The sequence below is a fragment of the Triticum aestivum genome, chromosome 2D (genome assembly GCF_018294505.1).
Source record: "Triticum aestivum cultivar Chinese Spring chromosome 2D, IWGSC CS RefSeq v2.1, whole genome shotgun sequence".
NCBI lineage: Eukaryota > Viridiplantae > Streptophyta > Magnoliopsida > Poales > Poaceae > Triticum > Triticum aestivum.
Genome location: NC_057799.1, coordinates 434058629 through 434130717, shown reverse-complemented (window position 1 = coordinate 434130717; position 72089 = coordinate 434058629). Strand labels below are relative to the sequence as shown.

Here is a 72089-nt window from a genome sequence, read left to right as displayed (position 1 = left end):
GGGAACGCGTAGAAGTCGCGGTCGGAGCGCGGGTCCAGCTTCGCGCGGCCCTCGGGCTGGAGCACCTGCCGCCGGATGTTCCCGGCCGAGGACGGCGACGGCTGTGCGCTGCCGGAGCATCGGGGCGGGGGCAAGAGCGGCCGCGACGGACGCAGCGTTTGCGGCGGAGCGCAGAGCATGTTTGCTCCTTCTCTGTTTCCGTGGAGACTGGACACTCACTCGTTAATTTGTTCACGTGGCGTTATTATACCATGTTGAGGTTTTTTTACAGCATCTCTACCAGATCCCATCCTATCCCATCCTTTTAAGAGATCTCTAGCGGATCCGTAAAACGCCCAACGGCCCCGGCCCGGAAAATAACCGCCGTCTTTACAGTTCCAGGCTGAAAAAACATCCCGGGCATGTTCTGCGAAAACTCTTAACCTGATTTTTTCGGTAATGATAACTTCCGAACGTTCGGGAGTTAAGCATGGCAACCCGAACGGGTTTAGATGGCAAGTTTAGTTTACGTGAGATTAGGACATGGCAATTTTCTGACAAAAAACGAAAAAGACAAAGTTGCCATCCCCTATCAACTAAAGTTGCCATGCAAAAACGTTCGGGACGAAATGCTCAAAATCCGAACGTTCGGGAGTTATTGGATTTCGATTTTTTTCCTGGAGAGCTGTATATTCGACCCCTTACGCTGTATATGTGCAGTTTCCCCTATCGGCAGAAAATTTTGACGAGGCGGAAGTTTCAGCTCGTGCGCTCTATTCCGCTGCCGCATCTCATTGGTTCTTACTGCCCGGCCCACCCCGTGCCGTCGAGTAGTTCCTCTGCCCTCTGCCGCATCTTTTCCACCGGTTTGGGACCTCGTGGGTGGCCATTCCATCCCGTGGACGCGTGATCGACGTCTCCATGGATTCATCGCGGAGCTTCACTCGGGGCCTCGTTGCAGTCGGAAGAGGTTGTTCCGGGCGCACTTGATCCCCGATTCTTCCTCGCAGTCGTCGCGCCTTCCGGCGCCGCAGGTTTGGGGCCGCGCGGCCATGGGAAGTAGGGGTGGCGGATTTGCTACCGGTCATCGATGGGAAGAAGCAACACCTTCTTGCCGCGAAAGGTAATTTCTCGAATGGTTTCCGTGCGTTTTACTTTTACGAGACGGTCGATTTGTAGATTAAATCGCGGATTAATTTTTTAGATGGATGACTGGAGTCGTCGGAGTCAGATGATTTCGACATAAAGGATGTGCTTTTTGATGATGATGTCAAGCACCTAGTCTTGTTGCATCTCGTCCAAGATTTCGAGGCCAGGAAGAGAAAGCGCCGATGATCGACTGTTGGCCGTCTTTGAGGATATGCTTTTGACGATGGTTTCGAGCACATCGGCTTATTGCATCTCATCCAATATTTTGAGGCCAGTAGGAAGAGAAAGCGCCAAGGATCGCCGATTGGCCGTCTTTGCATTCCACAGCCTAACTCTCGACCATTCCATGCTCATGAAAGATTACTTCGCCGAGGTACTGATCTATCCGGCACATCTCTTCTGTAGGCGTTATCGAATGCGTAGATCTCTTTTTGTTCACATTCTAATTTTTTCCACTCGACGGAGGTATGCCACCGGTTTGCTAGGGTTTAGTTCATACCAAAAGATATTGGCAGCAACTTGAGTGATAGCATACGACATTCCGGGTGACTACACCAATGAGTATCTTCGCATTGGAGAAGATACCACGATCAAATGTGTGCGGATGTTTGCCAAGGTCTTCATCCGGGTTTTTGGTCCCTATCTCCGAGCTGCTAATGAGGAGAACACAAAGAAGTTGATGGCGATGAATGAAGCAAGAGTGTGGATGGGCATGCTTCGGGGGTGTGGTTTGCATGCATTGGAGGTGGAAGAACTGCCCTGCGACTTGGCATGGGCAGTACACCGACCATAAACATGATCCCACTATTGTGCTTGAAGCCATGGCTTCACAGGACTTGTGGATTTGGCATTGCTTCCTTGGATTGCCGGGTTCTCTCAATGATATAATTGTATTACAGAGTGATGGAAATATGCCCTAGAGACAATAATAAAATGGTTATTATTATATTTCCTTAATCATGATAAAGGTTTATTATTCATGCTAGAATTGTATTGACCGAAAACTTAAATACATGTATGGATACATAAACAAATACCGTGTCCCTAGTGAGCCTCTACTAGACTAGCTCGTTGATCAGAAGATGGTTAAGGTTTCCTAACCATAGACATGAGTTGTCATTTGATAACGGGATCACATCATTAGGAGAATGATGTGATGGACAAGACCCATCCGTTATCTTAGCATATGATCATTCAGTTTATTGCTATTACTTTCTTAATGTCAAATACATATTCCTTCGACTATGAGATTATGCAACTCCCGGATACCGGAGGAATGCCTTGTGTGCTATAAAACGTCACAACGTAACTGGGTGATCATAAAGATGCTCTACAGGTATCTCCGAAGGTGTCTGTTGAGTTGGCATGGATCGAGATTAGGATTTGTCACTCTGTGTATCGAAGAGGTATCTCCGGGCCCTCTCGGTAATACACATCATGAGAAGCCTTGCAAGCAAAGTGACTAAGGAGTTAGTTACAAGATGATGTATTACGGAACGAGTAAAGAGACTTGCCGGCAACGAGATTGAACTAGGTATGAAGATACCGACGATCGAATCTCGGGAAAGTAACATACCGACAGACAAAGGGAATTACGTATGTTGTCATGAGGTTCGACCGATAAAGATCTTCGTAGAATATGTAGGAACCAATATGGGCATCCAGGTTCCGCTATTGGTTATTGACCGGAGAGGTGTCTCAGTCATGTCTACATCATTCTTGAACCCGTAGGGTCCGCACGCTTAACGTTCGTTGACGATATAGTATTGTATGAGCTATGTGAGTTCATGACCGAATGTTGTTTGGAGTCCCGGATGAGATCACAGACATGACGAGGAGCTCCGGAATGGTCCGGAGGTAAAGATTGATATATAGGACAATAGTATTTGGTCACCGGAAAGGTTTCGGAAGTACCGGGTATTTTATCAGGGTACCAGAAGGGGTTCCGGGAGGCCACCGACAAGCGGTGGGCCTTATGGGCCAAAGGTGGGAAGCGCACCAGCCCACAAGGGGGCTGGTGCGCCCCCTCCACCCCTTTCCCATGCACCAACGAGGGAGGGAAGGAAGGGGGAGGCGCCCCAAAGGCAGGCAGCCCCCCTTTCCTTCAACCCATGCACAAATATGGAAGGGGGGATTCGGCCAGGGCAGGCGCCCTAAGGCAGCCGCCGACCACTTGGGGCGCCCTAGGGGCTGCCTCCCCTCCCCCATCCACCTATATATATGAGAGGAGTGAGAGGGGAAACACACACCACGATTCCCTTGTCGTGTGCGGCGCGCCTCTCCCTCTAGTTCATCCTCGGTCATATTTTCGTAGTGCTTGGCGAAGCCGTGTGGAGATAGTTGCATCACCACCATCACCACGCCGCCGTGCTGCCGGAACTCATCCACTACTTCGACCGTCTTGCTGGATCAAGAAGGTGAGGACGTCATCGAGCTGAACGTGTGCTGAACGCGGAGGTGCCGTACATTTGGTACTTGATCGGGCGGATCGTGAAAGTGTACGACTACATCAACCGCGTTGATAAACGCTTCCGCTTACGGTCTACGAGGGTACGTAGATTCACTCCCCCCTCTCGTTGCTATGCATCTCCATGGATAGATCTTGCGTGTGCGTAGAATTTTTTTGTTTTCCATGCAACGTTTCCCAACAGTGGCATCAGAGCTAGGTCTTTGTGTAGATGATATGCATGAGTAGAGCGCAAAGAGCTGTGGTCGGTGATAGTCATACTGCTTACCACCAACATCTTATGTTGATGAAGCGGCCCGGACCAACCTTACATGTCCACGCACATGACACCGGTTCCACCGACTGACATGCAACTTGTTTTGCATAAAGGTGGCTGGCGAGTGTCTGTTTCTCCTACTTTAATTGAATCAAATTTGACTACGGCCGGTCCTTGAAGAAGGTTAAAACAGCAAACTTGATAATCACCGTTGTGGTTTTTGCATAGTTAAGAACGGTTCTTGCTAGAAGCCCGTAGCAGCCACGTAAAACTTGCAACAACAAAGTAGAGGACGTCTAACTTGTTTTTGCAAACTTGTTTTTGCAGGGCATGTTGTGATGTGATATGGTCAAGACGTGATGTGATATACATTGTTGTATGAGATGATCATGTTTTGTAATATCGACAACCGGCAGGAGCCTTAGGGTTGTCTCTTAATTATTGTATGAAATGCAAACGCCATGTAATTGCTTTACTTTATTGCTATGCATTAGCAATAGTTGTAGAAGCAATAGTTGGCGAGACAACCCCGACGCAACGATGGAGATCAAGGTGTCGAGCCGGTGACGATGGAGATCATGATGATGCTCTGGAGATGAAGATCAAAAGCACAAGATGATGATGGCCATATCATGTCACATATTTTGATTGCATGTGATGTTTATCCTTTATGCATCTTATTTTGCTTAGAACGGCGGTATCATTATAAGATGACCCCTTCACTAAATTCCAAGATAAAAGTGTTCTCCCGAGTATGCACCGTTGCCAAAGTTCGTCGTTTAGAAGCACCTCGTGATGATCGGGTGTGATATACTCTTGATACGTCTCCAACATATCTATAATTTTTTATTGTTCCATGCTGTTATATTATCATTCTTGGATCTTTTACAGTCATTTTATAGCAACTTTATATCATTTTTTGGGACTAATCTATTGACATAGTGCCCAATGCCAGTTGTTGTTTTTTTGCTTGTTTTTTACTTCGCAGGAAATCAATACCAAACGGAGTCCAAACGCAGCGAAACTTTTTGGAGACTTTTTTTGGACCCGAAGACATCCAGTGGGCCAAAGAAGTGCCAGGGGGAGCCCCGAGGGGGGCACAACCCACCAGGGCGCGCCTGGAGGCCCAGGCGCGCCCAGGTGGGTTGTGCCCACCTCGGTGGCCTCCCGCACCACCTATTCACCCTATAAATTTCCAAATATTCCAAAAACCCTAGGGGAGTCGATAGATCAGAAGTTCCGCTGCCGCAAGCCTCTGTATCCACGAAAACCAATCTGGACCCTATTCCGGCACCCTGCCGGAGGGGGGAATCATCACCGGAGGCCATCTTCATCATCCCGACGGCCACCATGATGAGGAGGGAGTAGTCCACCCTCGGGGCTGAGGGTTTGTACCAGTAGCTATGTGTTTAATCTCTCTCTCTCTCTCTCGTGTTCTTGAGATGTCACGATCTTGATGTATCGCGGGCTTTGTTAATATAGTCGGATCATATGGTGTTTCTCCCTCTCTATCTTGTTGTGATGAATTGAGTTTCCCCTTTGAGATTTTGTTCTTATCAGATTGAATATTTTTATGGATTTGAGAGCACTTGATATATGTCTTGCATACGAATACCCGTGGTGACAATGGGGTATTATATTGATTCACTTGATATATGTTTTGGCACTCAACTCGCGGATTCCCGAGGTGACATTGGGTAATCTATGCATAGGGGTTGATGCACGTTTTCATCCTACTTTCTCTGGTAGAAATATTGGGGCACTCTTTGAGGTTCTTTGTGTTGGATTGAGTATTATGAATCTGAATTTGTTTTGGTTTTATTTTAGTATGAACTCTTGGGTAGATCGATCGAAAAGAATATCTACAAACAATTTCTTCTTATGTTCTCCGCTAGATAGGAACTTTGGAGTGATTCTTCATCGCGCGTTGAGGGATGGTTACATGATCCAATTATATTAGGATTGTTGAGAGATTTCACTAGCGAAAGTACGGACCCCAGGCCTCATTTTCAAGCATTGAATATCGTTTGTGCTCACTTTTTTTACTTGCTACCTTGCTGTTTTTATTGTTCCTATTACAAAAATCAATATCTAATATCATTACTACACTTGTATCACCATCTCTTCGGCGAGCTGGTGCACCTATATAATTTACCATTGTATTTGGTGTGTTGGGACACAAGAGACCTTTTATTATTTGGTTGCGGGGTTGTTTGAGAGAGACCATCTTCATCCTACGCCTCCCACGGATTGATAAACCTTAGGTCATCCACTTGAGGGAAAATTGCTACTGTCCTACAAAACTCAGTGCTTGGAGGCCCAACACAAGTCTACAAGAACAAGTAGTGTAGTAGACATCAACTCTACGTTCACATACAATGGGTGTAAGACAGTTTTGCACATGCAGAATACTTGGGTTAAACTTGATGAGCCTAGTATATACAGACATGGTCTCGGAACACTGGAGACCGAAAGGTCGAACGTGAGTCATATAGTAGATATGATCAACATAGAGATGTTCACCATTGATGACTACCCCATCTCACGTGATGATCGGACATGGGTTAGTTGATTTGGATCATGTATCACTTAGATAACTTGAGGGATGTTAATTTAAGTGGGAGTTCATTAGTAATTTGATTAATTGAACTTAAATTTATCATGAACTTAGTCTTAATAGTTTTTGCATATCTATGTTGTAAATCAATAGCTCACAATATAGCTCCCCTATTTTCGATATGTTCCTACAGAAAACTAAGTTGAAAGATGTTAGTAGCAATGATGCGGACTTGGTCCATGATCTAAGGATTATCCTCATTGCTGCACAGAAAAATTATGTCCTTGGTGCACCGCTAGGTGACAGACCTATTGCAGGAACAGATGCAGACGTTATGAACGTTTGACAAGCTCGATATGATGACTAGTTAATATTTTAGTGCGCCATGCTTTACGGCTTAGAACTGGGACTTCAAAAACGTTTTGAACGCCACAGAGCATATGAGATGTTCCAAGAGATGAAATTGGTATTTCAGACTCATGCCCGTGTTGAGAGGTAGGAGACCTTTACTTTGCCTACAAGATGGAGGAGAATAGCTCAGCCAGTGATCATGTACTCAGAATGTCTGGGTACTACAATCGCTTGAATCAAGTGGGAGTTAATCTGCCGTTGCATGGCGCCAAGCCTGAATGGTGGCGACGTGGCCTCCTGTCGTCCATGCATTTCGAATGATGCGCCTTCCGCTCCGACAAGCCCCGCCCAGGATCCTGCCTCCCCTCTGTCTGTCGTGGATCCTGACAGAGGCCATATCCACCTCGGGGCCAGCCCCCCTTTGGCGCCTGTGACCCTGGGCACCGCTGCGCCCCAGGATAAAGCTGCCCCTCGCTCCTCGGATCTGGTCCCCAACTACCCGATCCTGCTCCTCGGCTGGCACTCACAATCTGCCACGGGCCCAGATCCCACGTCCCCACGTGACTCCTGTTCCTCACCCGGGTTGGTAGATGGTGGGGCCCAGCCTGATCTGCAGGTGCCCCCCCTCCTGGCCCGGTCATTGGCGCCGGTTGCATTGAGCCTTGCACCCCCATGCACACCCCTTCAGCGGACGCCCAGGCGCCGGAGGACCATTCATCCCTTGCTAGTTTCATCCAGGTCGTCCAGCTGCGTCCTGCGCCAATCCTGCCTACTCCGCGCTGCCGCTGAAAGGAGATGCCGTCAAACTTCACCCCTCGCCGAAGCTTCCGGATCGCCCTGGCCGACCGCGGCCTCAACTCCGAGCTCAAGGCCAAGCAGGTGCTGCTCCGGCGGCTCGGTCTACTTGCGGAGGGCGCCACCATGACCGAGGAGTTGCTGTCCAAATATGCCATGCTCTTTGAGAGGCCCCTCGCGGAGGACGTGATGCATGCTTTCGCCGACTTCTTTGGCTGGACAGTTCCGACGAGCTTCGATGCTCCAGATAGCGTGTGTTGTGCCTCGCCGCGCTTGGTGGAGCCCTTTGTGCCTCGTTCTGTCACCTGCGCCCCAACCTTTTATGGATCAAGGGAAGCTTATCTTCTAGAATGTGCGTGGCCTCAATAGTGGTGCCAAACGCTCTGCGGTCCGCTCGGTCATCTTGATTTCTCTCCCGAGCGTGGTATGTCTACAAGAAACGAAGCTCGAGCTCTTCACGCCCGCCTTGGTTTTTGAAACCCTAGCCCCGACTTCCGTGACTTCTTCTTCTTGCCAGTCACGGCACGCGTGGCGGAATCCTGCTTGCTTGGCGCGCCTCAGAGGTCGCCATCTCTAACCCGATTCGAGGCCACCACCACATCACCGCGCTCGTTTCCTCCCCTTCGGGCGAGCGGCCCTGGTGGATCACAGGGGTTTATGGCCCCTAAGAGGACGAGGCCAAGATCGCCTTTTTGGGAGATCTGCACGAGGAGCGCCGCCCGCTCTGGCCCTTGGCTTCTAGTTGGAGATTTCAACACGATCCTCTCCGGCGCCGACAAGAACAACAACTTGCTCAACCGCCGCGTCATGCATCGATTCTGGCGTTTCACCGTGGATGAGGAGCTCCGGGATCTTTATATGAATGGCTGCCGCTATACCTGGTCCAACGAGCGCGACAACCCACTCTTGTGCGGAACGATCATGTCCTCTGCACCGCCTCCTGGGAGAGTGGCCACCCTTACTGCGTGCTTCGTTGCCTCTCTTCTGCCGCCTCCGACCACTGTCCTCTTTTGTTGGACTGCTCCATGCGTGCCCCGGGCGCGCACCGCTTTTAGTTCGAGCATTTCTGGCCGTAGCTGGAGGGCTTCCAGGATGTCGTTTCTCAAGCATGGCACTCCTCTCCGCCCGATCCTGATCCCTGTCGCCGGATCGTCGCGCGTATGCAAGCCACTGCCCGCCAGCTCCAAAGCTGGAGTGCGCGCAAGGTGGGCCACATTGCGCTGCAGCTCTAGGTGGCCCGCGAGATGATCGCCCGCCTTGACGCCGCCCAGGATCTGCGCCACCTATCTGCACCCGAAACCTGGCTTTGCCGCAAGCTGAAAGCGGCGTATCTTGGCCTCTCTAGCCTCGACCGCTCCATTGCTCGCCAGCGCACGCGGTTCTCCTGGCTCAAGAATGGCGAGGCTAGCTCCGCTTTCCTCCGCATCCACGCATCCCATAGGAAGCAACAAAACCACATCTTCTCTCTGCAAGTGGAGGACAACACCATCTCCGACCCCGATGCCATGGCTTCGGCCGCTTTTGAGCACTTCTCCCGCATCCTTGGCACCGTGGACGCGCGCACCACCTCGATCAACCTCCAGGAAGTTCACCAGAGCGCGTTCGATCTCTCTGCTCTGGACAACCCCTTTTCCGAGGAGGAAATTTGGGCAGCGATTAAGTGACTGCCCTCTGGCAAGGCGTCAGGGCCGGATGGGTTCACGACTGAATTTCTCCGATGCTGTTGGCCGATCATCAAGGATGATTTCTGTGCCACCTTTGATAAGCTCTACCTGCTCAACGGCCGCGGCTTTCAAAAGCTCAACAAGGCCTTCATCACTCTCCTCCCGAAGAGACCTGACGCTTCCACGCTGAACGATTTCTGGCCGATCAACTTGAGCCACCTCTTCGCCAAACTGTTCGCCAAGGTGCTCTCCCTCCGGCTCGCGCCGAAGCTCTGCATGATGGTCTCCACTAACCAAAGCGCCTTCATCGCCGGACGATGCATCCACGACAACTTCCTGCTCGTCCAGCAGACCGTTCGACTCCTGCACAACTTGAAGATGCCGCGCCTTCTCCTCAAGCTCGACATTGCTCGTGCTTTCGACTCGGTCTCATGGGCCTTCTTGCTCGACACCCTCTCCCACCTCGGCTTCAGGAGGCGGTAGTGTGAATGGATCTCAATCCTCCTCTCCACGGCGTTGACCCGTGTGTTCATCAATGGGATGCCCGGAAACCCTATCGGCCACGCATGCGGGCTCCGCCAAGGCGACCCTGTCTCTCCAATGCTCTTCGTCCTCGTCATCGATGTGCTCAACTCGCTGATCACCCAGGCCGCGACTCGCGGCGTTCTCCAGAGTTTCACCACCCTACATGCAGCCTCCAGCATTGTCACATCCCTAGTTCTGGTAATGCCTAGTGCTAGCATCGGATGTTGCATCATGTCTACTTTTCTCAGAAAGTTGAAATGGGGATGACAGAACCCCCAACACCCCCTTAATCCAACTAGGATTTACTAAAATCTTTTTCAATGAACATGAAATGCCCTTCTAAAATGTTCTTCATCTTTGCCTTGGTCTAGAACCTATGACAAAAATGGTGCACACTTTTCTAGGACATCATAAGTTCACTGGATTAAATCATATGTTATTTGCATTTGGACATTTGAATGCTATAAAATATTTTAAATGTCCAAGTAATCATAAACTAAACTGTTTACTGTTGGAAATATTCCATACAGTGGGCATGAGAAGTTTCATGATTTTTGAGTTAGTTTTAGTATATTTTAATTAAAGCCACAAAGTTACAGAAGAAATAGAAAAACAGAAAATAAAGGAGAGAGAGAAACTTACCTGGCTTACCTGGCACCCCCAGCCGGCCCAACACTGTGCGGCCCAGCCCGCCTGGCCCCCTCCCCTGTCGTCTTCCTCCTTGCCAGGAGGACGAGCGCGTGGCCGACGCACGCCGGCGCACGCCCGGCCACCTCCTGCTTGCCGTTTCGCCCTGGCCTCTTCGGATGACGCCATGCAGCCCCCGACCGCTCTCTCGTTCTCCCCGTGCCCCTCTCCCTCCTCTGGCTCTCTCCCTCGCATCACCCGAGAGCCGCCGTCGCCTATCGCCGCCGCTCACTGTTGTTGCGCCCAGAGCCACCCCCTCGCCCCTCTGACGTGCCCATGAGCTCCGCCTCCATCGTCTACGCGTCCTCGACGGCTCACGCGACGCCGGACGCGCTCCAAGGACGCCTCACCGCGGACTTCCTCGTTCGGCCGCCGGAGATCCCCTCACCGCCCTGCTTCGCTCTGGTTCCTCCCCGAGCCCGCCGTCTACGTTGTCGTGACCGCTGTGAGCCACTGACCCTTCTCCCCCTCTCCGTTCTCGCTCTCGTGCGCCGTAGCCGCCGCGCCACCCGCACCAGCACGTATCGCCGCCTCTGCACGCCGCCGTCATGGCCACAACCACGCGGGCTCGAAACCGAGCGCGTCACCGCGTTCGCCACACCCCCAGGAGCTCGCAGCACCTCGCCGCGCCCCCCTGCCGTGCATCCTAGCACCAAACCGAGCACGCCCGAGCTCCGGCCGCCGCTGCCGAGCTCATGGCTGTCGTCTCCAGCCACCCTAGCTGCTGCTGCTTGCCGCAACGGGCGCGGGTGAGCTCCAGCTCCCCGTAGCCGCTCTCTGCCGTCCATTTGGACGTCGGAGGAGCGAGCCCGAGCCCTCCGCCGCGTCTGCTGCCGCCGGCGGCTAAACGCCAGTGGTTTAGCGCTGGTTGACCAGGGGATTTGACCTCCCCTGGGTCTATGACATGCGGGCCCCGCCCGGCTAATTAATCTAGTTTAGGTTTAAACTTAATTAGTTTAACCTAGGTTAGTGCTAATTAAACTAGGTTAGTTTAGTTAGCCACTGACACGCGGGCCCCACTGGTCAGGTTTGACCTGGACCGGCCCTGTTGACCACGGACATCACAGTGATGTCATGCTGACGTAGTAATTCTTTCTGGAATTTAAATAAATCTTAAATGGTTTATTTATTTCAGAAAATGTTATAAACATCTAAAAATCATATAAAATCAACCGTAACTCAGAATGAAATAAGTTATATATGAAAAATGATCTGAAAAATCCAATCTTTCCATCTGTACCGGTTTCATGCATGTTTAATCAACTTAACCTTGCTGTTTAGTGCAAAACATGATAAGGCACTAGCTGAAATCATAATTTGAATTTGGGGTTGAACCTTTGGTTCAAAATGACCCAAACCCTTCTGGTTTTAGTTGCATTAGCTCAAAACACAGCATATTGACATGTCATGATCATGCATCATATTGTGCATTGCATTGATTGTGTTTTCCTTCTTTGTTGCCTGTATTTGTTCCCTCTCGATAGACGTGCTTCCGACAATGAGTTCGATGACTCCGATGAAGAGTTATAATATCTTCAGAAGTGCCAGACAAGCAAAACCCCCTTGTTCATTCTGATACAATCCCACTCTCTCGCTCCTGCTCTCTTTTACTACATTAGGACAACAACGATTCAACTGTTACATGTTGCGGTAGTTGAACCCATTTCCTCTGCATGACCTGTCATTGCCACAGTAAATAGATGAAACCCACTAGCATGAGTAGGAGTTGTTTGAGCCCTGATGTGCCTACTCATCCATGCTTGTTGTCATGCCTGCTACTGCTTAGAGTTGAATCAGGTCTGATTCATCGGGGATGAATTGGAATGTGGTGAACATGTCCTACTGTGTGTGAGCTAAGTGTGTGAACACGGTTTGGTAAAGGTAGCGGTGAGAGGCCATGTAGGAGTACATGGTGGGTTGTCTCATTGAAACCGTCCTCAGTAACTAAGTTCTGTGTTTGTGATCCATGAACAGCTACTAACACGCGTTGGGCCCGAAACCAATGGACCCTCTCGACTTATTAACCGCCCCTGTCCTCTGTCCGGGAGTTGCAAGTAGTTTCTGGTGTTTGTAGTATGCTGGAGGCCGTGCGCAGCGCTGACCCGAGGGGTGGGCTGTGATGCGGTAGGCACGTGACCCGGTGTACCGGGACACCCATTTGGTGCCTCGGGAACCCTGCACATAACGTTCGGGGCCGTATGTGGAAACCTCGGCCGAACTCCCTGCGGATGGAACCTGAATAGGCGATAAATTTGGACTTGGAACTTGTGTGGTTAGTCAGGTCGTGGCCGACTCCCTCGCCAGGCTTCCGCTTGAAGGATGCCGAGATACACGACGTGTACATGGTGGTAAGTGGCGAGAGCATGTGTGAAGAAGTACACCCCTGCAGGGTTATAAATGATCTATTCGAATAGCCGCGTCCGCGGTAAAGGACTTCTGGGTTGCCTTTATAGTTCATAGATAACTTGAAGTGGATACTCTAAAATGCGCAAGATAAGCGTGAGTGCTATGGATGGCGTTCTCGTAGGGAGACGGGAGCAGATCCATAGTGGTGTATTGATTGGTGAATATGTGGATTCGTGTGCGCCACCCCAAAAGAGTTACTTGCAGTCGTAGTTTAGGATAGCCAACGAGTCAAAGCTGGCTTGCTGCAGTTAAACTCCACCACCCCTTTGTTGATACTGATGCATATGTAGCTAGTTCTGATGTAAGTCTTGTTGGGTACATTTGTACTCACGTTTGCTTAATTTATGTTTTTGCAGAGAGACTTCAGTCTCACTAGTAGTTCCGCATGGACTTCGACGTTTAGCTTGTTACCTCAGCTATGATCTTGTACCCTTGGGAGGGTCTTGTAGATAGTCAGGCTTCTCAGCCTTTTTCATTTGTAGTTGTATGTACTCAGACATGTTTATGCTTCCGCTTGTTGCTTGTATGCTCTGTATGTTGGGTCATGAGACCCATGTTTGTAATATCTGGCTCTTCGGAGCCTAATGAATAAATACTTTGAGTTGTAGAGTTTGCTGTGATGCCATGTTGTATTTGCACATATCGAGCATATTGTGTGTATGATTTGAAATGCTTGGTATGTGTGGGATCCGACAACCTAGTTGTTTATCCTTGGTAGCCTCTCTTACCGGGAAATGTCTCCTAGTGCTTCCACTGAGCCATGGTAGCTTGCTACTGCTCCGGAACACTTAGGCTGGCCGGCATGTGTCCTTCTTCGTTCCTGTGTCTGTCCCTTCGGGGAAATGTCACGCGGTGTCTACCTGAGTCCTGTTAGCCTGCTACAGCCCGGATTCTCCGGAGTCCTGTTAGCCCAGCTGCTACAGCCCGGATTCACTCGCTGATGACCGACACGTTCGTTGTTGGGTCATGTATGCCTGTCCCTGTAAGTTAGTGCTACTTTGGGTTTACGACTAGTCATGTCGGCCTGGGTTCTCTATCATATGGATGCTAGCGACACTATCATATACGTGAGCCAAAAGGTGTAAACGGTCCCGGGCCAAGTAAGGTGGCACCCGTGGGAATACCGTGTGTGAGGCCGCAAAGTGATATGATGTGTTACATGCTAGATTGGTGTGACTTAGGATCGGGGTCCTGACAAGCATCTCGCTTTACACGGACGATGTGGTGGTCTTTTGCCGTCCGGACAGCACCGACCTCAACGCCATCCGTTGAAGGAAATATGCCCTAGAGGCAATAATAAAGTTATTATTTATTTCCTTATTTCATGATAGATGTTTATTATTCATGCTAGAATTGTATTAAACGGAAACTTGATACATGTGTGAATACATAGACAAACAGAATGTCACCAGTATGCCTCTACTTGACTAGCTCGTTGAATCAAAGATGGTTAAGTTTTCTAGCCATAGACATGAGTTGTCATTTGATTAATAGGATCACATCAGAGAATGATGTGATTGACTTGACCCATTCCGTTAGCTTAGCACTTGATCGTTTAGTATGTTGCTATTGCTTTCTTCATGACTTATACATGTTCCAATGACTATGAGATTATGCAACTCCCGTTTACCGGAGGAACACTTTGTGTGCTACCAAATGTCACAACATAACTGGGTGATTATAAAGGTACTCTACAGGTGTCTCCGAAGGTACTTGTTGAGTTGGCGTATTTCGAGATTAGGATTTGTCACTCCGATTGTCGGAGAGGTATCTCTGGGCCCACTCGGTAATGCACATCACTATAAGCCTTGCAAGCATTGTAACTAATGAGTTAGTTGCGGGATGATGTATTACAGAACGAGTAAAGAGACTTGCCGGTAACGAGATTGAACTAGGTATTGAGATACCGACGATCGAATCTCGGGCAAGTAACATACCGATGACAAAGGGAATAATGTATGTTGTTATGCGATTTCACCGATAAAGATCTTCGTAGAATATGTGGGAGCCAATATGAGCATCCAGGTTCCGCTATTGGTTATTGACCGGAGATGTGTCTCGGTCATGTCTACATAGTTCTCGAACCCGTAGGGTCCGCACGCTTAAAGTTCGATGACGATCGGTATTATGAGTTTATGTGATTTGATGTACCGAAGGTAGTTCGGAGTCCCGGATGAGATCGGGACATGACGAGGAGTCTCGAAATGGTCGAGACGTAAAGATCGATATATTGGACGACTATATTCGGACATCAGAAAGGTTCTGAGTGATTCGGGTATTTTACGGAGTACCGGGGAGTTACGGGAATCCGGGGAGAAGTATTGGGCCTTAATGGGCCTAAGTGGGAAGGAGAGGCAGCAGCCAGGAGGTAGCGCGCGCCCCTCCCAAGCCCAGTCCGAATTGGACAAGGGGTTTGGGGCGCGGCCCCCCTCTCCCTTCCTTCTCCCCTCCCTCCTTTCCCCCCTTCTCCTAGTTGGACTAGGAAAGGAGGAAACCTACTCCTACTAGGAGTAGGAATCCTACTCCCTTGGCGCCCCTCCTAGGGCCGGCCTCCTCCTCCCTTGCTCCTTTATATACGGGGGCAGGGGGCACCCTAAGACACAGAAGTTGACCATTGATCTCTCTTAGCCGTGTGCGGTGCCCCCCTCCACCATAATCCACCTTGGTCATATCGTAGCGGTGCTTAGGCGAAGCCCTGCGTCGGTAGCAACATCATCACCGTTATCACGCCGTCATGCTAACGGAACTCTCCCGTGAAGCTCTGCTGGATCAGAGTTCGCGGGACGTCATCGAGGTGAACGCATGCTGAACTCGGAGGTGCCGTACGTTCGGTACTTGGATCGGTCGGATCATGAAGACGTACGACTACATTAACCGCGTTGTGCTAACGCTTCCGCTTTCGGTCTACGAGGGTACGTGGACAACACTCTCCCCTCTCGTTGCTATGCATCACCATGATCCTGTGTGTATGTAGGATTTTTTTTGAAATTATTATGTTCCCCAACAGTGGTATCCGAGCCAGATGCGTAGATGTTATATGCACGAGTAGAACACAAGTGAGTTGTGGGCGATACAAGTCATACTGCTTACCAGCATGTCATACTTTGGTTCGGCGGTATTGTTGGATGAAGCGGCCCGGACCGACATTATGCGTACGCTTACGCGAGACTGGTTCTACCGACGTGCTTTGCACATAGGTGGCTGGCGGGTGTCAGTTTCTCCAACTTTAGTTGAACCGAGTGTTGCTACGCCCGGTCCTTGAGAAGGTTAAAACAACACTAACTTGACGAACTATCGTTGTGGTTTTGATGCGTAGGTAAGAACGGTTCTTGCTAAGCCCGTAGCAGCCACGTAACACTTGCAACAACAAAGTAGAGGACGTCTAACTTGTTTTTGCAGGGCATGTTGTGATGTGATATGGTCAAGGCATGATGCTATATTTTATTGTATGAGATGATCATGTTTTGTAACCGAGTTATCGGCAACTGGCAGGAGCCATATGGTTGTCGCTTTATTGTATGCAATGCAATCGCCCTGTAATTGCTTTACTTTATCACTAAGCGGTAGCGATAGTCGTAGAAGCAATAGTTGGCGAGACGACAACGATGCTACGATGGAGATCAAGGTGTCGCGCCGGTGATGATGGTGATCATGACGGTGCTTCGGAGATGGAGATCAAGATGATGATGGCCATATCATATCACTTATATTGATTGCATGTGATGTTTATCTTTTATGCATCTTATTTTACTTAGATCGACGGTAGCATTATAAGATGATCTCTCACTAAATTTCAAGGTATAAGTGTTCTCCCTGAGTATGCACCGTTGCGAAAGTTCTTCGTGCTGAGACACCACGTGATGATCGGGTGTGATAGGCTCTACGTACAAATACAACGGGTGCAAAACAGTTGCACACGCGGAATACTCAGGTTAAACTTGACGAGCCTAGCATATGCAGATATGGCCTCGGAACACTGAGACCGAAAGGTCGAGCGTGAATCATATAGTAGATATGATCAACATAGTGATGTTCACCATTGAAAACTACTCCATCTCACGTGATAGATCGGACATGGTTTAGTTGATTTGGATCACGTGATCACTTAGATGATTAGAGAGATGTCTATCTAAGTGGGAGTTCTTAAGTAATATGATTAAATTGAACTTAAATTTATCATGAACTTAGTACCTGATAGTATTTTGCTTGTCTATAATGTTGTAGATCAACAGCTCGCGTTGTTGCTTCCATATGTTTTATATGTGTTCCTAGAGAAAACTAAGTTGAAAGATGATAGTAGCAATGATGCGGACTGGGTCCGTGATCTGAGGTTTATCCTCATTGCTGCACAGAAGAATTATGTCCTTGATGCACAGCTAGGTGACAGACCTATTGCAGGAGTAGATGCAGACGTTATGAACGTTTGGCTAGCTCAATATGATGACTACTTGATAGTTTAGTGCATCATGCTTAACGGCTTAGAATTGGGACTTCAAAGACGTTTTGAACGTCATGGACCATATGAGATGTTCCAGGAGTTGAAGCTAATATTTCAAGCAAATACCAGAGTTGAGAGATATGAAGTCTTCAACAAGTTCTATAGCTAAAAGATGGAGGAGAATAGCTCAAGCAGTGAGCATGTGCTCAGATTGTCTGGGTACTACAATCGCTTGAATCAAGTGGGAGTTAATCTTCCAGATAAGATAATGATTGACAGAATTCTCTAGTCACCATCACCAAGTTAGTAGAACTTCGTGATGAACTATAGTATGCAAGGGATGACGAAAATGATTCCCGAGCTTTTCATGATGATGAAATCGATGAAGGTAGAAATCAAGAAAGAGCATCAAACAAGACCACTAGTTTCAAGAAAAGGGCAAAGGGAAAGAAAGGGAACTTCATGTAGAATGGCAAGCAAGTTGTCACTTACGTGAAGAAGCCCAAAGATAAACTAAAGCCTGAAACTAAGTGCTTCTACTGCAAAGGAAATGGTCACTAGAAGCGGAAATGCCCTGAATATTTGGTGGATAAGAAGGATGGCAAAGTGAACAAGGGTATATTTGATATACAGGTTATTGATGTGTACCTTACTAGTGTTTATAGTCGCCCCTGGGTATTTGATACTTGTTCGGTTGCTAAAAATTAGTAACTCGAAACATGAGTTACAAAATAAACAGAGACTAGTTGAGGGTGAGGTGACGATGTGTGTTGGAAACAGTTCCAAGATTGATATGATCATCATCTCACAATCCCTATACTTTCGGGATTAGTGTTGAACCTAAATAAGTGTTATTTGGTGTTTGCGTTGAGCATGAATATGATTTGATCATGTTTATTGCAATACGGTTATTCATTTAAGTTAGAGAATAATTGTTGTTCTGTTTACATGAATAAAACCTTCTATGGTCATACACCCAATGAAAATGGTTTGTTGGATCTCGATCGTAGTGATACACATATTCATAATATTCAAGTCAAAAGATGCAAAGTTAATAATGATAGTGCAACTTATTTGTGGCACTGCCATTTAGGTCATATTGGTGTAAAGCGCATGAAGAAACTCCATGCTGATGGGATTTTGGAATCACTTGATTATGAATCACTTGATGTTTGCGAACCATGCCTTATGGGCAAGATGACTAAGACTCCGTTTTCCGGAACAATGGAGCGAGCAACTGACTTATTGGAAATAATACATATTGATGTATGCAATCCGATGAGTGTTGAGGCTCGCGGCGGGTATCGTTATTTTCTCACTTTCATAGATGATTTTAGCAGATATGGGTATATCTACTTAATGAAACATAAGTCTGAAACATTTGAAAAGTTCAAAGAATTTCAGAGTGAAGTGGAAAATCATCGTAACAAGAAAATAAAGTTTCTACGATCTGATCGTGGAGGAGAATATTTGTGTTACGAGTTTGGTCTTCATTTGAAACAATGCGGAATAGTTTCGCAACTCACGCCACCTGGAACACCACTGTGTAACGGTGTGTCCGAACATCGTAACCGTACTTTATTAGATATGGTGCGATCTATGATGTCTCTTACTGATCTACCACTATCGTTTTGGGGTTATGCATTAGAGACAGCTGCATTCACGTTAAATAGGGCACCATCTAAATCCGTTGAGACGACACCATATGAACTGTGGTTTGGCAAGAAACCAAAGTTGTCGTTTCTTAAAGTTTGGGGTTGCGATACTTATGTGAAAAATTTTCATCCTGATAAGCTCAAACCCAAATCGGAAAAATGTGTCTTCATAGGATACCCAAAGGAGACTGTTGGTTACACCTCCTATCATAGATCCGAAGGCAAGACATTCGTTGCTAAGAATGGATCCTTTCTAGAGAAGAAGTTTCTCTCGAAAGAAGTGAGTGTGAGGAAAGTAGAACTTGATGAGGTAACTGTACCTGCTCCCTTATTGGAAAGTAGTTCATCACAGAAACCGGTTCCTGTGACACCTACACCAATTAGTGAGGAAGTTAATGCTGATGATCATGAAACTTCAGATCAAGTTACTATCAAACCTGGTAGGTTAACCAGAGTAAGATCCGCACCAGAGTGGTATGGTAATCCTATTCTGGAGGTCATATTACTTGACCATGACGAACCTATGAACTATGAGGAAGCGATGATGAGCCCAGATTACGCGAAATGGCTTAAGGCCATGAAATCTGAGATGGGATCCATGTATGAGAACAAAGTGCGGACTTTGGTTGACTTGCCCAATGATCGGCAAGCCATAGAAAATAAATGGATCTTCAAGAGGAAGACAGACGTTGATAGTAGTGTTACTCTCTACAAAGCTAGACATGTCGAAAAAGGTTTTTGACAAAGTTCAAGATGTTGACTACAATGAGATTTTCTCACTCGTAGCAATGCTTATGTCTGTCCGAATCATGTTAGCAAATTACCATATTTTATGAAATCTGGCAAATGGATGTTAAAACTACATTCCTTAATGGATTTCTTAAAGAAGAGTTGTATATGATGCAACCAGAAGGTTTTGTCTATCCTAAAGGTGCTAACAAAATGTGCGAGTTCCAGCGATCCATCTATGGACTGGTGCAAGCATCTCGGAGTTGGAATATACGCTTTGATGAGTTGATCAAAGCATATAATTTTTTACAGACTTGCGGCGAAGCCTGTATTTACAAGAAAGTGAGTGGGAGCACTACAACATTTCTGATAAATATATCTGAATGACATATTGTTGATCGGAAATAATGTAGAATTTTCTGGAAAGCATTAAGGAGTATTTGAAAGGAGTTTTTCAAAGAAAAACTTCGGTAAAGCTGCTTACATATTGAGCATCAAGATCTATAGAGATAGATCAAGACGCTTGATAAGTTTTTTCAATGAGTACATACCTTGACAATTTTGAAGTGGTTCAAAATGCAACAGTCAAAGAAAGAGTTCTTGCCTGTGTTACAAGATGTGAAGTTGAGTAAGACTCAAAGCCCGACCATGGCAGAAGATAGAGAGAGAATGAAAGTCATTCCCTATACCTCAGCCATAGGTTCTATAAAGTATGCCATGCTGTGTACCAGACCTATTGTATACCCTACACTAAGTTTGGCAAGGGAGTACAATAGTGATCTAGGAGTAGATCACTTGACAATGGTCAAAATTATCCTTAGTGGAATAAGGATATGTTTCTTGATTATGGAGGTGACAAAAGGTTCGTCGTAAAGGGTTATGTCGATGCAAATTTTGACACTGACCCAGATGACTCTAAGTCTCAATCTGGATGCATATTAAAAGTGGGAGCAATTAGCTAGAGTAGCTCCGTGCAGAGCATTGTTGACATAGAAATTTGCAAAATACATACGGATCTGAATGTGGCAGACCCGTTGACTAAACCTCTCCCACAAGCAAAACATGATCACACCTTAGTACTCTTTGGGTGTTAATCACATAGCGATGTGAACTAGATTATTGACTCTAGTAAACCCTTTGGGTGTTGGTCACATGACGATGTGAACTATGGGAGTTAATCACACGGCGATGTGAACTAGATTATTGACTGTAGTGCAAGTAGGAGACTGAAGGAATTACTTATAACCTTATTTCATGATAGATGTTTATTATTCATGCTAGAATTGTATTAACCGGAAACTTGATACATGTGTGAATACATAGACAAACAGAATGTCACTAGTATGCCTCTACTTGACTAGCTCGTTGAATCAAAGATGGTTAAGTTTCCTAACCATAGACATGAGTTGTCATTTGATTAACGGGATCACATCATTAGATAATGATGTGATTGACTTGACCCATTCCGTTAGCTTAGCACTTGATCGTTTAGTATGTTGCTATTGCTTTCTTCATGACTTATACATGTTCCTATGACTATGAGATTATGCAACTCCCGTTTACCGGAGGAACACTTTGTGTGCTACCAAACGTCACAACGTAACTGGGTGATTATAAAGGTACTCTATAGGTGTCTCCGAAGGTAGTTGTTGAGTTGGCGTATTTCGAGATTAGGATTTGTCACTCCGATTGTCGGAGAGGTATCTCTGGGCCACTCGGTAATGCACATCACTATAAGCCTTGCAAGCATTGTAACTAATGAATTAGTTGCGTGATGATGTATTACGGAACGAGTAAAGAGACTTGCCGTAACGAGATTGAACTAGGTATTGAGATACCGATGATCGAATCTCGGGCAAGTAACATACCGATGACAAAGGGAACAACGTATGTTGTTATGCGGTTTCACCGATAAAGATCTTCGTAGAATATGTGGGAGCCAATATGAGCATCCAGGTTCCGCTATTGGTTATTGACCGGAGATGTGTCTTGGTCATGTCTACATAGTTCTCGAACCCGTAGGGTCCGCACGCTTAAAGTTCGGTGACGATCGGTATTTTGAGTTTATGTGATTTGATGTACTGAAGGTAGTTCGGAGTCCCGGATGAGATCGGGACATGACGAGGAGTCTCGAAATGGTCGAGACGTAAAGATCGATATATTGGACGACTATATTCGGACATCGGAAAGGTTCCGAGTGATTCGGGTATTTTACGGAGTACCGGGGAGTTACGGGAATACGGGGAAAAGTATTGGGCCTTAATGGGCCTAAGTGGGAAGGAGAGGCAGCAGCCAGGAGGTGGCGCGCGCCCCTCCCAAGCCCAGTCCGAATTGGACAAGGGGTTTGGGGCGCGGCCCCCCTCTCCCTTGCTTCTCCCCTCCCCTCCTTTCCCCCCTTCTCCTAGTTGGACTAGGAAAGGAGGAAACGAACTCCTACTAGGAGTAGGAATCCTACTCCCTTGGTGCGCCCCTCCTAGGGCCGGCCTCCTCCTCCCTTGCTCCTTTATATACGGGGGCGGGGGGGGCACCCTAAGACACACAAGTTGATCATTGATCTCTCTTAGCCGTGTGCGGTGGCCCCCTCCACCATAATCCACCTCGGTCATATCGTAGCGGTGCTTAGGCAAAGCCCTGCGTCGGTAGCAACATCATCACCGTCATCACGCCGTCGTGCTGACGGAACTCTCCCGTGAAGCTCTGCTGGATCGGAGTTCGCGGGACTTCATCGAGCTGAACATGTGCTGAACTCGGAGGTGTCGTATGTTCGGTACTTGGATCGGTCGGATCGTGAAGACGTACGACTACATCAACCGTGTTGTGCTAACGCTTCCGCTTTCGGTCTACGAGGGTACATGGACAACATTCTCCCCTCTCGTTGCTATGCATCACCATGATCCTGTGTGTGCGTAGGAATTTTTTTGAAATTACTATGTTCCCCAACATCCGTGAGATTCTGCGGATCTTTGGTGAAGCCTCTGGGATGCATACCAAGTTCTCCAAGTGCACCGCACTGCCGATCCAGTGTTCCCCCGAGCAACTGGCCGCCGCCTCACAGATTTTGAGCTGCCCGGTACTGCAATTCCCTACCACCTACCTTGGCATTCCGCTCTCAGCGAGGAAGATCCCCACTTATGCGCTTGTGCCCTGATCGACAAGCTGGCGCGCAAGCTATCCACTTGGCGCGGCTCCATGCTCTCGCGTGGCGAGCGGCTTGCTTTGCTTCGGCACGTTCTCTGCGCCATGCCCATGCACCTCCTCATGGCCATGGCTTTGAACAAGAGCATCCTTAGCCAGGCCAACAAGATCATCCGTAGCTTTCTCTGGATCGGCCGCAAGGACGCCCGTGGTGGCCACTGCCTCGTCGCCTGGCCTAGGGTGTGCTGGCTGCTCTCTTATGGAGGCCTGGGCGTCCGTGACCTTCACCGCGCCAGCATCGCGCTTCGCGTCCGTTGGCTCTGGCTCCAGCGCACGGATGAGGCAAGGCCATGGCAGCACCTTCACCTCCCCTCCGATCCCGAGGTGGCCGTCGTGTTCCGCACTTCCACCATTTGGGCCGTGGGGGCGATTCGTCGTGTCATTTCTGGCTGGACCAGTGGATCAACGGGCGAACTGCGGCGGAGATCGCCCCCCTCGTCTTCGACCTCGTCCCGCTTGGTGCGTGATGGCCTACACCATAGGACTTGGGTCCAGGACATCCAGGGAGCTCTTGGCCCATTGGCGCTGGTGAAGTATGTGGAGATATGGCGGCAAGTGCAGCTCGTCCAGCTCTCTGACGCCCCCGGTGCGATCCGCTGGCGCTGGATGGAGTCTGGCCACTACTCAGCCAAGTCCTGCTATGAGCAGCTGTTTGTCGGCTCCATCCGCGACCCCCACTGGCGCCCCATCTGGAGGTCTTGGGCGCCTACCCGAGTGAAGATATTTCTGTGGCTAGCCGCCCTCGATCGCTTTTGGACGGCTGCTAGGCTGGCGTGCCACAACCTCCCGCACGCCGACTCATGCCTTTGCTGTGATCAGGACACCGAGTGCATCCAGCACATCCTCGCCCATTGCTCCTTCTCGCGACAGGTTTGGTTCGACATCCTCTCTTGGCATCGGCTACCCATCCCCCCACCAGACCCTGGAGCTGATCTTCTCTGTTGGTGGGAGCGCTCCCGCAATTCTCTCCCCGCGAGCGCACGTAAAGGCTTCAACTCTCTTGTGATGCTCACGTCCTGGGAGCTTTGGAAGCATCAGAACGGCTGCATTTTTGACGATCTTCGTCCCTCCACCACCAGCCTATTCGAGACGATTCGTCAGGAGGCATTACTTTGGGCTTCCGCCGGAGCCAACGGTATGCACAACATTGTAGGCATAGGCTGATACCCTTTGTTTTTGGGTCGAGCAGCCCCGGCTCTTGCTGCTCAGGCTTTGCACTTAGCGCCGTTCTCTCGTGTATGCCCCATAGTGTAATGTCCAACCTTGTATTCTATCCTACCTATCAATGAAAGATACACAAGCTTTGCGTATTCGCAAAAAAAAGTTCTCTAGTCACTATCACCAAGCTACTAGAACTTCGTGATGAACTATAATATGCAAGGTATGACGAAAACGATTCCCAAGCTCTTTGCAATACTCAAATTGGTGAAGGTAGAAATCAAGAAAGAGCATCAAGTGTTGATGGTTAAACAAGACCACTAGTTTCAAAAAAAGGCAATGGAAGAAAGGTAACTTCAAGAAGAATGGCAAGCAAGTTGCCACTCCCGTGAAGAAGCCCAAAGTTGGACCTAAGCCTGAAACTAAGTGCTTCTACTACAAAGGGAATGGTCACTAGAAGCGGAGCTGCCCTAAATACTTGGCGGATAAGAAGGATGGCAATGTGAACAAAGGTATATTTGATATACATGTTATTGATGTGTGCCTTACTAGTATTCCTAGTAGCCCCTGCGTATTTGATACCGGTTCAATTGCTAAGATTAGTAACTCGAAACAGGAATTACAGAATAAACGGAGACTAGTAAAGGGAAGGTGACGATGTGTGTTGGAAGTGTTTCCACGATTGATATGATCACCATCAGACACTACCTCTACCTTCGGGATTAGTTTTGAGCCTAAATAAATGTTATTTGGTGTGTGCGTTGAGAATAAGCATGATTAGATCATGTTTACTGCAAATACGATTATTCATTTAAGTCAGAGAATAATTGTTGTTCTGTTTACATGAATAAAAACCTTCTATGGTCATACACCTAATGTAAATGGTTTATTGAATCTCGATCGTAGTGATACACATAATCATAACATTGATGCCAAAAGGTGCAAAGTAGATAATGATAGTGCAACATACTTGTGGCACTGCCGTTTAGGTCATATTGGTGTAAAGCGCATGAAGAAACTCCATGCGGATGGACTTTTGGAATCACTTGACTATGAATCATTTGATACTTGAACCATGCCTCATGGGTAAGATGACTAAACTCTGTTCTCCGGAACAATGGAACGGGCTAATGACTTATTGGAAATAATACATATCGATGTATGCGGTTCGATGAGTGTTGAAGCACGCGGCGGTACCATTATTTTTTAACCTTCACAGATGATTTAAGTAGGTATGGATATATCTACTTCATGAAACACAAGTCTGAAACATTTGAAAAGTTCAAAGAATTTCAGACTGAAGTAGAGAATCATCGTAACAAGAAAATAAATTTTCTACGATCTGATCGTGGAGGTGAATATTTGAGTTACGAGTTTGGCCTTCATTTAAAACAATGTGGAATTGTTTCACAACTGACGCCACCCGGAACACCACAGCGTAATGGTGTGTCCTAACGTCATAACCGTACTTTATTAGATATGGTGCGTTCTATGATGTGCTTACCGATTTGCCTTTATCATTTTGGGGTTATGCATTAGAGACAGCTGCATTCACGTTAAATAGGGCACCATCTAACACTACAAAAAAACACTTCTGTGATGATACGTGTTTGTCACAGTAGGTCACGTCTTCTGTCATGCATGTACATCCATGACAATTTTATGACAGAATCAAGATAGTCATACATGTGCTGTCGTAGAAGTGTTCCATGACATTACCAAAATTATCATCACGGAAGTGTCCACTTCCATGACGATAAATCACGTGTCATAGAAGTGCTTTCGTCAAAGGTGACCGACATGTGGCATCCACCGTAACGGGACGTCGTTAAGCTATCGGGTCCGGTTTTGGATCCGATAACCCATTAACAGCCCGGACCAATGGGAAATTTCCACGTATAAAATTCTGATTGGCCGGAGGAAATACGTGTCAGCTCGTCAGTGGGTCAGATAGGCACCTATTATATGTCGTCACGTGCGACGGCCCACCACTAGCCCATTTAGCTTACAAAGGCCAGCCCGTTTGACTTGGTCAAAACATAGCGGTCTGGCCCATGAAAAGCCTGTTAACGGTCTCTTCGCAAATAGCCCATTTCACGGCCCGGTAACTGATACGTCTTGAACATATCTATAATTTTTGATTGTTCCATGCTATTATATTATCCATCTAGGATGTTTTATATGCATTTATATGCTATTTTATATGATTTTTGGGACTAACCTATCAACCTAGAGCCCAGTGCCAGTTTCTGTTTTTTCCTTGTTTTTCAGTATCGCAGAAAAGGAAAACCAAACGGAGTCCAATTGACGTGACACTTCATGGAACTTATTTTTGGACCAGAAGGCCATGGAGTAAAAGAGTTGGGCCAGAAGAGTCCCGGGCTGCCCACGAGGGTGGGGGGCGCGCCCACCCCCCTGGGCGTGCCTCCCTACCTCGTGGACAGCACGGCGACCCCCAGACTTGTTCCCGACGCCAAAACCTCATATATATCAAGAAACCCCCAGAACATAACCTAGATCGGGAGTTCCGCCGCCGCAAGCCTCTGTAGCCACCGAAAACCAATCTAGACCCGTTTCGGCACCCTGCCGGAGGGGGGAATCCCTCTCCGGTGGCCATCTTCATCATCCCGGTGCTCTCCATGACGAGGAGGGAGTAGTTCACCCTCGGGGCTTAGGGTATGTACCAGTAGCTATGTGTTTGATCTCTCTCTCTCTCATGTTCTTGAGGTGCTATGATCTTGTTGTATCGCGAGCTTTGCTATTATAGTTGGATCTTATGATGTTTCTCCCCCTCTACTCTCTTGTAATGCATTGAGTTTTCCCTTTGAAGTTATCTTATCGGATTGAGTCTTTAAGGATTTGAGAACACTTGATGTATGTCTTGCATGTGCTTATCTCTGGTGACAATGGGATATTCACGTGATCTACTTGATTTATGTTTTGGTGATCAACTTGCGGGTTCCGTAACATTGTGAACTTATGCATAGGGGTTGGCACACGTTTTCGTCTTGACTCTCCGGTAGAAACTTTGGGGCACTCTTTGAAGTACTTTGTGTTGGTTGAATAGATGAATCTGAGATTGTGTGATGCATATCGTATAATCATACCCACGGATACTTGAGGTGACATTGGAGTATCTAGGTGACATTAGGGTTTTGGTTGATTTGTGTCTTAAGTTGTTATTCTAGTACGAACTCTAGGATAGATCGAACAGAAAGAATAGCTTCGTGTTATTTTACTATGGACTCTTGAATAGATCGATCAGAAAGAATAACTTTGAGGTGGTTTTGTACCCTACAATAATCTCTTCGTTTGTTCTCCGCTATTAGTGACTCTTCGTTGCATGTTGAGGGATAGTTATATGATCCAATTATGTTATTATTGTTGAGAGAACTTGCACTAGTGAAAGTATGAACCCTAGGCCTTGTTTCCTAGCATTGCAATACCGTTTACGCTCACTTTTATCAATAGTTACCTTGCTGTTTTTATATTTTCAGATTACAAAACCTATATCTACTGAGGGAGTGCTGGACTAAGGGGTCCTCGGGCGTCTGGCCTGTTAGCCATGGGCCGGACTGATGGGCTGTGAAGATATGAAGACCAAAGACTGCACCCGTGTCCGGGTGGGACTCACCTTGGCGTGGAAGGCAAGCTTGGCGACCAAATATGTAGATTCCTTTCTTTGTAACCCACCTTATGTAACCCTTGATCCTCCTGGTGTCTATATAAACCAGAGGACTTAGTCCGGAGGGGGAGATTCATTATCATAGTCATACAGGCTAGACTTCTAGGGTTTAGCCATTACGATCTCGTGGTAGATCAACTCTTGTAATACTCATATTCACCAAGATCAATCAAGCAGGAAGTAGGGTATTACCTCCATAGAGAGGGCCCGAACCTGGGTAAACATCGTGTCCCCTGTCTCCTGTTACCATCGACCTTAGACGCATAGTTCGGGACCCCCTACCCGAGATCCGCCGGTTTTGACACCGACATTGGTGCTTTCATTGAGAGTTCCACTGTGCCATCCTCAAAAGGTTCGATGGCCCCTTCAATCGTCAACAATGACACTGTCCAAGGAGAAACGTTCCTCCCCGGACAGATCTTCGTGTTCGGTGGCTTCGCACTGCGGGCCAACTCGTTTGGCCATCTAGAGCAGATCGATAGCCATGCCCCTGGCCATCAAGTCAGATTTGGGAGCTTGAATTACGTCGCGGACATCCGTGGAGATTTGATCTTCACCGGATTCGAGACCACGGTGACCGCTCCTGGTCACCCTGATGAACATGACCTAAATCTGTCGTCAGACCGCATTGAGGAGATAGCTCCAATAACTACTCTGGCCTTAGATCCGACCATACCGCGCCATCCAACGATTGGAGGCCCAACCCCACCACGAAGGCCATAGATTCCCCGGTGTTGGAGCCGTGCATGGACTTAGCCTCACACAATATTTGTGTCATCGGAACTCCGGACTCATCTCTGGGTGTAAGTTCCGAACCATGTGAGTCCGTGAATGCCGAACTTGATCATTTGTCGATCTTCGAGTTCAGCGCCGCAGACATCTTCCAGCACTCGCCCTTGGGCGATGTGCTAAGCTCATTAAAGAACCTGTCCTTGGCGGGGGACTCATAGCCGAACTATGTTCGGTTCGAACTGGGGGCTGACGATGGAGAATTTCGCTTCCCACCCGCCACCCACTTCATAGCCACGGTCGAGGATTTAACCGACACGCTTGATTACGGCTCCGAAGACATCGACGGTATGGACGACGATGCTGATGAAGAGCAAGACCAAAATCCGCCATTTACTGGACGTTGGACGGCCACTTCTTCGTACGATGTGTACATGGTGGATACACCCAAAACAACCAACGACGATGACAAAGAAAATCCAGTCGAGAATAAACCTCCTGAGACACAGCAAAAACGCCGGCGTCCTCGGCGCCGCTCTAAGTCACGTCGTTCAAAAGACAGGAATGTTGGAACCAGAGAAAATAATACTCCGGACGATGCCGAAAACAATGTAGACTTTGCTGAGGTAACATCCGAACAGGAGGAGCAAGAAAACGGGCAAACTAACCCCGACGAACAGGCCAGGCCCAACGACTCGGAGGACGGTAGTTATCGTCCGCTCTCTGAGGATAAGGAAAGCCTCGGCAATGAAGATTTCATCGTGCCTGAGGAACCTCTCGAGCAGGAGCGCTTCAAGCGCCAGCTAATAGCCACCGCAAGGAGCCTGAAAAAGAAGCAGCAGCAGCTTCAAGCTGACCAAGATCTGCTCGTCGACAGATGGACTGATGTGCCGGCAGCCGAAGAATACGGCCTCAGACGCCCAGCCAAGAGTTACCCGAAACAAAGGCTGCTACCGCACTTCAATGAAGAGGCGCCGGAGCCCAAACCTCCCTCGCGTAATGCGGCCGATCGACCACTACGCGGTCGGGACAGTGTTGCGGACCGACCACCACATGGTCGGGATAGAGTGGCAACTCAGGCCGAATAGCAGCCTGCCCCACCGCCACGCAAAAATAGAGACAAAACAACTCGGGGTCATACATACGACCTCCGACAAGACCTGGACAGTAGAGCAGGATATACCAGATCGATCTACAGATCGCGAGGCCGTCCCTCGACACGCGATGATGGCTACCTATTCGGACGTGACAAACCTAGTCACACCCGAGCCAATAACCGCAGACGGACTCCATCGGAGCTACGACGCGATACGGCCAGGTATAGAGGCGCCGCATACCCTCTTTGCTTCACTGATGAAGTAATGGATCATGAATTCCCCGAAGGGTTCAAACCCGTGAATATTGAACCATACGACGGGACAACTGATCTTGCGGTATGGATCGAGGACTTTATCCTCGACATCCACATGGCCCGGGGAGATGACCTCCACGCTATCAAATACCTCCCGCTAAAGCTTAAAGGACCAGCTCGGCACTGGTTAAAAAACCTTCCTGAAAACTCTATTGGCAGCTGGGAGGACTTGGAAGAGGCCTTCCTCGATAACTTCCAAGGTACATATGTCCGGCCACCAGACACCGATGACTTAAGCCACATAGTTCAACAACCCAGGGAGTCAGCCAGGAAGTTCTGGACTAGGTTCCTAACTAAAAAGAACCAGATCCTCGACTGTCCGGATACCGAAGCCCTAGCGGCCTTTAAACATAGCATCCGCGACGAATGGCTCGCCCGCCACCTCGGCCAAGAAAAGCCAAATTTTTTGGCAGCCCTCACGGCACTCATGACCCGCTTTTGCGCGGGTGAGGATAGTTGGTTGGCTCGTAGGAAAAACACAGCCAGCGAGGCAGGCCCCTCTGAGGTTAAGAACAGCAACGGCAAGCTCCAACGTAGCAGACACAAACGCCGAAGCAATGCTGATAATACCGACGACACTACAGTCAACGCCGGATTCAGCGGCTCCAAGTACAACCAGCGGAAGAAACCGTACAAGAGAAACAATCAAGGACCATACTCAATCGCCCGTGCCAGATACATGGCACCCCAGACAAACCAGCTAATCATACCAACAAAGATTGTTGGGTTTTTAAACAGGCCGGCAAATTAAACGCTAAGAAGAGGGAAAAGGGATCACAAAGCGAGGACGACGACGAGGAGCCCCGGCAACCGAACACAGGGGGACAGAAGAAGTTTCCCCCCAAGTCAAAACAGTAAAAATGATATACACTACACACACCTCTAAAAGGGAACGCAAGCGCGCACTAAGGGACGTCTACGCGATAGAGCCAGTCGCCCCAAAATTCAATCCATGGTCGTCATCCCGATCACCTTTGATCGTCGGGATCATCCGACCAGTATCCGTCATAGCGGTTCGGCCGCATTAGTCCTCGACGCAATCATTGTTGGATTTCACCTGACGCGCGTCCTTATGGACGGGGGTAGCAGCCTCAATCTGCTCTATCAGGATACAATGCAAAAAATGGGCATCAATCCATCACGGATCAAGCCCACAAAGACTACCTTTAAAGGAGTCATACCAGGTGTGGAAGCCCGTTGCATGGGCTCAATCACGCTAGAGGTTGTCTTCGGGTCTACGGACAATTTTCGAAGTGAGGAGTTAATCTTCGACATCGTCCCCTTTCACAGCGGCTATCACTCACTGCTCGGACGAACCGTGTTTCCTCGATTCAATGCGGTATCTCACTACGCTTATCTCAAGCTCAAGATGCCCGGACCACGTGGCGTCATAACAGTCAACGGAAATACGGAACGCTCCCTCCGTACACAAGAGCACACAGGTGCCTTAGCAGCAGAAGTACAGAGTGACCTTCTCAAGCAGAACCCTAATTCGACTCCGAGCTGATGTCTACTACGCAACCTTATTCTTGTAGACGTTGTTGGGCCTCCAAGTGCAGAGGTTTGTAGGACAGTAGCAAATTTCCCTCAAGTGGATGACCTAAGGTTTATCAATCTGTGGGAGAAGTAGGATGAAGATGGTCTCTCTCAAACAACCCTGCAACCAAATAACAAAGAGTCTCTTGTGTCCCCAACACACCCAATACAATGGTAAATTGTATAGGTGCACTAGTTCGGCGAAGAGATGGTGATACAAGTGCAATATGGATGGTAGATATAGGTTTTTGTAATATGAAAATATAAAAACAGCAAGGTAACTAATGATAAAAGTGAGCACAAACGATATTGCAATGCTAGGAAAAAAGGCCTAGGGTTCATACTTTCACTAGTGCAAGTTCTCTCAACAATAATAATATAATTGGATTTTATAACTATCCCTCAACATGCAACAAAGAGTCACTCCAAAGTCACTAATAGCGGAGAACAAACGAAGAGATTATGGTAGGGTACGAAACCACCTCAAAGTTATTCTTTCGGATCGATCTATTCAAGAGTCCGTAGTAAAATAACACGAAGCTATTCTTTCCGTTCAATCTGTCATAGAGTTCGTACTAGAATAACACCTTAAGATACAAATCAACCAAAACCCTAATGTCACCTAGATACTCCAATGTCACCTCAAGTATCCGTGGGTATGATTATACGATATGCATCACACAATCTCGGATTCATCTATTCAAACCAACACAAAGAACTTCAAAGAGTGCCCCAAAGTTTCTACCGGAGAGTCAAGACGAAAACGTGTGCCAACCCCTATGCATAAGTTCACGAGGTCACGGAACCTGCAAGTTGATCACCAAAACATATATCAAGTGAATCACGTGATATCCCATTGTCACCACAGATAAGCACGGCAAGACATACATCAAGTGTTCTCAAATCCTTAAAGACTCAATCCGATAAGATAACTTCAAAGGGAAAACTCAATCCATTACAAGAGAGTAGAGGGGGAGAAACATCATAAGATCCAACTATAATAGCAAAGCTCGCGATACATCAAGATCGTACCACCTCAAGAACACGAGAGAGAGAGAGAGATCAAACACATAGCTACTGGTACATACCCTCAGCCCCGAGGGTGAAATACTCCCCCCTCTTCATGGAGAGCGCCGGGATGATGAAGATGGCCACCGGTGAGGGTTCCCCCCTCCGGCAGGGTGCCAGAACAGGGTCCCGATTGGTTTTTGGTGGCTACAGAGGCTTGCGGCAGCGGAACTCCCGATCTATTGTGCTCCCCGATGTTTTTAGGGTATATGGATATATATAGGCGAAAGAAGTCGGTAAGGGGAGCCACGAGGGGACCACGAGGGTGGGGGCGCACCCAGGGGGGCAGGCGCGCCTCCCTGCCTCGTGGCTACCTCGAAGCTTCCCTGACTTCGACTCCAAGTCTCCTGGATCACGTTCGTTCCAAAAATCACGCTCCCGAAGGTTTCATTCTGTTTGGACTCCGTTTGATATTCCTTTTCTGCGAAACACTGAAACAAGGGAAAACAGAAACTAGCACTGGGCTCTGGGTTAATAGGTTAGTCCCAAAAATAATATAAAAGTGCATAGTAAAGCCCATTAAACATCCAAGATGGATAATATAATAGCATGGATACTTCATAAATTATAGATACGTTGGAGACGTATCACGAGACCAAGGACACCGTTAAGAGGGTCCGAACTACCCTACAGCAGGACAACTCGGCTCATCAGGAGCTCGACTAGCAATCCGGCCTCCGTCTCAGTCCCTATCAAGGGGTGGCAGTCGTGCTGCGCGTACATAACTACGCACTCAAAATTCCATGGGCATCAACGGAGGCATAGCTAACTTGTGATCCACAGGGCAGCTCGACCGCCCCGGACACTCATACTTTCACTATTTCCCTTTCTTATTTTATTTTTCATTTTTACAGGCCTTTCCTGGCGGCCTGATCATCGGTCCTCTTGAAGGACAAACACACCAAGACAACAAGAAGCATGGACGTACTGGAAAAATCTTAGGTGGTCTCTTTAACGATCCCTTTACCTATCTTCAGGACCCATACGCAGCTCTCTCTTTGTGAAGGCATAGTAAATAGCCTTTTTGTTTATTGCAATACTTGTATAAATGCGCTTTAACGCACCAATGAAATTATAATAGAAATAGTTTGCGACCCAAATTTCCACGGCTCTAGCTTACCACTGCTTCTTACTTTTTCTTTCTTTTTGCCTTTTCCTTTCTTTCGGTGCGTTCCAACTTGCCAGGGGTTCATAGCGCCCCACAACATGGCAACAAAAGTCCGAACACTTTTACAGTGTAGTTCGGCACCCCGAATTTAGCACTATATGCATTGGCTCCGAATCATGTCTTTGGTCAATAGTTGGGTTGCCCGGATCCTATGCTTGCTACCTTACGTTCCGCTATATCGGCTAAGGTAGTAAAGGGAGAACTACTGCGATTGTGCCCTGGTTTATCCAAAGGAGCACCTCAGTAGAGAAAGCCGAAAACTGACTGTCATGATACGGCGAGAGCCGGTCAGCTGTTCGAAGGTCGCAAATCGTTAGAGATTTCTCCCGCATTACGCGAAGGATCGGTACTTCCCGATCAGATGCTCATAACACTCTGGTTCGGATACTAGGGGCTGCGTCCATGTTTTATTGTAAAACTCCTATGGCTAAGTGAGGGCGTTCAAGCCGCATAGTCTGATTGCCTGGTTCGTTGCGCTAAACAACTCCTTCAAGGACCATATAATTGGATCAAGATTGTTTAGATTCCATCCCGAACACCTCCGTACTACCTACGTGGGGGCAGAAGCCGACGAATGGCCAACCCTCAGATTTCATACTACACGGTCGCACAGGAGGAAAAAATTAAAACGTAACAAGCATTATATTACAAACCAACTTTGTTTCATCATTTAAGGCAAAGACAACATGAATGTATTCATTCGAAAATAATGCCTTGCCCACACTGCGTTGCTGCAATGCGAGACCCCTCTAGGACATCCGCAAAATAGCGCTCAGGTGTGCGGTGGTCCTTGCCCTCTGGCGGCCCCCTGGTCAGCTCGACGGCGTCCATCTTCGCCCACCACATCTTGCAACGGGTGAAGGCCATGCGCGCACCTTCAATACAGGCCGATCGCTTGGCAACGTCCAGCCGAGGACAGGCGTTCACCAGCCGCTTCACGAGTCTGAAGTAGCTGTCGGGCATAGCTTCGGCTGGCCATGGCCGAATTATCAAATTCTTCATGGCTAGTTCGGCCATCCTATGCAGCTCCACCAGCTGTTTCAGCTGATCGGTGAAGGGCACGGGATGCTCTGGCGCAAGATACTGCGACCAGAACAATTTCTTCGTGGAGCTCCCTTCTTCGGCTCAAAAGAACTCCGCGGTGTCAGACACACTGCGTGGCAGATCTGTGAAGGCTCCCGGAGAACTCCGAATCCGGGTTAGTAAGAAATACCTCTTCTTCATATACTTGCTTTGCATACTAAATGCCTTACCCGCCGCGATCTTCCTGGCCACCTGGATCCCTTGGAAGGCGCCCTGGGCCTCATTCCGGGCCGTCTCCGCGCTTTGACAAGCCTTGGTGAGTTCGGTCTCTCGAACCGACGCATCGTGCCCCAAGGTCTCGCACTTCCTCACCGCGTCCTAGAGCTCCTGTTGGACCTCGTTGACCCGGGCCTTGAGCTTCTTACGGGCGGCTTGCTCCTTGACAGATTTCCCCTCGGCTTCGGCTAGGGCCTTCTTCAGGGCCTCGACCCCGGTTGTTGCTCCTATACATATCATGACACTTCGGTCAATATATATAATCTTACTCTTTTCAAATATTTCCCGGGTTATTACATACCTTGATTGTCCTGGAGCTGCCTCTTCACCTGGCCGAGCTCCTCCTCGGCCTGTTCCAGTCTCCGCTTCAGTTCGAAGACCTCGGCAGCATGTGAGGCCGCGGCCAGCAGCGACGCCTGCATATTCATTCCGGACAAATTTAGTTAGTTTCCTACAATAAAGGATTGATCCTCCGTCCGGCTTTTCTTTCCGAACACTAGACAGTGTCTCAGGGGCTACTGTCTATATTGGGATTTTCTCTCTTTCCGTCGCTTACCTCAAAACCTGTCAGCAGGCCGCTGCAGGCTTCGGTCAGTCCGCTTTTAACGGACTGAACCTTCTCAATCACCGCACCCATAAGGATACGGTGTTCTTCCACAATGGAAGCGCTTCACAGCGCTTCCAATAGATTGTTCGGTGCCTCTGGTTGGACAGAGGTCGCCGGCGGAACGGGCACGCGTCCTTCTCTTGAAGGAAGCTGCTTGTCGGATTCCGGGGCCGTACGGGTTTCCGGATCCTTGCTCATATGGGGGCCGAACTGAGCTCGGACCCCATCGTCAGTCTCCATGGGGGCTTGCTCCCCCATGTGTCTGGCGGCCAAAGTATCGCCCTCTGGTGGCGCTTTAACGTCCCTGAACCTCCCCTTGGCCTGGGAAGGTCCGTTGGGAGAGCACCTCGTCGTCTCCCTCGGCCTTGGGAGAGTAAGCGGCCGGTGGTGTCTCGCTGGCCATCTCCCTTGAGTCCAACGAGCCTCTTGATGAGGATCGTGGGGAGCTGTCAAGGGCCGGACTGCAAAAGCATAATTAATCATGTCAATACGACAAAGAGGAGATGTTAGATCTATGGGCATATACAAGTCTTAGCACTTACGATGCGGCCCGAGGCTTAGTGCGGGGGCGTCGCTCCGGACTGCTGTCAACGTCCCATACAGAGCTGCCCGCGAGCGGGCCTTTCCCCTTCTTGGGCGCCTCTGCCTCCAGAGTTGTGGAGGACGCCCTCTTCTTTCTCCCCCCATCAGGGGGAGAGTCACTCTCCTCCTCCTCCTCCTCCTCTTGATCGTCGTCGTCTTCGGCGACGGAGGAACGGGTCTTGTCTGCGGACGTCGCGTCCGAAGCGCCCTTGCGGCGGGGGCCACTCCGGACCCCCTTGGCCTTCCCCGTGGCCTTCTTCGCCGGTGTCGTATAGGGCGTCGGCACCAGCATCTTCGCTAAACGCGGAATGACCGGTTCTTCAGGCAGCGGAGCCGGGCACTGGATCTTCTTCGCCCTTTCCATCCATTCCTGAAGAAGCAATGACAGTAAAAGTTCAGATATCCTTTTTGAAACAAACAAGTAGAGGACGCGTTAAAAACTTACCTCGCTGACGGGGTGGTTAATATCGTGGCCACGGTCCGAATCCGTGGCTGGCGGTATCTCGTTGCCCTTGAAGAGCAACTTCCAGGCATCTTCGTGAGTGGTCTCAAGGAGCCTCTTCAGAGTATGGTGCTTCTTCGGATTGAACTTCCATAGCGGGAGGCTACGGCTTTGGCATGGGAGAATTCGGCGAACTAGCATCACCTGGATTATATCGACAAGTTTGACATGTTGGAAATATGCCCTAGAGGCAATAATAAATAGGTTATTATTATATTTCATTGTTCATGATAATCATTTATTATCCATGCTAGAATTGTATCGATAGGAAACTCAGATACATGTGTGGATACATAGACAACACCATGTCCCTAGTAAGCCTCTAGTTGACTAGCTCGTTGATCAATAGATGGTTACGGTTTCCTAACCATGGACATTGGATGTCGTTGATAACGGGATCACATCATTAGGAGAATGATGTGATGGACAAGACCTAATCCTAAGCCTAGCACAAGATCGTATAGTTCGTTTGCTCAGAGCTTTTCTAATGTCAAGTATCATTTCCTTAGACCATGAGATTGTGCAACTCCCGGATACCGTAGGAATGCTTTGGGTGTATCAAACGTCACAACGTAACTGGGTGGCTATAAAGGTGCACTACAGGTATCTCCGAAAGTGTATGTTGGGTTGGCACGAATCGAGACTGGGATTTGTCACTCCGCGTAAACGGAGAGGTATCTCTGGGCCCACTCGGTAGGACATCATCATAATGTGCACAATGTGACCAAGGAGTTGATCACGGGATGATGTGAGTTATGGAACGAGTAAAGAGACTTGCGGGTAACGAGATTGAACAAGGTATCGGGATACCGACGATCGAATCTCGGGCAAGTACCATACCGATAGACAAAGGGAATTGTATACGGGATTGATTGAATCCTCAACATCGTGGTTCATCCGATGAGATCATCGAGGAGCATGTGGGAGCCAACATGGGTATCCAGATCCCGCTGTTGGTTATTGACCGGAGAGTCGTCTCGGTCATGTCTGCGTGTCTCCCGAACCCGTAGGGTCTACACACTTAAGGTTCGGTGACGCTAGGGTTGTAGAGATATTAGTATGGGGTAACCCGAAAGTTGTTCGGAGTCCCGGATGAGATCCCGGACGTCACGAGGAGTTCCGGAATGGTCCGGAGGTAAAGATTTATATATGGGAAGTCTTATTTTGGTCGCCGGAAAAGTTTCGCGCATTATCGGTATTGTACCGGGAGTGCCGAAAGGGGTCCGGGGGTCCACCAAGGGGGTCCACCAGCCCCGGGGGGCCACATGGGCTGTAGGGGTGTGCGCCTTGGCTTATATGGGCCAAGGGAACCAGCCCCAAGAGGCCCATGCACCAAGAGATAAGATAAAGGGAGAGTCCTAAAGGGGGAAGGCACCTCCGAGGTGCCTTAGGGAGGATGGACTCCTCCCTGGCCGCACCCTTCCTTGGAGGAAGGGCCAAGGCTGCGCCCCCCCTCTCCCTTGGCCCTATATATAGTGGGGGGAGGGAGGGCAGCAATATCTAAGCCCTGGCGCCTCCCTCTCCCTCCCGTGACACATCTCCCTCCTCCCGCAGCGCTTGGCGAAGCCCTGTTGGAATCCCGCTACTTCCACCACCACGCCGTCGTGCTGCTGGATCTCCATCAACCTCTCCTCCCCCCTTGCTGGATCAAGAAGGAGGAGACGTCGCTGCTCCGTACGTGTGTTGAACGCGGAGGTGCCGTCCGTTCGGCGCTAGGATCATCGGTGATTTGGATCACGACGAGTACGACTCCATCAACTCTGTTCTCTTGAACGCTTCCGCTCGCGATCTACAATGGTATGTAGATGCACTCCCCTTCCCCTCGTTGCTAGATTACTCCATAGATTGATCTTGGTGATGCGTAGAAAATTTTGAATTTCTGCTACGTCGATCCCTTATCGGTTAGAGGGGTAAAGATTTTACTCCTTGGCCGTCCCGACTCTCGAATATACTCGGTCATCTCCTCGTAGAGTATAATTTTCTTCCTCCACACCGCGCTGGCACCCTCCCCAACATGCACTGCATCATCGCTAGTGTTGTCTATGGCGATCACCCTGTCTCTCGTGCGCCCGCCTGCCCCACTCTGAGACGCTCGTCGGCTGCCATCGTCATCGGAATCAAGCTCTATCGTTGTCGCTGCTGCATGGATCCCATCGCGGAAAGCGCGCACCACATCCTCGTCCTTCGAGCCCCTTCGTCGATTGTCGGCCATCTCGAAGCCCCGTCGACCACTAGTAGTTGGGCATCGGCTCAACGTTGGCGGTAGACCTTGACACCTACTCTGTCCTTCAAGTGTCCGACAAATTGCGTAGGTGAGTTTCTCTGTGCTTTTTCATCTTGTTTTTCTTTTGGAAATTGAACTGAACCTAGTCAATGCTAGTGTAGACAAAGAGGTTGAGGGAGATGGTCTTTGACAACTATTCTTCGTCGGGGGAGGAAGATGACTTGGAAATGGTCACTGCCATGATCTTCAACGAGGGTTTTTGACAACGGAGAGTAAGACCGCAATTCAGCCGTTTGTACATCAATCGAGAAAGACCAGAGGGACATGCCAAGATTATGAAAGATTACTTCAACCCCAATGCAACCTATTCAGAGAGGTTTTCTCACCGATGATTTCAGGTACACACAAGCCTCTTCCTCACCATTGCAGAAGTTGTGGATAATCATGATGATCGGTTTAAGTTAAGGAGGAGCGTGTCAGGGGAGATATGTAATCCCACTAATGAATATCATGATTGTCCGAGTGCTTGCGTATGGGTGTTCGTCGATGCCATTGCCGACTATGTACGCGTTGGGGAATATACAATCTTGGAGGCCGTTCGTAGGTACACACAACCGTGATTGACATCTTTGGGCCAGAGTACTTGAGGACACCCGCCGATGAAGACATTGAGAGGCTCTTTGGATTGAGTGAAGAACGAGGATGGCCTGGGATGCTTGATCAATTGATTGCATGCACTAGACATGGAAGAATTGTCATGCATGATTGAAAATGTCGACACAAAGGACACTGCAAAGATCCAACAATCATTGTTGAGGTTGTTGCATCGGAGGATCTATGGATTTGGCATTCATTGTTTTGGATGGCCTGGCTCCCATAACGACCTGAATGTGTTGTTGAGATCACCACTATCCACAAGGCTTGTTACCAGAGATGCTCCTCCTTGCAACTATGTTATCAATGGCCGACAGTACACGATGGGTTACTACCTTGCAGATGGCATTTATCCTCCATGAGTCACATTTGTCAAGATACTCCAGCATCCTTAAGGGATCAAGATATATCACTATGCAATGCGTCAAGAGTCGACAAGGAAGGATGTGGAGAGAGCTTTCGGTGTGCTTCGGAAGCACTTTCGCATTATTCGGGACCCTACCATGTACTAGAACCCATAGGTCCTATAGCAAATAATGGCATGATTTTTCATCCTGCATAACATGATCATTGAAGATGAGACAGGCATGCCAGAGAGCTTTTAGTACATCTCAAATGGGGATCTTGTTGAGACGGAGCACGACGCAAACAGGAGACACAGATTCCTCGCATCACATTAAAGAATTTAGAACCAAGAAGTTCATACCCGTCTCCAAGATGATCTTGTTGACCATCAATGGCTACTCCACAACACTTCATAGTTGTGCTTTTATCATGCTCTTTACTTCATTCGAACCCTTTCGTGTGTTTGACTTTGAATAATTTGGACTGTAAACTTTGAATTTGTAATTTTTGTGCATTGTGTAGGACTTAATTATTATGTTTGAGTTTAATATGTGTGCAAATATGTAGTTGAAATGTAGTATGTAAACTAAAACTAGGAAGATTTGGCGGTTTTTTATGGACTTAAGTTCAGGTGTTCGGCCAGGAACCACAATTTTCTAAGGAGCAAATAAAAGGGGTTAAAGGATAAGAGGCCATAGAAGACCCTAAATTTTAAGGGTTCAGTTATAGATGCTCTTACATAAGAGAAATCAAGTAATAACAATCCCCGAGGATTGTGGCAGCAATACCAGCAAAAGAGCCTCCCTCTTGCATCGTGGATATCACGTTTGCGTTCTGTGAATTAACCACCAATCTAATGCATCCCACTATTTGAGCTAGATTCACCAAAGCGGAGAGCAAGGGCCTCCGCCATAAAAGCATCAACACGTGTATCCATTTTCTTATTTCATTGCAGGAATTAGCTAATTTGCCGTCAATACTAACCTTTGCCGTCAACTTTTCATCGGGCCAGACGACAAAGACATATTTTGCCTTCAGTGACTAACAACAAAGAACAACTGTCAGCAAAGATAGACTTTGCTTTATGTTCTTGTTCGGCTGACGACAAAAACATCTCTTTGTCGTTTGTTTTTATTTGGCAGATGGCAAAGACAACTCTTTGTCGTCTGTTTTTGACGGCAAAGACAACTCTTTTCCTCCCTATAAGTTGGTATAACTTGAGTCATTGACTTAACTAAAAGTTCTTTTCCTCCCCATGGCAAGCATCTCTCTTTCCAGCCACTTCGTGTGGGAATTAGATGATTAACTAGGTATTGAAAAACGGTCACTCTTTTCTAAGCCAAGAGTTGTTGGAAGACCCAAGTAGGAGTATCATTTAAAACTCCCGTCATAATCTGTAGCGTAGAACAAACCTATGCTTTCACTTCAACCCTAGTAGTGGCTTTAAAAAGTGACTGACTTATGAATCTCATCATCTGTCTAGAAGCCGGGCAGTAAGCATCCAAAGTCATACCTCTTACGTAGCCACCTCCTCTCAAAAAAAGATTAGGGTTCCTTTGCCTCCCATCGGCGCCGCTGCCAGTCCGCCTCATCTTCGATGGCCTTAGGGCCATAGGGGCGTGGTGGATGCCGACCATTGCCTACGGAGGGCTTTGTTTTTAGAGCTTTCTTCGAGTTTTGTTATGGTTTGTGTCATGCTCAGGAAGACGAGACGACGGTGGCTCCCTGAAGATAGAATAAAGTTTTCCCCGCCTAGCCCCCGTCTTGGTGGTGCGTCGAGCATTGTCGATGGGCTTGTGGAGGTGTGCCTCCGACGAATTTGTCTTTGATGTATTTTCTCAGATCTGGTCGTTCTTCATCTATGTTTGTGTATCTTCAGCTTGGATCCTTTCGATATACGCCACTTTTAATCGGTGGTGGTTGTTGTTCTGGTAAGCTTGTCCTGTGGGACCTTAGCACGACGACTTCCCGGCTGTCTACTACAATAAGTTTTGCCCGGCTCCGGCAAGGGAGGGGCGATGACGGTGGAGCACCTTCACTAGCTTCAGTGCTTGTAGTCGTCGCTAGGTGGTCTACAGATCTCGATGTAATTTTTATTATTTCTAGTGTTTATTGTACTACCATGATCGTCTTCACACTTTCACCATTGCATACAGTACGTTTCACCAAATGAAAAGAAAATGTCCCCTAAAAATGAAATACCTTTTTTTAGGCAAATGAAATACTTTTTGTGAAAGCGGAAAACGGAAACCCTTTTTTTTTCCTTTTTTAGGGCCTGCTCGGCCTTTGGTTCTCTCTTCACAGAGGAAAAAACCGGTAGGCCCCGGTGCTTTTCTTTTGGTCGTTGTTAAATTATAGCGCATGGGCCGACAAAAGAAGCCCAACACATCCGATCTCTGGGCCTCAGGTATTGCTCCTTTTTTCCAACTTCGCAACCCAGACCCAACCCGATCGTCGTCTACGGGTCCTTCTCGCGTACACCAAACCAGAAAGAGAGCGGTGACGGCGGCGGCGGCGGAGGCGAAGGCGCCTGCCATCTGGGCTACGAAGAGGGCGATGCATTCGTCGGGTGGCGAGATGGAGGCGATGGATAAGGCGATGCGTGACAAGCGGATGGAGGAGAGGGAGAAACGTGAGGCGGTGATGGAGGAGCGGATGGCAAAGAAGGAGGAGGAGGAGGAGGCGGAGAAGGCAAAGAAAGCGGCGATGATAAAGGCCGCGAAGGAATTTGTTGAAGCGACGGGGAGGAAGATCTTAAAGAAAAGGGGGGAACCACAGGATCCCTGGGATCAGTTTCGTGGATTCTGGACGAGTGTTTGGGGCGAAGGCGGCTATTTTGGTAAATTTGAGGATGAGAGTGAGTAGCGTAACCTCTCTGCCTACACGCGCTTTGGTTTCATTTACAGTATTATTTTCCTCCCCATCCGTCCTTACTGACGATGTGACATGTCATTGATGCAGCTAGTATCCCCCCCATGCGTTTCACCTTCTCCGGCGATGGCTCAACCAAGAACACGCTGCAGTTCTTTTCAGTCAAAGTTGCAGAAATTGACCAGAGTCTACAGTGGCCGCTGGATGTGTATGGGTTCTTTTCCGTACGTGATGTGGTGGATCACAAACGCAACATGATCTTCTCCTGCGACAGGGATAACTGCCAGACCATCAGCCAAGAGGTTCGTCACTATTGGTATCTGTCTCAAAATCATTCTTTTTCAGGCGCTATATTAGTAAGAATGTAACACATCAATCCTTAGTACAATGGTTATAAGTACTTAAAGTTATGCCAATCATAGATGCTTCTAAAAAAATGTAACGATCAATGTGAAGGCTTTGTTGTTAATATAAGAATAAATATGCAAGTTTGGTGGTAATTCCTTGTTTGTGCGAAATTTCAATGCCAAATGTTTATGGCATCTCTTCATGAAAGAAAAAAGAGCTTCCAACATATAAGCAAAGGAGCTCATGTCACATGAAAGCCTCCAAGCCAGCCAAACTTTATTTTTTCTAAATTTATTCAATTCACCACCGCCACTACAAATTGTTTTGTATTTTCACTGGCCAAAATGTCTTGTTAGAACAATTAATAGTTTACTATCAATATTAATAATTTATTCTGAACTTATCAAATTGTTCTAAAAGTGTATGTAGAGAATATGCTGCCCTTATGTAATGGTTCATGCAAGTGTTGGTTTTTTATCTTTGTAATTTTCAAGGAGCGTTTGGGAGGTGTATAATCATGTTTTTTTATCCATATAAATGGCTCTAGACTTGAATGCAACGGACAATCTCATAATTAGTTGAAATTAAAGCTCTTCAAGTTTTGATTGTGATCAACCGGATGTTGTCCCTTTTAGGGCTTTATCGAACGCCTTGTGATGGGAATTAGGCCTAAACTAGGGTCATATTACGTCACTTTGTGCTTATCATGAAGTGCATATGCAAGTGGTGAGTGCTGATAAGATTTGTTATCCTGCAGCACTCCCTCATCAATAGTAGAGCAGGCATTTTGTTAATGCAAAGAATTTGAGTATGATTCCGTGCATCAAATTAGTGCATGTTTCCAGGTATATAGAAGTCAAAGAATTTTGTTAACCAACTCTTGATTATTCCGTTGAGAACTCCACAACCCTAACTTGTGCTCCCAACTCCCGCACTACGTAGTCCATTGTCTGTCTGTTCCTCAGTTCTGTTTGGGACTAGCGTTCTCTTTGTTTATGTAAGTAGTTTCTTGTGTTCTCCTTTGAAATTTTGCTTGAAAGATCTTCTGGCGCAATATGCAAGGAATTAGCAAACAAATAATTTTTAACAAGACATGCTTAGTGTGGATATACGTGCAACTGAACAAATATACTCTTATTTTTCTGCCGGCCACTTGAGCATTAAGCTAATATTTTTGTCCCGTCATTACTGTAATGTACCTCACATTCTTTATGCTATGCATTTTCAATTCAGTGCACGATTTTGTGAACTTTTTTTCATTATGCTGCTCAATGTTTACTTTGGCATTTTGGACTTACTTTTTGTTTAGACTGGTTTGTTTAGTCTGAAGGGCTTCCAAGGTATAAAGTTGCTAACTGGCCAAACTGTGATCGTAGGCTTTTGCCTCTTACATATTCTGATCATTGTAACCTTCCTCACATTTATCTCTTTCGGATTTCTAACACATGTCATTGTCACCATGATTATGTTCCACCGGTCTTTTTACCAACAGAGACCATAATAGTTTGGTTATGTTTCTTATTAATTACTGGTGAACTTTACATAATAATGAATTAATTGTGTGATGCAGGATCCATATCTAACGCTGACAGGTCCAACCCGTGCTGTTGTGGTGTCATCAGATCCTTCGTACTTTGAGATTGAGCTGAAAGTGAAGGGCACTGCTGAATCTGAGGATAAATATTTAAGCCGCCTAGTTATGACATACAGGACAGGTTTTGTGGATAGAAGTTTCACTAGTGAGCTTAGCACTCTGGAGATGGCATTCAAAGAGATCATCCGATCTGTGGAGGCCACAATCAGTGTAAAAGTCGTTGGTGGATCATGGCCAGATGGTTTTCGTGGTGTATTTTGTGCGAGCATCGATGACATAGCTGGCTTGAAAGTCAAGTTGCTGGAATGTGGAGATGATAGATTGCCTCTTGATGCTGATGGCAACATCAAGCTTAGATGCAAGGTCGTTTCTGTTGGACTTGAGGGATTGCTGAGGATTTCTGTCATGGCACACTGTATTAATGGGGATCAGGTTGTGGAGAGTCATCGCAGAGAAGATGTTAAGAGTCATGAAGTAGTGTTTGAACCCAGGAGATCGGGTACAAGCTCCAGTACTGAGCTTAAAATTGGCTCTTGCAGAATGGAAGTTACTGTGAACTGGTCCCTTTTCTCTTATCAGCTGTAACTTACCTGGCCAGGTTATTGCTACTAGAGCCCATCTCCTTTAAGCAACAGCTGTCGCATTTTAAGTGCTATCTTGTGCCATACTAAACAAAGTATGTATTTCTTGTTGCTGCCTGTATGGATAAAGTTAGATTTTCATCGGTGATGTGTTGGCTTAATTCTAATAACAGTATCTATGTATGCTAGCAGAGTTCAACTTATCTTACAGAAACCCTGCCACATTTACTGCTACACTCGTAACATCGGCGTATATACTATTACCTCTGTCTCAAAATGTGAGACATTTTTTGACACTATTAAAAAACATCTTACAGTTTTTGACACTATTAAAAAACATCTTCATTTTGAGATAGAGAGAGTATTATTTATAAGGTTTCATCATTCTCCTATCCTTCATTATATGATTGCAATATGGAGAGCCAAACAGAGATGAAAAGCTGGGAGTTCCCTTGCTTTTACTGTCTTTGGTCTTGAGGCTTACAATTTGAAGATCACTTTTGTTGAAAGGGATATTCTGGAATTGAACTGGGAGCTTAGACAATCTACAGACGGAGCCCCATATCCTCCCCAAATATCCTCCCCAACAACCAGACTGTGCATAGCTATCAAACACACCTTAAGCGGCTGTTACATGCATACGGCACTCCAAAACATGATGTCCAAGTTTGCCTGATGACTTCACGTTCACCGTGAGCATCTTCTCGCCGCTGCCCGTCCTGGGGGTTTCTCTCTTGAGTTCCTCCGGCACAAATCCAATCATTCATTGGGAAAAAAACACATGATGATGTAGACAGAAATCAAACAGATAATTCTAAAAATAAAATAAAAAATCAAACAAACAAAACAAGTCTGAATACGAGTTCAACATAACTGAGAAATAGCCGGCGTGCACAGCCATCCCTGCGCACGGCCTAGCTGCCAAGTCTTAATAGGAGTACAACATAGCTGACAAATAGAGCATACAGCCGGCGTGCACAGCCATCCCCGCGCACGGCCGAGCTGTCAAATTCTCCTAAACACACTTACATGTGGCCGGCATGCACAACCACCAAATCCAAATCGACTTAAACAGTAGTACCATAGGGTTAAGCCCAATAAGAGATAGAGACCAAGTAGCCATCCATTCATCCCTGCTCACGACGGGCCGGAGTGCCTGCTCACCAATTATCTGGGGGATACTCTTGGTCCAGCGGTATGAAGCCAGGCTCAAGAACAGGCATTCCATAGGCCGGGGTTCGCTGATGCACCGGCGGGATCAGATGAGATTTCTCGATCCTCTTCAGAACACTGAGTCCATTCATCATATCCAGGAAGCTGTTGATATGGTAGATTCGGTCATAATCCCTCATCTTGTCTCTGGTTCTTAGCAAGCCATCATTGAGGCCTGCTTCTAAGGCAACTTCAGACATGACGCCCCAGCTGCCAATGCGCTTCCAGACTCTCTCGCTAGGCAGGTCTGCAATGTCCAGGGGGCTTGAATCCTCTCCATATTGGATCCTCCTTACTAGCTCATCAAAAACATACTGGAATCGTAGTGCTTCGCAAATAAGCGTGAAAGCTTTTTCAACCGCCAGCTTCAGATTTGTGCTTCTCACATCATTCAGGTGCCACGTCCAAATTGTGTCGAAGATGAACTCTAGAGTTTCGCGACCACCCATGTCAACCCTGCATCATACAGTACTAGTAACCTCAGTACACAAGAGATAAAATCAATATAAAATGTTGTTAAACTAAATGAGTTGGGGATTCAAAACTGTTATGGATTTAAACAGGAAACGTGAGAATTTAAAACTATATGACATTTCAATCAATTGCCAAAATTTAAACTATCTCCAGACTATTAGGTCATTTGTATTACATGTATGGCATCCAAAAGTATTCCTGAAAAATGCTACTAGTACTTTCAATACACGAGTACAACATGGAACAGTGATGAACTAAACAAAACATGTATTGAAAAAGGGTAGGAAACATACTTGTGCTCATGTCCCCCATCAAACCTATAATTTACAACCTCGCCCATCGGGAATGACGGCCACCCCAGAGAAGGTGTAAAACGGTACCAGGGCGACCACTCGCCATCCAGCTGCCTTCTCAGTCCCAGTAGATAGAGGTCGAAGTCCCTTATCAGGAATTCCACTCTCGCATAATCATTGGTGCTTGAAAAGAAGACGACACGGAAGTAGCTATGACCCTCAGTAGGATGGTTCGCTGCATTTGGGTATGGGGTAATTGGCTTTCCGTAATAGGTTGCAGGGCAGATCTTCGTTAACCGGCGGATGATTATTCGCACGAAATCCTCATAGCGCTGGGCCAGGTCGTCGTCTTCTCCATGCGGTGGACGTCCAATGTCAAGGTGGATGACAGGAACGTTCTGGCCATGACAGAATTAGAAAACAACATGAGATGTGGAAGTCTATTGGTACAATCCAAGTATATTATGATTAGAACACATTTTCAGTACGATATTAAATTCAGTGAAAAGCGCCTCAGAGTTGCAGCAGGTGCACAGAGACGGGGCTGAGCTCGATGAGTACGCGTGCGCTGGTCCGAGAAGAGCACCCTGGCGAGGCCTTCAGCTCAATCACGAAGGGCGTCATCTTTCGGCGGACGAGTTCATCGCGTTGTGTTAACTCTTGGGCGCGTTCAACGTCGCGTGGCCCACGCGGCGTGGGTCGGTGGGGGGTCTGACTCTGGGTTGACTCGCACGACTTGAATCGCCGAGTACGAGTACGAGGTCGCCGACATATGCATGCTCGCATTCCTCGACAAGGTGGTCTCGACTCCGACTGGTTCGCCGGCCGTAGAGAAAAACTGCGACCGGCAAGCTCAGGAGGCGACGAGATGCAGAACGGCCTCAGATCCGTGCGCAGGAGCCATATGACTTTCATCAGATGCGAGGTGCATGGCAAACGAGAAGTTCCGCCGCGGACGGCGTCGTGGTGCCGAAAGGCTCATGACCATCGCTTTTCGCTTGCACGGCCTGCGCCGACGCGGTTTGTGCCGGAGGAGGTGGGTGTGCTGGACATCCTCGTCGGCTGCCTCTAGCACGAGCTAGAACTACCACGCCAAGCGCTAGTTCCGTTCTAATGCTGGCTGGGATGCTGTAGCTCTACGCGGTGGTGCCGTACATCTAGGACCGGCGTACGTGCGCATTTCTCCGACCAACTGAATTTATTGACCGGAAACAATACTCCAAAACCCACGGTTAAGGACAAATCCCTTCTCCAACTCCAACAATCTCAAAACACGCCCAAAAATAAACGTGATATGTACTGCAGAAAACGAGATGTGGTGAAGAAAAACAGAGAGAGAGAGAGAGAGATCCGCTTGCATGTGGTGCTGGGCATACGCATTCGCTGATACTACTTTTGAGTTTCAGGCGCGCTGCCCAGGCCGGACGTGTGGGAACTAGGAAAGAACTCGGGACACGCACAGGTCGTCCGAGCCGAGAGCTGGAAGCCGGCCGGACGACCGAGGCGAGGAGGACCAAACGCCGACCACGTGCTCGGAGCCAAGACAAGAGGAAGCAGACGACACATAGGAAGCGATAGCTAGCTAGAAAATACGTGCTCCACCCTGATTTTCTGGAAGGAGGTAGAAACTTACGTTCAGGTTTTGCTGCCGCGGGGCGCACATGCGCTGCTGGTTGAGATCTCCATGTCCAAGCGGGTTGACCTGCTGCTGCACCGGCAGCTGGTTCGCCATGGGAAACCAAGCGGCGAGGCTGGGGAGGCACCGCACCACTAGAGAGTAGAGAGGATATGGGTGCTCTTTGTATGTATGGGGGAACACTGAACTGAAGCCATACGCATGTGACTCTGTGAGTTATATGGGGGATGTGCAATTGTGTATTTTTCAAAAAAAATATCCATCGCTTTTTCTTTGTACATGCATTCACTTCGTCTCATTGCTGCTGTGACGCATTCAAAGAAGCCATACGCATTGTTGCTTGGCTTGGGGACTATGGTCAGCTCCGGTCGTAATAGCAGTGCAACTTTGGGCGGTAGGCACGTCACAGCGCAGAGCACTTCAATATCCGTATGAACGAACTAGGCAATCTGCACAGTGTGCAGAGCACTTCAATATTTGTATGAACGAACTTGGCAATCTGCCTCCGCTCCAGTACTGCAACATTTGTCATCACCACTTGTCAGCTGGTAGATGGATGGGGAGCAATGGCCCTGCCCCTAGCATGTACGTAGGCTGTCTAGCAGCGGGGGAACCAGAAAAGCTACCTCATTCGGTTTTCCTTCAAATAAAACCAGTAGCTCATGTTGCTACTGTACATAGGCTGATGTAACTCTTCACTGGCGCTCCATAGAGATCGACGCGCGATTAGTATTGCTTTGCTCCCATGCACTTCTTGTCGTCTCTCTAGCCCCGGCGCTGGTAAAAACCAGGGCAAAAATTACATCGGTAGAGTAAAGTTTTGCGAGAAAGTTAGGCCAATTTCACCGCACAATCCTAAACGGACGTTTGGTTGGCCGGATTTTGTCCCTTTGGGACGGTAATGGGTTCGCCCATGTCCGCTTCTGTTCGTTGGGTCGTGGGTGCGCCCAACGCGCGGCCGCACCCCAAATCATGTCCGGTGGACGTGATTAAAATAACAGAAAAACTTATATAAAATGTCTAAAAAAGTAAATAAACGTAAATATAAAAACATAAAATATAAGTTTGGGTTCACGGCCACAAAACGGCCCAGTTTCACAGTTCACATTGCCATAATTAACATAAAAAACAAAATAAAACGACCGCCGCCCGCGCGCTCTTGCCGTGCCCGTCGATGCCGTCGTCGTCGCCATCTTCACTGGCCGCCGGTGTCGTCGTCGTCGCTGACGAGGTCGACGTAGTCCGGCGGCGTCCAGAGGTGGGCCGGCGGTGCGTGGTAGACGGGGGCGGGCTGGAAGGCGGGAGGTGCTTGCACCACCTCCTCCCGTGGCGACGCCTCCCGCTCCGGTGACCGCGGTGGCGTGGGGCACCAGTTCACGCCCCCCACGGCGTCGGCCATCTCCGGAGCCGTGCACGACCAGCTCCACTACTGGCCCACCAGGCCCGGGTGGAACGCGGCCACCGGCTCCTCCTCCATCACCTCCTCCGCCGTCACCATCTCCAACTCGGGGATGGCACGTCGCCGGCCGCAGAGAGGGCCATCGTCTCCTCGAGGCCCTGCCATTGGCGCTCATCGTGCGTGTTCATGGAGTCCTTCATGACACGTTGCATGAGCCGGACCTCCTCCTCTGCTGTCATGCGAGGAGGTGGAGGTGGCGACGGAGATGGGGAAGGTGACGGCGTGAGCGTGAGACCGCGCACCTCCCGATGTGGCCGCCGCGGCCCCGACGCCGTGCCGGCGAAGTAGGAGGCGCGCCACATACCGTGCTTGTCCTGGAGCCACGTGTCCTAGAGCACGGAGTCGGGGGCGTACCTATCGTCATAGTAGAGGTCGTCGGGGAGGAGGCGGCGGCGGCGCTCGATATGATCGTGGCGCGCACGACCGCTCATCGGGACCCAGTCGGCGGAGAGGTGCCAGTTGTTGGGAAGATGGACGTCGCTCCACGGGACTGGCATCCGCGTCCCCCAATAACACCGGCATACGTCCGCGGCCAGGTAGTGCCAGTCGCGCTCCCCGGCGGCCCTAGGGCCGATGGTGAATGGGGCAGGTGCGGGGGCCCGACGCGGCAGCGATGCGGCCTCCTCTTTCACGGAGCCGCGGCCGCGTCCCGAGGAGGAGCCGGCCTAGCGGTCGTGCTTCCCCTTGCGGCCGTGGTTCCATAGCCCCATGGCTGCGGCAGGCGAGTTCGAGGACGGGGAGAGGCTAGGGTTTGTGGCGTGTCGGGTTTCGAGGGGGCAGAGAGGGCCGGAGTGGGAAGTGTGGATGACGACCGGTCCACGACTTTCCATTTAATAAGGACGCCGACCGTTCGCTGGGCGGATGACAGGTGGGGCCGACCGCACGTGCGCATTGATGTTGGCGAATGGGAGGTAGGTGGCCGCCTGCCACGTGGACGAGCGACGCGTCCGTTTGCTGTCCACCGCGACCCAAATCTGGCGCATGTTTGCGCTTGAAATGGGTCGGCCCGGACACACAACGGACCAGATAGATTCAGGCCGTTGCGCGCTGTGCCGTCTGGTTTGTCCCTTTTACCCCAAACGAACGGAACCGGACGGGATAGGGTCACGCGGTGGAGTTGGCCTTAACGACCGTCTTTCATCAATACGGTGGAAACTTGGTTGAGTTGAGCCACACGGTCTGCCTCGATCCATCGACCGGGCATCTTTCATTATTTTCCAACTTTCCAGTAAGTGCAAGAGAATATGTTTAAGTAGAGAGAAAAAAAGGTTTATCTAACATTAAGCTCATGGTGTACATTACGAAGTACTACCACTACCACATAAATGGACATCACAGAGCTTCAACTATTGTTTCAAAAAAACTAAACTGTAGTTGTAGTTTTCTGCTATGCTATACTCCGAAGTTGTGGTATGTGCATTTTACTCCTTTACCCTACAGCACTCTACGGTGGAAGTGTGAAAATCAATGGTGAAACTTTGTTTTTTTAGGGTATGGTGAAACTGCTTTTTTGGATCGGCCGGAGTGTGGCTTGAATGATGTTGCCTTTTCGGGCGGAGTAAAATGCACTGGCGGTATTTGAACTTGAGAAGAAAGCACGCTTTGGTCACTGTACTTCAAAATACGATCAATACGGTCACTCAATACGCCTACACGTGATTATAAGGTCACTGTTCACCGTACGCCAATCGTCGCCGCTCCATTAGACCATTTGTTGACCAATCCGAGGCGACAGCTGGCGTTTGCGGGGGTTCTCCTGGGCTTTTTACAAGAAAACCCTTGGCTGGCTCTGTAATTCCTCCAACTCCTTGTCCATTCGGCTTCGATCATAACGAAAGGGGAGGAGGTGAAAGGGGAGGAGGGAAGGGCGATCGTCGGCGGCACCGCACCGCACCACCACCACTGGAGTCACCGCACAAGGGCGAGAGCCGCCGCGCAGGCGCGGCGCATCTCATCGATGGAGCTGTTTCGTCGCGATGTCGCCTGTTCGTCGCCCCGATGGCGCTCTGCCGCCCAACTACAGTAAGCCCTCACATCGCCCCGCCATGGTTCTTGCGCTGTAAGCTACAGGGTTGAAATTTAGAGGTGGGCATTGTGGATGGTGTGTTTGTTAGTCAGATATGCCCATCTGTATTTTGGAGATTTGCCTAGGGTTTTCGACCATGATTTGGGGGTTTCTGCCTATTGGGTTTTGGGTTTGGAGAAGGTGGTTGTTTGTAGGTTATTTGGTGCTGAAAGGTGCTATATGTTGGAAATATGCCCTAGAGGCAATAATAAATAGGTTATTATTATATTTCCTTGTTCATGATAATCGTTTATTATCCATGCTAGAATTGTATTGATAGGAAACTCAGATACATGTGTGGATACATAGACAACACCATGTCCCTAGTAAGCCTCTAGTTGACTAGCTCGTTGATCAATAGATGGTTGCGGTTTCCTGACCATGGACATTGGATGTCGTTGATAACGGGATCACATCATTAGGAGAATGATGTGATGGACAAGACCCAATCCTAAGCCTAGCACAAGATCGTGTAGTTCGTTTGCTCAGAGCTTTTCTAATGTCAAGTATCATTTCCTTAGACCATGAGATTGTGCAACTCCCAGATACCGTAGGAATGCTTTGGGTGTACCAAACGTCACAACGTAACTGGGTGGCTATAAAGGTGCACTACAGGTATCTCCGAAAGTGTCTGTTGGGTTGGCACGAATCGAGACTGGGATTTGTCACTCCGTGTAAACGGAGAGGTATCTCTGGGCCCACTCGGTAGGACATCATCATAATGTGCACAATGTGACCAAGGAGTTGATCACGGGATGATGTGAGTTACGGAACGAGTAAAGAGACTTGCCGGTAACGAGATTGAACAAGGTATCGGGATACCGACGATCGAATCTCGGGCAAGTAACATACCGATAGACAAAGGGAATTGAATACGGGATTGATTGAATCCCCGACATCGTGGTTCATCCGATGAGATCATCGTGGAACATGTGGGAGCCAACATGGGTATCCAGATCCCGCTGTTGGTTATTGATCGGAGAACGTCTCAGTCATGTCTGCATGGTTCCCGAACCCGTAGGGTCTACACGCTTAAGGTTCGATGACGCTAGGGTTATAGGGAATAGATGTACGTGGTTACCGAATGTTGTTCGGAGTCCCGGATGAGATCCCGGACGTCACGAGGAGTTCCGGAATGGTCCGGAGGTAAAGATTTATATATGGGAAGTCCTGTTTTGGTCACCGGAAAAGTTTTGGGTGATATCGGTAATGTACCGGGACCACCGGGAGGGTCCCGGGGGTCCACCAAGTGGGGCCACCAGCCCCAGAAGGCTGCGTGGGCCAAGTGTGGGAGGGGGCCAGCCCCAGGTGGGCTGGTGCGCCCCCCACCAAGGCCCAAGGCGCATGGGAGAGTGGGAGGGGGCAAACCCTAGGTCCAGATGGGCCTTAAGGCCCACCCTAGTGGCGCCCCCCCTCTCCTCCCCTTGGCCGCACCCTAGATGGGTTTGGGGGCTGCCGCCACCCCTGGGGAGGGAACCCTAGATGGGGGCGCAGCCCCTCCCTTTCCCCTATATATACTTGAGGTTTGGGGCTGCCATACACACGAGAGAACACCTCCCTCATGGCGCAGCCCTACCTCCCTTCCTCCTCCTCTCCCGCGGTGCTTGGCGAAGCCCTGCAGGATTGCCACGCTCCTCCACCACCACCATGCCGTCGTGCTGCTGCTGGACTGAGTCTTCCCCAACCTCTCCCTCTCTCCTTGCTGGATCAAGGCGTGGGAGACGTCACCGGGCTGCACGTGTGTTGAACGCGGAGGCACCGTTCTTCGGTGCTTAGATCGGAATCAACCGCGATCTGAATCGCTACGACTACGACTCCCTCATCCGCGTTCTTGCAACGCTTCCGCATCACGATCTACAAGGGTATGTAGATGCACTCCCCTTCCCCTCGTTGCTAGATTACTCTATAGATTGATCTTGGTGATGCGTAGAAAATTTTGAATTTCTGCTACGTTCCCCAACAGTGGCATCATGAGCTAGGTCTATGCGTAGTTTCTATGCACGAGTAGAACACAAAGCAGTTGTGGGCGTAGATGTTGCCAATTCTTCTTGCCGCTACTAGAGTAATCTAGCAATTGTGGGATGAAGCGGCCCGGACCGACCTTACACGTACGCTTACGTGAGACAGGTTCCACCGACTGACATGCACTAGTTGCATAAGGTGGCTAGCTGGTGTCTGTCTCTCCCACTTTAGTCGGAACGGATTCGATGAAAAGGGTCCTTATGAAGGTAAATAGAAATTGGCATATCACGTTGTGGTTTTACGTAGGTAAGAAACGTTCTTGCTAGAAACCTATACAAGCCACGTAAAAACTTGCAACAACAATTAGAGGACGTCTAACGTGTTTTTGCAGCATGTGCTATGTGATGTGATATGGTCAGAAGATGTGATGAATGATATATGTGATGTATGAGATTGATCATATTCTTGTAATAGGAATCACGACTTGCATGTCGATGAGTATGACAACCGGCAGGAGCCATAGGAGTTGTCTTTATTTTTTTGTATGACCTGCGTGTCATTGAATAACGCCATGTAAATTACTTTACTTTATTGCTAAGCGCGTTAGCCATAGAAGTAGAAATAATCGTTGGCGTGACAACTTCATGAAGACACAATGATGGAGATCATGGTGTCATGCCGGTGACAAAGATGATCATGGTGCCCCGAAGATGGAGATCAAAGGAGCAAAAATGATACTGGCCATATCATGTCACTATTTGATTGCATGTGATGTTTATCATGTTATGCATCTTATTTGCTTAGAACGACGGTAGCATAAATAAGATGATCCCTCACTAAAATTTCAAGAGACGTGTTCCCCCTAACTGTGCACCGTTGCGAAGGTTCATTGTTTCGAAGCACCACGTGATGATCGGGTGTGATAGATTCTAACGTTCGAATACAACGGGTGTTGACGAGCCTAGCATGTACAGACATGGCCTTGGAACACATGCGAAACACTTAGGTTGACTTGACGAGCCTAGCATGTACAGACATGGCCTCGGAACACAAGAGACCGAAAGGTCGAACATGAGTCGTATAGTAGATACGATCAACATGGAGATGTTCACCGATGATGACTAGTCCGTCTCACGTGATGATCGGACACGGCCTAGTTTGACTCGGATCATGTATCACTTAGATAACTAGAGGGATGTCTATCTGAGTGGGAGTTCATTCAATAATCAGATGTACTTCATTATCATGAACATAGTCAAAAGGTCTTTGCAAATTATGTCATACGCTTTAGTTCTACTGTTTAAGATATGTTCCTAGAGAAAATTTAGTTGAAAGTTGGTAGTAGCAATTATGCGGACTGGGTCCATAAACTGAGGACTGTCCTCATTGCTGCACAGAAGGCTTACGTCCTTAATGCACCGCTCGGTGTGCTGAACCTCAGCGTCGTCTGTAGATGTTGCGGAACATCTGACATACACGTTTTGATAACTACGTGATAGTTCAGTGCGTAATGCTAACGGTTTAGAATTGTGGCACCAAAGACGGTTTTTGAAACGTCGCAGAACATATGAGATGTTCCGAAGACTGAAATTGGGATTTCAGACTAGTGCCCGCGTCAAGAGGTATGAGACCTCTGACAAGTTTCTTAAGCCTGCAGACTAAGGGAGAAAAGCTCAATCGTTGAGCATGTGCTCAGATTGTCTGAGTGCCACAATCACTTGAATCGAGTGGGAGTTAATCTTCCAGATGAGATAGTGATGGTTCTCCATAGTCACTGCCACCAAGCTATTAGAGCTTCGTGATGAACTATAAATATCAAGGATAGATGATGATCCTTGAGCAACTCGCGATGTTTGACACCGCGAAAGTAGAAATCAAGAAGGAGCATCAATTGTTGATGGTTAGTAAAACCACTAGTTTCTAGAAGGGCAAGGGCAAAAGGGACACTTCATGAAACAGCAAATCATTTGCTGCTCTAGTGAAGAATCCCAAGGTTGAACCCAAACCCGAGACTAAGTGCTTCTGTAATGAGGGGAACGGTCACTGAAGCAGGACTACCCTAGATACTTGGTAGATGAGAAGGCAAGATCGACAGAAGTATATTGGATATACATTATATGAATGTGTACTTTACTAGTACTCCTAGCAGCACCAGGGTATTAGATACCGGTTCGGTTGCTAAGTGTTAGTAACTCAAAATAAAAGCTGCGGAATAAATGGAGACTAGCTAAAGGTGAGATGACGATGTGTGTTGGAAGTGTTTCCAAGGTTGATGTGATCAAGCATCGCATGCTCCCTCTACCATCGAGATTGGTGTTTGCGTTGAGCATAAACATGATTGGATTATGTTTATCGCAATACGGTTATTCATTTAAGGAGAATAATGGTTGCTCTGTTTATTTGAATAATACCTTCAATGGTCTTGCACCTAAAATGAATCTCGATCGTAGTGATACACATGTTCATGCCAAAATTAATGATAGTACCACATACTTGTGGCACTGCTATTTGAGTCATATTGGGATAAAACGCATGAAGAAGCTCCATGTAGATGGATCTTTGGACTCAGTCGTTTTTGAAAAGATTGAGACATGCGAACCATGTCTATTGGTATATATGCATGAAGAAACTCCATGCAGATGGATCGTTTGGACTCACTTGATTTTGAATCACTTGAGACATGCAAATCATACCACATGGGCAAGATGACTGAAAGTCCTCGTTTTCAATAAGATGGAACAAGAGAGCAACTTGTTGGAAGTAATACATTTGATGTGTGCAGTCCAATGAGTGGTGAGGCACGCAGTGGATATCGATATGTTCTTACTTCACAGATGATTTGAGTAGATGCAGAGTGTATTTACTTGATGAAACACAAGTCTGAATTATTGAAAGGTTCAAGTAATTTCAGAGTGAAGTTGAAGATCGTCGTTGACAAGAGGATAAAATGTCTGTGATATGATCATAGAGATGAGTATCTGAGTTACGAGTTTGGCACACAATTAAGACATTGTGGAAAGTGTTTCACAAGTAATACCGCCTGGAACACCATAGTGTGATGGTGTGTCCGAACATCATAACTGCACCCTATTGGATATGATGCATACCATGATGTCTCTTATCGAATTACCACTATCGTTTATGGGCTAGGCATTAGAGACAACCGCATTCACTTTAAAAGGGGCACCACGCAATTCCGTTGAGACGACACCGTTTAGAGAAACCTAAGTTGTCGTTTCTTAAAAGTTTGGGGCTGCGATGCTTATGTGAAAAAGTTTCAGGCTGATAAGCTCGAACCCAAAGCGGATAAATGCGTCTTCATAGAATACCCAAAACAGTTGGGTATACCTCCTATTTCAGATCTGGAAGCAAAAGTAATTGCTCCTAGAAACGAGTCCTTTCTCGAGGAAAAGTTTCTCTCGAAAGAATTGAGTGGGAGGATGGTGGAGATTTGATAAGGTTATTGAACCGTCACTTCAGCTAGTGTGTAGCAGGGCACAGGAAGTTGTTCCTATGGCACCTATACCAATTGAAGTGGAAGCTTATGATAGTGATCATGAAACTTCGGATCAAGTCACCACCAAACCTCGTAGGACGACGAGGATGCGTGCTACTTCAGAGTGGTACGTGATCCTGTCTGAGATATCATGTTGTTGGACAATACTGAACCTACGAGCTATGGAGAAGCGATGGTGGGCCCATATTCCGACAAATGGTTAGAAGCCATGAAATCCGAGATAAATGGATCTTTGAGAAGAAGACGGACGTGGACGGTAATGTTACCGTCTATGAAGCTTGACTTGTGGCAAGGAGTATTTCCACAAGTTCAAGGAGTTGACTACGATGAGATTTTCTCATCCGTAGCGATGCTTAAGTCCGTCGGAATCATGTTAGCATTAGCTGCATTTATGAAATCTGGCAGATGGATGTCAAAACAAGTTTCCTTACCAGTTTTCGTAAGGAAAGGTTGTATGTGATACAATCAGAAAGGTTTTGTCGATCCTAAGGATGCTAAAAGGTATGCTAGCTCCAGCGATCCTTCCATGGATTAGAGCAAGCATCTCGGAGTGAGAATATATGCTTTGATGGAGTGATCAAAGTTTTTGGGTTTATACAAAGTTTGTTAGAAACTTGTATTTACAATAAAGTGAGTGGGAGCGCTACAACATTTCTGATAAGTATATGTGAATGACATATTGTTGATCCGAAATGATGTAAAATTTCTGGAAAGCATAAAGGGTTGTTTGAAAGGAGTTTTTCAAAGGAAGACCTGGATAAAGCTGCTTACATATTGGGCATCAAGATCTATAGAGATAGATCAAGACGCCTGATGATACTTTCAAAGAATGCACACCTTGACATGATTTTGAAAGAGTTCAAAATAGATCAGCAAAGAAGGAGTTCTTGGCTGTGTTACAAGGTGTGAGTATTGAGTAAGACTCAAGACCTGACCACAGCAGAAGAGAGAGAAAGGACGAAGGTCGTCCCCTATGCTTTAGACGTAGGCTCTACAGTATGCTATGCTGTGTACCGCACATGAAGTGTGCCTTGCCATGAGTTGGTCAAGGGGTACAATAGTGATCCGGGAATGGATCACATGACAACGGTCGAACTTATCCTTAGTATCTAGTGGACTAAGGAATTTTCTCGATTATGGAGGTGAAAAGGAGTTCGTCGTAAAGGGTTACGTCGATGCGAACTTTGACACTAATCCGGATGGCTCTGAGTAGTAAACCGGATTCGTATAGTAGAGCAATTATTTGAAATGGCTCCAAATAGCGCGTGGTAGCATCCACAAGATGACATAGATATTCGTAAAGCACACACGGATCTGAAAGGTTCAGACCCGTTGACTAATAACCTCTCTTACAAGCATAACATGATCAAACCAGAACTCTTTGGATGTTGGTCACATGGTGATGTGACCTATGAGTGTTAATCACATGGTGATGTGGACTAGATTATTGACTCTAGTGCAAGTGGGAGACTGTTGGAAATATGCCCTAGAGGCAATAATAAATAGGTTATTATTATATTTCATTGTTCATGATAATCGTTTATTATCCATGCTAGAATTGTATCGATAGGAAACTCAGATACATGTGTGGATACATAGACAACACCATGTCCCTAGTAAGCCTCTAGTTGACTAGCTCGTTGATCAATAGATGGTTACGGTTTCCTAACCATGGACATTGGATGTCGTTGATCATGGGATCACATCATTAGGAGAATGATGTGATGGACAAGACCCAATCCTAAGCCTAGCACAAGATCGTATAGTTCGTTTGCTCAGAGCTTTTCTAATGTCAAGTATCATTTCCTTAGACCATGAGATTGTGCAACTCCCGGATACCGTAGGAATGCTTTGGGTGTATCAAACGTCACAACGTAACTGGGTGGCTATAAAGGTGCACTACAGGTATCTCCGAAAGTGTCTGTTGGGTTGGCACGAATCGAGACTGGGATTTGTCACTCCGCGTAAACGGAGAGGTATCTCTGGGCCCACTCGGTAGGACATCATCATAATGTGCACAATGTGACCAAGGAGTTGATCACGGGATGATGTGAGTTATGGAACGAGTAAAGAGACTTGCCGGTAACGAGATTGAACAAGGTATCGGGATACCGACGATCGAATCTCGGGCAAGTACCATACCGATAGACAAAGGGAATTGTATACGGGATTTATTGAATCCTCAACATCGTGGTTCATCCGATGAGATCATCGAGGAGCATGTGGGAGCCAACATGGGTATCCAGATCCCGCTGTTGGTTATTGAACGGAGAGTCGTCTCGGTCATGTCTGCGTGTCTCCCGAACCCGTAGGGTCTACACACTTAAGGTTCGGTGACGCTAGGGTTGTAGAGATATTAGTATGCGGTAACCCGAAAGTTGTTCGGAGTCCCGGATGAGATCCCGGACGTCACGCGGAGTTCCGGAATGGTCCGGAGGTAAAGATTTATATATGGGAAGTCTTATTTTGGTCGCCGGAAAAGTTTCGCGCATTATCGGTATTGTACCGGGAGTGCCGAAAGGGGTCTGGGGGTCCACCAAGGGGGTCCACCAGCCCCAGGGGGCCACATGGGCTGTAGGGGTGTGCGCCTTGGCCTATATGGGCCAAGGGAACCAGCCCCAAGAGGCCCATGCACCAAGAGATAAGATAAAGGGAGAGTCCTAAAGGGGGAAGGCACCTCCGAGGTGCCTTAGGGAGGATGGACTCCTCCCTGGCCGCACCCTTCCTTGGAGGAAGGGCCAAGGTTGCGCCCCCCCTCTCCCTTGGCCCTATATATAGTGGGGGGAGGGAGGGCAGCAATATCTAAGCCCTGGCGCCTCCCTCTCCCTCCCGTGACACATCTCCCTCCTCCCGCAGCGCTTGGCGAAGCCCTGTTGGAATCCCGCTACTTCCACCACCACGCCGTCGTGCTGCTGGATCTCCATCAACCTCTCCTCCCCCCTTGCTGGATCAAGAAGGAGGAGACGTCGCTGCTCCGTACGTGTGTTGAACGCGGAGGTGCCGTCCGTTCGGCGCTAGGATCATCGGTGATTTGGATCACGACGAGTACGACTCCATCAACCCCGTTCTCTTGAACGCTTCCGCTCGCGATCTACAATGGTATGTAGATGCACTCCCCTTCCCCTCGTTGCTATATTACTCCATAGATTGATCTTGGTGATGCGTAGAAAATTTTGAATTTCTGCTACGTTCCCCAACATGACATTCTTGTCGACCATGCTTTGAACGTGCGTCTGCAGCGCTATCAGCTCGTCTGGCGAACACCAGTTCGGGCTCTTCTCGACCCAGGAAGTGAGCCGCATTGGAGCACCGGAGTTGAATTCGGCAGCTACGGCCCAATTGGTGCCGCGGGGTTCTGTAATGTAGAACCATTGTTTCTGCCATTCCTTAACAGTCTCCACAAAGGTACCTTTCGGCCAGGAGACATTGGACAGCTTACTCACCATGGCTCCTCCGCACTCCGCGTGCTGGCCATCCACCACCTTCGGCTTCATGTTGAAGACTTTGAGCCACAGCCCGAAGTGGGTTGGATGCGGAGGAAGGCCTCACACACGACGATGAACGCCGAGATGTTGAGGAAGGAGTTCGGGGATAGATCATGGAAGTCTATCCCGTAATAGTACATCAGCCCGCAGACGAAAGGGTAGAGTGGAAACCCTATCCCGCAGAAGAAGTGAGGGATGAATACCATCCTCTCGTTGGGCTTCGGCGTGGGGACGACTTGTCCCTGGGCCAGAAGACGGTGGGCGATTTCCTTCGTCAAGTACTCGGCCGCCCGAAGCTCAGTAATGTCCTTCTCCTTGACGGAGGAGACCATCCACTTGCCTTGGCCTCCAGATCCGGACATGGTTGAGTGATAGCTTGAGTGGGAAAAAGATGAGAACTTGGGCGCTGGAGCTCAAGAGTGGAAGGACGAAGGAAGAGAGAAGGCGTGGGAGAAGAAGGAGGAATCCTTATCCCCTTATGAAGGCAGTGAGTATCGAACGCCTCCCCACTCGCCTTAAAACACGCCTATTCCCAAGGGCTGTGTAAACGGCACGGTTGGGTTACCCACGCCCGTATTGATGAGAATCCCGTAATAAGGGGACACGATCTTTGCTTCGACAAGACGTGCCAATGGCAACCGCGTCTCGAAACATGGAGCGGCAGACGAAAAACGGTTCGAAATTATGACCAGACAGACGTGATGTCATGTTGCAAAAAGTTGTCAGCGGACTGGACTCGTGTAAAATTATATTCTCTCTGCGTATTGTGTGTGGTGCGTGCGTTATAGGTCCGGACACATTCAATACGTTCGAAGACTATCTTGGAGTTCGGAAGGAGGAACCCGCCTTGCAATGCCGAAGACAGATCTACGCGCCGGATACCTTGTTATTGAAGCCAGGTTCAAGGGCTACTGAGTGACTCCTGGACTAAGGGGTCCTCGGGCGTCCGGCCTGTTAGCCATGGGCCGGACTGATGGACTGTGAAGATACGAAGACCGAAGACTGCACCCGTGTCCGGATGGGACTCACCTTGGCATGGAAGGCAAGCTTGGCGACCAAATATCTAGATTCCTTTCTTTGTAACCGACCTTATGTAACCCTAGATCCTCCTGGTGTCTATATAAACCAGAGGACTTAGTCCGGAGGGGGAGATTCATTATCATAGTCATACAGGCTAGACTTCTAGGGTTTAGCCATTACGATCTCGTGGTAGATCAACTCTTGTAATACTCATATTCATCAAGATCAATCAAGCAGGAAGTAGGGTATTACCTCCATAGAGAGGGCCCGAACCTCGGTAAACATCGTGTCCCCTGTCTCCTGTTACCATCGACCTTAGACGCACAGTTCAGGACCCCCTACTTGAGATCCGCCGGTTTTGACACCGACATCTACCATCCATATTGCACTTGTATCACCATCTCTTCGCCGAACTAGTGCACCTATACAATTTACCATTGTATTGGGTATGTTGGGGACACAAGAGACTCTTTGTTATTTGGTTGCAGGGTTGTTTGAGAGAGACCATCTTCATCCTACGCGTCCCACGGATTGATAAACCTTAGGTCATCCACTTGAGGGAAATTTGCTACTATCCTACAAACCTCTGCACTTGGAGGCCCAACAACGTCTACAAGAAGAAGGTTGTGTAGTAGACATCAAGCAGTTTCTGGCACCGTTGCCGAGGAGGTGAGTGCTTGAAGGTATATCTTTAGATCTTGCAATTGAATCTTTTTGTTTCTTGTTTTATCACTAGTTTAGTTTATAAAATAAAACTACAAAAACGGAATTAAGGTTGCCTCATATGCTTCATCTTTTTAATGTCTTTCGTGAAAATGATGGGAAGGAAAATTGTGCTCAAGTATTAGAAGAAGAATGCATTAGAATGTTTGGCACTAAATATTTGAATGATGAGCATGATTGCAATGTTGTTAGTATGAATTCTTTGAATATCCATAGTACTAATGATGCTTGCACTAGTCATGATGAAAATGTCTCTTATAAGCATGTCAACTTTTGTGGAATACATAGAGCTTGCAAGTACACACCAAATAGGGGAGATAGATTTTCCAAGAGTCATAAGTATTTGGAAACTAAATGGTTGCAAGAAAGGCTAGATGATTGTGCTGAAAGATTCAATATTTATCGCCATCCTTGTGAACTTTGCAATGAACATGGTCATTTAAACCTCCAATGCTATTTGTTTCATGATCAAATCGTGTCCAAAAATTGTGATAACTTGATTACCCTTGAGCATCATAAAGAGCTTAGTCTTCTTTTGGGGTATGAAGAAATGAAACGTATAACTGAGGGTATTCCAAAATTTAATCTTGATAGATTTCTTGATTTTGATCTAGAGGAAATTTATATGTATTGTGCGGTGAATTGCATTGAAAATCCTTATATTGCCAATTATATAAAGACAAGAAAACAAATAGAAGATGAAGAGAATACTAATGAAAGGGAAGATACTTCCCAATATCCTCCTATTATTTCTTATGATGAATCAGGTAACGAGGAGGAGCCTTCTATTCAACCAATCTTATTAATAAGGAGGTCCCAAAAGAGGATTAAACCCACACATGATGTGAAGAAGAAAAAGAAAAGACGGAGAAGCAAAGGTAACAAGGTAACCCTCCCAAATGATGTTGCTCCTATTACTCATTGTGATGATGATAATTGCTATACTATTGGTGCTATCCATACTATTAATGATGAGAGTGATTATGATTAGGATATGAAAAGTCCCAAGCTTGGGGATGCTATGTTTAATGAAGATGATATTTCTAGCCTCCCAAGTTTTGATGAGCAAATTTATTACGATGATAGCATGCCTCCTACTTATGATGATTATATTGATGAAAGTGGGTTTGGAAGAGTGTCAACTTTAGGAAGTAATGATCCCACTATTTTGGAGGATGTTGAATCTTATTATGATAAATATGAAAGTGTATTTGGAGAGGTCATGACTTTATTTAGTGATGATTCCACCATCTTGGAAGAGGTTTCAATCGATTATGATGAGAACAAAGTTGCTACCTATGATAATTATTGTGATGAAACTTATGCTATAAAAAGTAGTGATGATTATATTTATAAAACTTGTCATGATTATGATTACCCTTTTTCTGAACATTACTCTTTTAATATGGAAACAATTTATAGTATTCGAGTTTCTTATGATACTCCCACTATTCCGAATGAGAAGAATTTTGCTTATGTGGAGAGTAGTAAATTTTCTATGCTTGTAGATCATGAAAAGAATGCTTTATGTGATGGTTATATTGTTTAATTCATTCATGATGCTACTGAAAATTATTATGAGGGAGGAACATATGCTTGTAGGAATTGCAATAATATCAAGTTTCCTCTCTATGTGCTTAAAGTTTTGAAGTTATGCTTGTTTTGCCTTCCTATGCTAGTTGATTATTGTTCCCATAAGTTGTTTGCTCACAAAATCCCTATGCATAGGAAGAGGTTTAGACTTAAATGTGCTAGTCATATTCTTCATGATGCTCTCTTTATGTTTCAATTCTTATCTTTTATGTGAGCATCATTGAAATCCTCACGCCTAGCTAGGGGCGTTAAACGTTAGCGCTTGTTGGGAGGCAACCCAATTTTATTTTTGTCCATTGCCTTTTGCTCATGTTTAGTAATAAATAATTCATCTAGCCTCTGGTTAGATGTGTTGGGGATTGTTGCAGAAATTAAAAAAATTCTACGCATCACCAAGATCAATCTATGGAGAGACTAGCAGCGAGAGAGAGGGGAGTGCATCTTCATACCCTTGAAGATCGCGATGCGGAAGCGTTACAAGAACGCGGATGAAGGAGTCGTACTCGCAGCGATTCAGATCGCGGTTGATTCCGATCAAAGCGCCAAACAACGGCGCCTCCGCGTTCAACACACGTACAGCCCGGGGACGTCTCCTCCTTCTTGATCCAGCAAGGGGAGAGGAGAAGTTGAGAGAGAGCTCCGGCAGCACGACGGCGTGGTGGTGGAGCTTGCAGTTCTCCGGCAGGGCTTCGCCAAGCACTACGGAGGAGGAGGAGGTGTTGGGGAGGGAGAGGGCTACGCCAGGGGAAGGGATGCGGCTCCCATGCGCCTCCCCACTATATATAGGGGTGGAGGGGGCTGGTTACTTGCCTTCCAAGTCCATTGGGGCGTTGGCAAAGGTGGGGAAAAGAAATCCCATCATTTCCCTTCCCCACCGATTGTTATCCCCCCTTTTTAGGATCTTGATCTTATCCCTTCGGGATATGATCTTATTCCTTCTAAGGGGGGATCTTGGTGCGCCTTGACCAGGGGTGTGGGGCCTTGCCCCCACTACCCACGTTCATGTGGGTCCCCCCATGCAGGTGGGCCCCACTCCGGAACCTTCTAGAACCTTCCCGGTACAATACCGAAAAATCCCGAACATTTTCCGGTGGCCAAAATAGGACTTCCCATATATATAAATCTTTACCTCCGGACCATTCCGGAACTCCTCGTGACGTCCAGGATCTCATCTAGGACTCCGAACAACATTCAGTAACTGCACACTAATTCCCATAACAATTCTAGCGTCACCGAACCTTAAGTGTGTAGACCCTACGGGTTCGGGAATCATGCAGACATGACCGAGACAGCTCTCTGTCCAATAACCAACAGCGGGATCTGGATACCCATGTTGGCTCCCACATGTTCCACGATGATCTCATTGGATGAACCACGATGTCGGGGATTCAATCAATCCTATATACAATTCCCTTTGTCAATCGGTACGTTACTTGCCCGAGATTCGATCGTCGATATCCCAATACCTCGTCCAATCTCGTTACCGGCAAGTCACTTTACTCGTTTCGTAATGCATGATCCCGTGACTAACTACTTAGTCACATTGAGCTCATTATGATGATGCATTACCGAGTGGGCCCACAGATACCTCTTCGTCATACGGAGCGACAAATCCCAATCTTGATTTGTGCCAACCCGACAGACACTTTCAGATATACCTGTAGTGTACCTTTATAGCCACCCAGTTACGTTGTGACGTTTGGCACACCCAAAGAATTCCTACGGTATCGGGAGTTGCACAATCTCATGGTCTAAGGAAATGATACTTGACATTAGAAAAGCTTTAGCAGATGAACTACATGATCTTGTGCTATGCTCAGGATTGGGTCTTGTCCATCACATCATTCTCCTAATGATGTGATCCCATTATCAACGACATCCAATGTCCATGGTCAGGAAACCGTAACCATCTATTGATCAACGAGCTAGTCAACTAGAGGCTCACTAGGGACATGTTGTGGTCTATGTATTCACACATGTATTACGATTTCCGGATAACACAATTATAGCATGAACAATAGACAATTATCATGAACAAGGAAATACAATAATAACCTTTTTTTATTGCCTCTAGGGAATATTTCCAACAGTCTCCCTCTTGCACTAGAGTCAATAATCTAGTTCACATCACTATGTGATTGTAGTGAATCCAACACCCATGGGGTTTGATCATATCTCGTTTGTGAGAGAGGTTATTAGTCAACGGGTCTGAACCTTTTAGATCCGTGTGTGCTTTACAAATCTCTATGTCATCTTGTAGATGCAGCTACCATGCGCTACTTGGAGCTATTCCAAATAACTGCTCTACTATACGAATCCGGTTTACTACTCAGAGTCATCCGGATTAGTGTCAAAGTTTGCATCGACGTAACCCTTTACGACGAACTCTTTTACCACCTCCATAATCGAGAAAATTCCTTAGTCCACTAGTTACTAAGGATAAGTTTGACCGCTATCATGTGATCCATTCCTGGATCACTCTTGTACCCCTTAATTAACTCATGGCAAGACACACTTCAGGTGCGGTACACAGCATAGCATACTGTAGAGCCTACGTCTAAAGCATAGGCGACGACCTTCGTCCTTTCTCTCTCTTCTGCCGTGGTCAGATCTTGAGTCTTACTCAATGCTCACACCTTATAACACAGCCAAGAACTCCTTATTTGTTGATCTATTTGAACTCCTTCAAAATCTTGTCACGGTATGTATTCATTTGAAAGTACTATTAAGTGTTTTTGATCTATCCTTATAGATCTTGATGCTTAATGTTCAAGTATCTTAATCCAGGTTTTCCATTGAAAAACACTTTTCAAATAACCCTATATGCTTTCGAGAAATTCTACATCATTTCTGATCAAGAATATGTCAACAACATATACTCATCAGAAATTCTATAGTGCTCCCACTCACTTATTTGGAAATACAAGTTTCTCATAAACTTTGTATAAACCCAAAATCTTTGATCATTTCATCAAAGTGTATATTCGAACTCTGAGATGCTTACTCCAGTCCTTAGTAGGATTGCTGGAGCTTTGCATACTTGTTAGCATCTTTTAGGATTGACAAAAACCTTCTAGTTGTATCACATACAATCTTTCCTCAAGAAAATTGTCGAGGAAACAATGTTTTGACATCCTATCTGCAAGATTTCATAAATAATGTAGTAACTGCTAATACAATTCCAACAGACTCTTATCATCGCTACGAGTGAGAAAGTCTCACCGTAGTCAACTCCTTGAACTTGTCGGAAAACATCTTAATTAAAGTCAAGCTTTCTTAATGGTGATACTTACCATCATTGTCCGTCTTCCTTTTAAAATCCATCTGTACCTAATAGCCTTACAGCCATCAAGTAGTTCTTCCAAAGTCTATACTTTGTTTTCACACATGGATCCTCTCGGATTTTATGGCCTCGAGCCATTTGTCGGAATCCGGGCCCACCATCGCTTCTCCATAGCTCGTAGGTTCATTGTTGTCTAGCAACATGACCTCCAAGACAGTATTACGTACCACTCTGAAATAGTACGCATCCTTGTCGACCTACGAGGTTTGGTAGTGACTTGATCCGAAGTTTCATGATCACTATCATCAGCTTCCACTTCAATTGGTGTAGGCGCTATAGGAACAACTTCCTGTGCCCTGCTACACACTGGTTGAAGTGACGGTTCAATAACCTCATCAAGTCTCCACCATCCTCCCACCCAATTCTTTCGAGAGAAACTTTTCCTCGAGAAAGGACCCGTTTATAGAAACAATCACTTTTGCTTCCGGATCCGAAATAGGAGGTATACCCAACTGTTTTGGGTGTCCTATGAAGATGCATTTATCCACTTTGGGTTCGAGCTTATCAGGCTAAACCTTTTTCACATAAGCGCCGCAGCCCCAAACTTTTAAGAAATGACAGCTTAGGTTTCTCTAAACCATAGTTCATACGGTGTCATCTCAACGGAATTACGTGGTGCCCTATTTAAAGTGAATGCGGTTGTCTCTAATTCCTAACCCATAAACGGTAGTGGTAATTTGATAAGAGACATCATGGTATGCACCACATCCAATTGGGTGCAGCTATAATGTTCGGACACACCATCACACTATGGTGTTCCAGGCGGCATTAGTTGTGAAACAATTTCCACAATGTCTTAATTGTGTGCCAAACACGTAACTCAGATATTCATCTCTATGATCATATCATAGACATTTTATCCTCTTGTCACGATGATCTTCAACTTCACTCTGAAATTGCTTGAACCTTTCAATAATTCAGACTTGTGTTTCATCAAGTAAATATACTTAGAATCTACTCAAATCATCTGTGAAGTAAGAGCATAACGATATTCACTACGTGCCTCAGCACTCATGGGATTGCACACATCAAATGTATTACTTCCAACAAGTTGCTCTCTTGTTTCATCTCACTGAAAACGAGGCCTTTCAGTCATCTTGCCCATGTGGTATGATTTGCATGTCTCAAGTGATTAAAAATCAAGTGAGTCCAAACGATCCATCTGCATGGAGTTTCTTCAAGCGTATAAACCAATAGACATGGTTCGCATGTCTCAAACTTTTCAAAAAATGAGTGAGTCCAAAGATCCATCAACATGGAACTTCTTCATGCGTTTTATACCAATATGACTCAAATGGCAGTGCCACAAGTATGTGGTACTATCATTACTATCTTATATCTTTTGGCATGAACATGTGTATCACTACGATCGAGATTCAATAAACCATTCATTTTAGGTGCAAGACCATTGAAGGTATTATTCAAATAAACAGAGTAACTATTATTCTCCTTAAATGAATAACCGTATTGCGATAAACATAATCCAATCATGTCTATGCTCAACGCAAACACCAAATAACAATTATTTAGGTTTAACACCAATCTCGATGGTAGAGGGAGCATGCGATGCTTGACACATCCACCTTGGAAACACTTCCAACACATATCGTCATCTCACCTTCAGCTAGTCTCCGTTTATTCCGTAGCTTTTTATTTCGAGTTACTAACACTTAGCAACCGAACCGGTATTTTAATACCCTGGTGCTACTACGAGTACTAGTAAAGTACACATTATAATGTATATCCAATATACTTCTGTTGGCCTTGCCAGCCTTCTCATCTACCAAGTATCTAGGGTAGTTCTGCTTCAGTGACCGTTCCCCTTATTTCAGAAGCACTAAGTCTCGGGTTTGGGTTCAACCTTGGGTTTTTTCACTAGAGCAGCAACTGATTTGCCGTTTCATGAAGTATCCCTTTCTTGCCCTTGCCCGAAACTAGTGGTTTTACTAACCGTCAACAATTGATGCTCCTATTTGATTTCTACTTTCGCGGTGTCACGAATAGCTCAAGGATCATCATATCTATCCCTGATATGTTATAGTTCATCACGAAGCTCTAGTAGCTTGGTAGCAGTGACTTTGGAGAACCATCACTATCTCATCTGGAAGATTAACTCCCACTCGATTCAAGCGATTGTAGTACTCATACAATCTGAGCACATGCTCAATGATTGAGCTTTTCTCCTTAGTTTGCAGGCTTAAGAAACTTGTCAGAGGTCTCATACCTCTTGACGTGGGCACTAGCCTGAAATCCCAATTTCAGTCCTTGGAACATCTCATATGTTCTGCGATGTTTCAAAAACGTCTTTGGTGCCTCAATTCTAAACCATTTAGCATTACGCACTGAACTATCATGTAGTCATCAAAACGTGTATGTCAGATGTTCGCAACATCCACAACCGACGCGCGAGGTTCAGCACACTGAGTGGTGCATTAAGGACATAATCTTTGTGCGTAGCAATGAGGACAATCCTCAGTTTACGGACCCAGTCCGCATAATTGCTACTATCAACTCTCAACTAAATTTTCTCTAGGAACATATCTAAAACAGTAGAACCAAAGCGTGAGCTACGACATAATTTACAAAGACCTTTTGACTATGTTCATGATAATTAAGTTCATCTAATCAAATTATTTAATGAACTCCCACTCAGATAGACATCCCTCTAGTCATCTAAGTGATACATGATCCGAGTCAACTAGGCCGTGTCCGATCATCACGTGAGACGGACTAGTCATTGTCGGTGAACATCTTCATGTTGATCGTATCCACTATACGACTCATGTTTGACCTTTCGGTCTCTTGTGTTCCGAGGCCATGTCTGTACATGCTAGGCTCGTCAAGTCGACCTAAGGGTTTTGCATGCGTAAATCTGGCTTACACCCGTTGTATGCGAACGTTAGAATCTATCACACCCGATCATCATGTGGTGCTTCGAGACAACGAACTTTCGCAACGGTGCACAGTTAGGGGGAACACTTTCTTGAAATTTTATGAAGGATCATCTTATTTATGCTACCGTCGTTCTAAGCAAATAAGATGTAAAAACATGATAAACATCACATGCAATCAAATAGTGACATGATATGGCCAATATCATTTTGCTCCTTTTGATCTCCATCTTCGGGGCGCCATGATCATCATCGTCACCGGCATGACACCATGATCTCCATCATCGTGTCTTCATGAAGTTGTCTCGCCAACTATTACTTCTACTACTATGGCTAACGGTTAGCAATAAAGTAAAGTAATTACATGGCGTTTTCATTGACACGCAGGTCATATAATAAATTAAGACAACTCCTATGGCTCCTGCCGGTTGTCATACTCATCGACATGCAAGTCGTGATTCCTATTACAAGAACATGATCAGTCTCATACATCACGTATATCATTCATCACATCCTTTTGACCATATCACATCACACGGCATATGCTGCAAGAACAAGTTAGACGTCCTCTAATTGTTGTTGCATGTTTTACGTGGCTGCTATGAGTTTCTAGCAAGAACGTTTCTTACCTACGCAAAAGCCACAACGGTGATATGCCAATTGCTATTTACCCTTCATAAGGACCCTTTTCATCGAATCCGATCCGACTAAAGTGGGAGAGACTGGCACCCGCTAGCCACCTTATGCAACAAGTGCATGTGAGTCGGTGGAACCTGTCTCACGTAAGCGTACGTGTAAGGTCGGTCCAGGCCGCTTCATCCCACGATGCCGCCGAATCAAGATAAGACTAGTAACGGTAAGCAAATTGAACAAATCATCGCCCACAACTACTTTGTGTTCTACTCGTGCATAGAATCTGCGCATAGACCTAGCTCATGTTGCCACTGTTGGGGATTGTTGCAGAAATTAAAAAAATTCTACGCATCACCAAGATCAATCTATGGGGAGACTAGCAGCGAGAGAGAGGGGAGTGCATCTTCATACCCTTGAAGATCGCGATGCGGAAGCGTTACAAGAACGCGGATGAAGGAGTCGTCCTCGCAGCGATTCAGATCGCGGTTGATTCCGATCTAAGCGCCGAACAACGGCGCCTCCGCGTTCAACACACGTACAGCCCGGGGACGTCTCCTCCTTGTTGATC

The 72089-nt window shown here is 47.2% G+C and overlaps 3 protein-coding genes across 3 annotated transcripts in view; 1 reads left to right on the top strand and 2 right to left on the bottom strand.

Annotated features, from left to right (window-relative positions):
* Positions 1–246, bottom strand: part of LOC123049523 (uncharacterized) — a 1031-nt gene extending 785 nt beyond the window's left edge. Inside the window, exon 1 of the mRNA XM_044472427.1 lies at positions 1–246. This exon is cut by the window's left edge and continues 307 nt beyond it. Coding sequence (XP_044328362.1) covers positions 1–179 — 179 coding nt within the window. The 5' untranslated portion in view covers positions 180–246.
* A 42018-nt stretch (positions 247–42264) lies between these two features.
* Positions 42265–45363, top strand: LOC123053663 (uncharacterized). The gene is made up of 3 exons (XM_044477176.1): positions 42265–42678; positions 42783–42994; positions 44611–45363. Exons 1-3 carry the CDS (start codon positions 42378–42380, stop codon positions 45217–45219), a joined length of 1122 nt encoding a protein of 373 aa, XP_044333111.1. The 5' UTR covers positions 42265–42377; the 3' UTR covers positions 45220–45363.
* Positions 45364–46068: 705 nt separating this feature from the next.
* On the bottom strand, positions 46069–49017 carry LOC123049522 (uncharacterized). Its single transcript, XM_044472426.1, has 3 exons — positions 48828–49017; positions 47195–47592; positions 46069–46883 (listed from the first exon to the last, which is right to left on the bottom strand). Exons 1-3 carry the CDS (start codon positions 48924–48926, stop codon positions 46376–46378), a joined length of 1005 nt encoding a protein of 334 aa, XP_044328361.1. The 5' UTR covers positions 48927–49017; the 3' UTR covers positions 46069–46375.
* Between the last annotated feature and the right edge of the window lie 23072 nt (positions 49018–72089).

Coding starts and splice junctions, on each gene's coding strand:
- LOC123053663 (XM_044477176.1), top strand. CDS start 42,378: ATGCATTCGTCGGGTGGCGAGATGGAGGCGATGGATAAGGCGATGCGT. Junction 42,679..42,782: donor TGGTAAATTTGAGGATGAGA/GTGAGTAGCGTA, acceptor TCATTGATGCAG/CTAGTATCCCCCCCATGCGT. Junction 42,995..44,610: donor GCCAGACCATCAGCCAAGAG/GTTCGTCACTAT, acceptor TGTGTGATGCAG/GATCCATATCTAACGCTGAC.
- LOC123049522 (XM_044472426.1), bottom strand. CDS start 48,926: ATGGCGAACCAGCTGCCGGTGCAGCAGCAGGTCAACCCGCTTGGACAT. Junction 47,593..48,827: donor CGCGGCAGCAAAACCTGAAC/GTAAGTTTCTAC, acceptor TGTCATGGCCAG/AACGTTCCTGTCATCCACCT. Junction 46,884..47,194: donor GATGGGGGACATGAGCACAA/GTATGTTTCCTA, acceptor TGTATGATGCAG/GGTTGACATGGGTGGTCGCG.